Consider the following 72,089-nt stretch of genomic DNA (forward strand, 5'->3'; position numbering starts at 1 on the left):
AGAAGACCACCGAGGTGGTGGCCAGCAGGTAAGTTCTATTTCTTTTCTATTTTTTTTCTCCACCACACTGCCCTGCGCTGGCCCACCAGTTTTCCTTCACAGTAGCCGCCACTGTGTACAAGTATAACTTTTTCTAAACTTTTGTTTTAATTAGTCCCCATGGTGCCGACTCGCAAAGATTTTGCTGCAAATGGGTGTGACCTTTAGTACTCCTGCCTTACTAGCTGAATGCTGGGAGTTCCTTTACTAAGTCATTGCAATCTCTTCATGAGTCGCACCTTTTATGTCCAGTATCAGTCGGTCCAGTCAGGTAAACAGATGCAATGCCTCCCAGCATCCCTTTCTGTAACAGGCTGTCTGCGTGAACTCTAAGCAGGATGGGATGATCCTGTATTTACTAAAAAATTAAAACAAATGCCAAACTTTCAGACAATTGATGTGTTTTACTTATCTATGGCCTCAAAGCACTGATTTCATTCTTCATCCAATGTTTAAAAATTGCATTCTGTCAAGTATTCTCATGAAATGTAGTGTGAACATGCTAGAGGGGAGCTTAATGTTAAGATGTGATGCTTTTGACATATTTTTCACAGTGTTCAATTGAAAGGGGCTGGAAGTGTAGAAAAATAAAAGCGAAAAAGCAGGACAAATTGTGCAGAGAATGAGTGAATGTAGAGAAGACATTTAAGGCTAAAATATGTACATGAGAAAGGAAAAATACTCAAAAATAAATATCAAAACAAAATAACTGAGTATTATATAGCATAATGAAATAAAATAAAATGAAATACACATACATTTAGATATATGGCTAATCCCAAAATAGATGGTTGGAAATTTTTGTGGAAAAGTAGAAGTAAGACACAAATGGTTGCTTTGACTTCTCAGGTGATCTATTGGAAAATTTTCCGTGATAAGGCAAAACATTTTCCTTTTGAAGACTATAGGTCAGATCGCCTAAACAGCTCCCATCCCTTGCTATTTGTCAGTTTTGAACTAATGTTTGTACCAACCAAATAGTATTCAATTCTTTTTTGCAGGGTTGCAGATTTACAGACACAGTAGCGGGTCCACGAAGCCCGCTGGAGTTCCAACAAGGGTCCAAGTCCATAACTGTTGGGTCCACCAGAATGTGGCTGAAGTATGAAATGCGGCACAGCTTGAATAAAGTATGAGCCCACACTTTGCTTTCTCTTTTGTGCCATGAGGTGTGGACACCCGACCATTTTATTGCTTTACCCCGTTACATCATGGCCATAATCATCATGGTCATACGTAACAGGGTTGTTCCTTAGAAATACCTTCACTTGCATGGGATGTTCTATCTTCTTAACCCAAATAAATAAAACAAAAAAACAAAACAATCAATGGAAAACACGGGACTACTGTTAGCAGGGAATACAAATATTTGTAAAAAAGACCCAGGATCAGTACACAGCTCCACCAAACTCAGGTAACATAACATGAAGGAATAAAGCATGCAAGGATATAGCCATACAAGCTGTATGGAACCAGTCATTAACTCAGAACAAAACACTTCAATATTGTAGAGACTGCGTTGTGAGGTCTCAGATTATATCTCGCCGTACCTTGCCGACAAGGACCAGAATCTGCTTCTCTGGACATATCTGGATGTAACGGAAACCCACCACAAGACCATTCCCCACATCAGCTCTCAGAACAGTCTCTTGAGAATCTACTGGCTCAGCTGACTATTGACTATCAGCTTTTCCCATGCTGGGCTACAGATGATACACAGTGATCACCTTGCAAATCTCTCATACTCTCATCCCAGGTCAGCCGTCGGAGGCACACAGACAGGGTTACATGAAGCAGTGTCTGACTGTTGGCACCGTGTAAAAAAGTACACATTCCTAGTGATGTTTTCATGACCTTTCTAGGCCATGACCATTGTTCCCCTCAATGCACTCACCCTCGAGGGGTCTACCTCGAAAGGCAACAGAAATTTGCTCCCATGATGTCGGTTCATAACAGGCACCCAGTCACCAACGCAAAAATGCATCAGCTTGGCTCGCCTCTTCCTGGACGTTTTATCAATTTGCACTTGTCTGTGGCATAAAGCATCGGGAACTTGATGCCTGACCATGGAGGGTTCACCAACGTGAGGAATGCTGTTGCCCACCACTTGGTTCATGCATAGGGCACTGGGAGACACTTTAGTTGTGGCATGCAGAGTGAGTCAATACTCTTGTAAGAAAACATAGAGAGCACACTCCATGTTCTGTCCATTGGCCAGCACAATTCTCAGGTCTTTGTTTAGAGTTCGCATGAAGTGTTCTGCTTCCCCATTTGCCTTTGGCCAGCTGGAAGTAATTTTCTGATGATGAACCCCTTAGGAGGCTGTGTAGTCAGTGAACTCTTGACTGGAAAAAGGAGGGTCATTGTCAGTTTGTATTTCGTTAAGCAAGCCATGCGTGGCCATGACTTTCTCCAGATAAGGAATAGTCTGGCTTGCTGCAACAGACTCCAGAATTTCTACCTCCGGGCAGTTAGAAAAATCATCTATGAACACCAACATGTGCAGACCATCAGGTAGGCTTCTAGAATCTGCACTAGCTCTGTGCCAGAGAACAGGGGGAATTAATTCAGTTATGAGAGGAGCAGGTGGTTCTGCACGACCAGTGGCTTGGCATAACAAACCCTGTCATCCAAAGCAGGGAACCATACCTTGCACCTAAGTCTTGATTTTGTTTTGACTATCCCTTAATGGGCAGTGTGAGCGAGGTCCACCACATGTTGTTGCAGTGTTCCTGGAATAACCAGATGGGGGCCTCTCAGTAAACATCCTTCTGGAGATACAGCCATGATGCACATTATACAGGATGCCAGAGCCACACACGCCTCTGCCATGCGATAAGAAGCCAAGGTGAGCCAGTTCCCTGATGCTACTGCTGAGTTTCACCAGTTGTAGACATTCGTCAGACTGTGTAGCCATGATGATCTCCTCTCCGGAGATTGGCAGAGGTCTCGATTACTCAAGCACCAGCCTCAAATACTCCTCCACTTCTTCTGTGTTTGACGCCTCACTGGATGTAGCAGGTCTTGGATGTCTGGAGAGATAGTCTGCAGGATCTTGAGATCCCGGTCAGTACACCACATAGAATCGGTATTCCTGTAATTGGAGGATCCACTTATTGATCGTGGTCGGTGGTGTGTATGAGGAACCAGTGAACAGTGGTATAAATGATTTTTGGTCGGTGTGGACCACAAATGGCTGGCCATAGAGGAGGGTACAATTGAATAATTAGATTCAATAAAACCCAAGAGATTCATGTTTATATCCATACCGCAGGTACCCTCCTAATAAAGAAGAATCTTTGGGTATACCTCGAGGACTTTTTAATCAGTCACTCTTCTGGATCCCTGCTTATCCGGCTTGGTTTTATCTAAGAACTCCCATTCCATCTATGGTTGAGTCCGCCCTGGTAGTACTATCTTACCAGGGTGTGGATAGGTGCCGATGATGAAGCATGTCACGATAAGTGAGTGAGTCGTCTACTCCAATATCTTTGGATATCCCAAAGTTCTGGGGTCACAGCAGAGATAGAATCCCACATCCTGATACAAAGGGGATCCCATTTTCACTGTTAGAATTCTTCAAAAAAAAGTTGCTTGTGTGTGTGAATATATGTGAAAGTGGTGACATCCCCAATGAACTGCAATGACGTTCTCAATTTGAGAGTATCACTGCTCCGTCTCTGTCAAAGCCCAACGGGCATACGCCGCAGGAGCCTATGCACCCTCATCCTGTTTTTGGGACAAAATAGATCCCAGGCCGTTAGGGCTAGCATCCACTGACAACTTCGAATCATGGAGGGGAACACGCCAGGGTGGTGTGTGTAGATAATGCTTGCTTGGTTGCCTGGAATGCCTCTTTTTGTGCAGGCCTCCATCCTCATACTGCAATGGCTTTAGTTAGTTCTCAAAGGGGGGGAAGTATGAGCAGTTAGATTCGGAATGAAGCATCACAGCGATGAACCACCGCCAATAAACCGAGAACACTTGTGAGTGTGATAGGGGCCCGAGCTGTTTGAATGTCCAGGACCTTTACAGGATCAGGCATGACCCCGTATTCCAGGAATGGTAACTAAATAATGCCACTTCTATCTGGAGAAATGCACACTTCTCACGGTGAAGGGTGAGTCCACTGTCTTGCAGCTGTTGAAAAATTGCCCTCAATCTGTCAGGATGTTCCTCAATGGAGAGGGTGTGTACCAGAATGTCATCTCTGACATTTATAACCCCATGCAGTCTAGCCAACACATCTCGGATCGTGTCCTGAAAAACGTCCACGGCTCTAAATATGATGAAACTGAGGAGTTTGTTTCTCCTCAGACCCACCTGGGTGGAGAAGATAGTGACGGCCCTTGACTCTGGGGCCAACTCATGGTATCCTGCTCGAAGATCCATCTTGGAAAACCAACATGAGCAAATAACGTCTGCCACAATGTCATCAAGAGTGGATGTCAGGTGGCAGTCCCTCCAGATGGCCATATTGGGTAGGCACATGTCAACGTAGATTCTGAGTTTGCTTGGTTGTTTTGGTTTGCGAGCCACCACAATCTGAGACACCAATGGTGTTGGGCCGTCTACCTTCTCAATGATGTCTGCCTGCTCCAATTTTCTAAGTTAATCCCCCACCTTCAAGCGCAGATGGAATGATACCCGGCAATGTCTCAGCGCAACAGGCTGGATGGATTCATTGATGTAGAGGCATGTGAGACGATCCTTTAGACACCAAATGCCAACAAACAGCTATGAGAACTTGGTTACCAAATCGTCAACAGTCCCTAGACGTATACTGAAAGCAAAGGAGACTAGATGGAGATGTTTGGCCGTTCGGCAGCTCAGCAGCATTCCGGAGACATTCTGGGAGACATACATTTTGGCCCTCATTGAGTGGGACTCATGAGATATTTCTGTCGTGAACATTTCAGCTGGTGGGAGTGGCGTTGTGGACCCATAAGTGAACATTTGAGTGACGGTGGGATGCAGAACTGGCCGCAGCGGGAGAGTCTTCAACAAAGACTGTGCAAGAATGTTAATTTTGGTCCTGTGCTCATCAAATCCGGTATTTAATGGCCAAAGAGGAGGATGGTACACTTCAGGATGTGCCATCAGGGTTAATCTCCTGGATGCATGGCATAGATGATGTGTACAGCTCCTTCCATATCATCTCCGTCTTTTGTGGCACCTGGTGTTTGCATGATATTCACTGATTTTGATTTGTGTACCTTGGGAGCTGTAGAGGAACTGCATACTTTCCGTGAGCAGAGCAGGACTCTTGATGAGGATAGGGTCCTCCTCACGCGTAGCAGACCTTGGGAGCTGTAGCCGGCTTGGACAAACCTTCTTCTTTTACGCCCACATTGTCATCACATTGACTGGCTCTGTCTTCACTCGTCATTGTAGAGCCACATCCATATGTGCAGCACGCACCTTAGAAAGTTCTTCTGAGTGTCCCATTGTGAGCATGTCGGCCATGGACATCCCTAGGACCTGCAGAATATTCTCCCTCAGCTTGACAGAGGCACAACCCTGTATGAATTGACCCGAATCATCAGCATCTGGCAGCGTGCATGGGCTGGCAAGTTCTTTATTTGAGATTAAAATGTGTCCAATGATTCTTCAGGTAACTTCCTGGCTTGGTGTGGGAGTAACTGCTCATAGTCAGGATTGGTGAGCAGCTTGAAATGTACATTGAGGGCTCACTTTAGGGTGGTGTAAATGAAGAGCGACCCAGTTTCCACTACATATTTCCCAAGCTTGTGAATAGAGGCACCCTCCCTAGATGCAGCAGCATGGGGCGTCATCTGTCCGGTTCTAACACCACTGCAGCAAAATAATTCTACAACCGTTCCACCCAAACTTTTCAGCATGCCACCTGCGCAAACAGAGGGCCATCAACCACAAAGAGCTTGAGGGCCAGCACAGAAGCCATGACAGTCTCTACAGGTCAGCCAGTAGTGCAGGAGATAAGGCAGAAGGGTGCGGGAAGCACCAGCAGGCCGCACCTCTCATTGCAAGAGAATAGGCAGAATGGTGCAGGACTCATCAGCAGGCAGCCAGTATCACAGGGGGATGGGCCAGAGGGGTGCAGGACTCATCAGCAGAATAGACAGACACAAAGGCAGCAGGAAACTCTGCCTAACCAGGCAGAGAAAAATGAAGCGGGTGACACAGCATACCCATCACGTGCCCTCTGGAAGCTACAAACCTGTCCTCACAAGCAGAACGCTGATGGGGCCATGTAGCAATGGCAGCCAGTGTGTGAGGCCTCATGTGCCCACATGCGCAGCAGGAAAAAGTCAAGTGCGCCTTCCAGTACATGACCAGGGGAAGCAGTGCGAGCCTCCCCTGGTCCCCACCAGAAAGCACCCAGGCACACCTGCAGAAGCATCACTTCACATGCTAAGCAGCCCGTCGGCTCGGTGCGAGCAGCTGTGCACCCGTCTCATAGGGGAAGAGCCAGGAGCACCAGGAATTGCTCCCCTGCCAAACGAGCAGTTGTTGGTTCTGCAGGAGGCACAGGCAGGAAGGACACCAGGGAGTTATGCAGACCGATAAGATGCACGGGTGGGAGAGCCAAACTCACCCATCTCACCAGTTGTTGGGTACCCCAGAATGTGGCCTAAGTATGAAATGTGGTGCAGCGTGAATAAAGTATGAGGCCACACTTTGCTTTCTCTTTTGTGCCACGAGGTGTGGATCCCAGGCTTTTTTTTTATTACTTTCCCCTGTTACATCATGACCATTACCATTATGGTCATAAGTAACAGGGTTGTTCCTTAGATACCCCCTCACTCTTTAGGCGTACATGGAATGTACCATCCCTGAAGCACAACAATTCCCTTCCAGCTCCTTTATTTATCTTTTGGTCAGGATGCAGGAATGAAACCTCAGGTCATGTAACCGTGACTGCAAGATTTTTCTTCAACTTGTAATTAGTCATTCAAACAGCTTATGGCCCAGAAACTGGGCTTTGGATTCACAGACCTGAATTGGAAAAGATAATATAAAAGTCCCTCCTTGTCCAATAATATATTCTTTTTAAAAATGAATCAACTAATCGAGGTTCACAGACCATTTGTGGTTTAAGGGTCCAGATATCTCTTAATTTAAATAACAGGTTACGTGAATCTGAGGCCTTAATGAGACTATTTTATTTAAAACTAATGAACAAATTACTTCAAACCACGCAAAGACACTGGCTGGTGACAGGGCAGACCTATTTGTAGTTAGTTTAAGATCCAGGACCACCCCAGCAGTTTTTACACCTCTTTCCAACTCATTCAGGCCAATTACAGGCGTGGCAGTTGCTCGGCAGCTAATGCAAATATACTTCCAGTAGCTCAAGGCATGGTAAAGGTAAGTTTCTAAAATTTACATTTTCGATATATTGAATAAAAATCAACATTTACAATTACATTGGATTTATGCTAAACAGAAAAGTATGTCTTTGGATGGAGTCTATAGCTAATGCAGGTCAAAAGTTATAGATTAAAGTGTATATTTAGATTTTTACTGAGTGCGTGTTACCACCTGGCCAGTGACAATGTAATTTCTTGGGACTAGTCACTAAGGAATCATTGCATATCTAATGCCACACATCAATAATATATTGTGCACCCTACCTTGGGGGCAGCAAGGTGTGTCTAGGAGGGAATTAGATATTATTTAAAATCAGGGGTTTCTACCTCCTACACACGGTTGGACTGAAGCCATGTTTTCCATGTCACTTTGTAGATGGTACAATAGGTTCTATAGTTCACAAGTGAAATGTATCTACCAGGCACTGGTATCTTTTCTGTATCAGATAGTAAGAACGTTAGGGCATGTTAAATAAGGCGATTGGGAATAAGCAAATTTAACCATGTTTAAAGGGGGAGCACATGCACTTTATTTCTATCTAGCTGGAGTAGCAGTGCACAGAGTTGTAGGTCCATCAAAAATAGGGTCCTGTAAAAAAGCAAAACACCTGGGTTGAGCTTGCAGAGAAGGCAGATTTCCTGCTTTTTGATGCTGCCCCAGATTTACAAGGCTGGGACAGCACCAAAAACTAAGGCCAGATAAGACCTGGTCTTAGAATGTTGATACGAGGAGAAACTATTAAATTCTCCTCATTTTTTGCTCTGTTTACAGCAGCACGCATAGAAAGAGGAAATCGCCATTAATGATTGTTTATGTGCAGGAAGGTGTCCCTGCAACATGGCGCAGGGGTACCTGCGTTGGTGCTAGGCATTAGCGTATCAAGGTCAGGTGGTACCCGATGCGGAACATTTCTTGTCAATCCCGGCTTGAGAAAATGGCAAAAATATGTGTTTAAAACACATATTTTTGCCATTTTGTCACCCCCTCCCCTCAGTGATGACACCCGGGGTGGCCCACACCCCCCTTTCTACGCCACTGGTGCTAGGCAGCCTTTTTAGCTCCGATGCTAGGGCAAACACAGTGGTGCGAGGTATTGTTGTAAATATGGCAAATTCTTGCATTTTGAAAATGTCGGAGCACGGAGATGCCAAATTTGTCATAACACCGCCCTCCGGCATTTTCTTGTAAATATTCTCCAGAGACTTTCTTTCCAGGACAAACAATTAAAGCCTGAGGCCAGGGTCTTCTGCTCCTGTCCGGAACAAGCACTGCCCAAATTCAGAAAATGAACAGTTAGATAACAGATGTGCACATTGGTACACCATAGCCCAATAAAACAAAACTGCTTAGTCAAACACACAAGACTCGGAAAATGCCCAGTGCACTGCATGTCTGATTTTTGACTTACATGAGAGAGCAACAAATTCTAAAATAGCTACATGCCATCATGCCTTTCAAGGCCCAAACATGCCACATGTAGGTGCTGTGTACCAACGCACGTCTTTTAAGGGCCTTGTCATGTCCTGGTTTGACAAACTTGGTACCAGAGACAGACTGTCCAATGAGGCTGTGAAAAAAGTCCCATGACTTGGAACTATGAAAACCTCTGCAAGCATAGGTACACTTTGGCAATGATTTTCCCTGTGTGTCCAAGATGTATGCCAGTAAGTGCTCAGGGGTTTATTTACAAGCCCTGTGCACCACTGGAATGTCACTTTTTGTGATGTTCCGGAGGCGCACAGGGGTTAGCCATATCTACAAGACCACGTAAAGCCACCCTGCATGGCTTTTCATGGCCTAGTAGATATGGAGTAAGGCAAAGCAGCGCAAGTTGCTGCCTTGCCTTACTCTGTGTGGAAGAGGCGTTCCATGGGTGTTGATGTGGTTGTTCCTACTCAAAACCCATGGAATTCGATACTGCTCCAGATTTACAACATCAGGTACACCTGGGTCAGCCCCAATATGTTGCACCTACCTAGAGCAGGCATAGTGAGGAGAGATGTTTAGGTTTCTCCTCTTTTTCTCCTCTTTCCACGCGTGCTGCATTCCGCAGCACACATAGAACAAGGAAAACACCTCTTGTGATTGTTCTTGTGCAGGAAGATGCCCCTTCCTGCACAAAAACAGTTGTGCCACCTAACACAGACACCCTTGCTCCATGTGGTAAGGGTGCCTGCGTTGGCGCACGGCTGCAAACTGTGCACTGGCTGAATTGACAGGCACGCACCATATCATGTAAATATGGTGCATTACTGCCCTTTTGAATTGGTGTAGGGCAACGCAGAAAGAAGCCTTGCAGCCTGGCCTATGCCACTTTCTTGCAAATATGCCCCTGAGTATCTAGGCTTTGACTGGTCCTTTTAGAGGTTTATTTATACTCAGGAAGGAGAATACACAATGTAGTGTCACACTTTGTTCAAATGAAATGACAAAACTGTATCTAAGAGTTAAAAATGTAAAGACAAAATAATACAACTAAAAACTCAAGTAGACTACACAATCACCATGCGATTGCACGAATATTTAAGTGTCTTGTTACTTCCTGGCAACGATAACCTCATCACATGCACGTACACAACCGCGGATGCTGGGAAATAAAGTTCCCACATCTGGAGTTCCCTGCATCCAACAATACTCTCTGCATACATAAGTAGACTACAACGATGTCCCTGTGGGCCAGAAGTGTTGTGGAGCTAGTACTGCAATCCATGCCTCACTAACATTTGTTAGGAAACATCTAGCAACTTTATAATCAGCCAACAGAATACACTGCTATGATGCCACACACTAACTAATAAGACAACCGATAAATAAAACGCCAGATTTTTAAAACAAAATCCCCAAAAATAGAACAGAAAACATGAGTAGGCTGTGAAACAACCACATGCCAATGCAACTCTTTCAAGGACTATAGGCCTCATTTAATGTTAGAGATGACCGCCTGCCCAGCTCTCATCTATGTACACTGAAAAGATTATTTCACTGTACAAAAATCTTGGTGGGCGGCTGCTGTCGGTTTTGACAGCTGTTAGCAAACTTTTCATTTTTTTTTCTTTTCAGAAACATACTCCAAACAGCTGGAGTTTGTTTCACAAAAAAATGATCCTCCGCACCCTGAGATTTGTCTCCCAGTGTGTGGTGTCAACATTATTTTTTCCTGTCTCTCGCTGCAGGATTTTTCCAGGTGGTGACGGACTGGAAAAAAATGACAATGTCCACCTTAAATATCTAATTAGGGTGGGTGGCATAGCATCCTTTCTTCAATGGCCCCTACCCAATCAGGCCATCATAGGAAGTTTTCCATCGACCGAGCCAACGGGGACCCCATCGACTCAAAATGTAGGGCCATATTTATTGAATTGTAATGCAGTGGAGTGCAGCAAGACTTGTTGCGCAGTATTACAGAGAAAGGACAGGAATGCGCTGCCTTTTCCCAGCGCTGGTTTACAAAGTGCTGATTAGCGCCAACACAAGCACACTTGCACCATGGTACAAGAATGCATGTAATTGTAAGGGCGATTGTTTTTGTGCAGGAAGTGCCACCTTCCTACACAATAACAATCCCCTGAGGCACGTTCTTTTTTCTATGTGTGCTGCAGAAAGCAGAGAGGAAAAACAAGGAGAAATAAAGATATTTCTCCTTGTTACACCTCCCCTGGGAAGGCATACCATTTTGGCCCATTCCCATGCGTCAGAGTCCATGGGTTTTGCAAGGGAACATCCAAGCACCACCCACGGACTGCCTCCCTGAGACAAAGTAACGCGACACATCGATTTGCGCTGCATTGCGTTTCTCTGAATATATCAAGCAAGGTGCCCTTGTGTGGCTTCATAACTCGCATTTCAAGAGTTGTGTCGCTTTTACACCATGCAACATGGTGCTAAAGCAATGCAACCCTTGATAAATATGGCCCTTGAGGTATGCCTCTTTCTAAATGAGGATGGTGGACCTTGGGTATGGCAGACAGGGTACTCTGTTGCATTTGTAATGGAGTACCCTTCTGTCAAACTCTAAACAGGGCCCGGAGTTCCTTCAATGTGATGGTAATCTTGCCACTGATGAGCAACTGCAGATGAATGCTGTCCTTTCCATTAAATCCCAACAAAATCAAGTAGACTACGGCAGGGACTGATGGGACTTTGAGTTGCCTTCATTGGCCTCTAGCAAGTATAGGTAGTGCGGCTAAGATCCCCCTTCACTAAGCATGCCGAATTATACTAGAGAGCTAGACTCCACTACTGCGCTGCAGCGCTGTATTGAAAAAGGTAAGTAATATTAAAAAAATAAAATGGAATAAGTAAAACTGAAAACCTGAGAAGGCTGAATTGGCATACAGTTAAAAGGTACTGATTCTTATCACTCAGACACAGGGCTCTAGGTGGACAGAGTCAATGTATGGCTCTCCCAGGAGTGTAGATAACAAAGTTCATGTGAAGTGGTCGAAGAGCACGGCAATCTAATCCTGGATTCTTAAAAAGGTGTGAGATGACTCTTCAAAGTCAGAGTAAAGGATACCCCAAAAGGAGTCAAAGGAACTCTTGCTAGATTAAACATTGAATACCTTGCATCCTGCCACCTACTGCAACCAGTTCCACCCACGTTTTCCTGTCTCCCTTGGGTCAGTGGAAACTTAGAAGAGGGGGAGATGGCAGGTAAGACTGCCAAACACCATTCTGCAGCCCCAATCGGGTCTTTGTAGACCTAGGCAAGGTGGTAGAACAAAGCAGAAGAGAGCCCTTCCCCTCGGGAATGTCACAACTGTGGCTAACCACATTGGTAAACAGCTATTGTGAGAACGCATCAGTGAATAAGCAAATTCCGATAGACAAAATCTTCGGGTAGGAGCCATATACAGAGGTTGTAGTTACATAGGGGGTAATACTTCCCCGGCCACTATTCATAGACTCTCCATTTCAGCCATCCTTCAGACCCTTTGCTCCAGCCTCACATACATTTGTTCATAACCACTGTGCTTAATACGGGTTAGTTTCTGAGAACAATCTTTTTTTATCCTGCGTTCAGGTGTTGGATCATAGTAGGTGGGGTATATACACATTTTGCAGATTTATTTAAGCTTAAATTGGCAAACTAGTAATTTCCCCCACATCGGCCATAACCCATGAATAGGTTTGGTGTCTATAGCAATAGAGAGGTATAGAGGTATGCATTCAAAGTGCAACATACATTGTCTCCATGCCATATTTCATGTTGTTCAGAAAAGTCACTACATCATTTCTCACATTCAACAGGTCATATGCCATATTGCTAATTACAGGCCTTTTCAGAATCACTTTAATCCTCTCAGATGATATATGTTTAGCCGTGAGCATCCTGTCGCAGCAGAGGGATGGGTTCTCCACATATTTGCATTCCATCAGGCCACATAGCTGCCAGATGCGGGCTAGCAAATATTCCCCAGGTTGGCAGATCCTGATCACGCCCTGTTTACCAAACGTCTGACAAACTAGTTCCGGTTAATATTCACCAATGAGCAGCCAGTGAGTCTTCAACTTAGACAGAGAGAAAAAGACTATAGGGCATATTTACAAAAACTGGCGCATCCCTGCATATCAGCAGGGATGCGCCAGTTATTGTGCGCCACAGCTCTGCCACCATGGATGCGCCGCATTTACAATGCGGTGCACCATGGGGCAAAAACGGCACAGATGCGTGACGCATCTGTACCGTAAAAGTGGCGCATTGCTGGAGTTGCGTCGCAAGCGCAACGCAGCTCCAGCAATGCTCTCGGGGGGCCCTATCTAGTTAATGCTGTGTCAATCCTTACGCCTGCTTCAGGCAGGCGCAGGGTTTTGACGCAGCATGGGCTTAAAAGTGACTGAGTGAAATCTTGTAGATTTCACTCAGCCACTTTTAGGAGGCGTTCCTGCGCCGGAACGCCCCCCCATGCGCAGGAACGCCTACATGTGGTGCAGGGCTTTACAACGTGACGCATCTGGGAGATGTAAGTACCCCGCACCATGGCGCATGCTTTGCGCCGCCGCTGCGTCACAAAAGTGATGCAACGGCGGTGTAAATGAGGCGCAAGGGGCTTGTAAATCTGCCCCTATGTGCTTGCTGATGAAAGCCTTGTGTTCCATTCCACTGTCTCATTGAAGGCTATGCCATAAAGTTAAACTGCTTTTATAAGTTGCAGGGAAATTCAGCTCTAAACCTAGACGGAAGACATTTCTCTTCATATTCATATTCCGGACCCTTGAAAACTCATCACTCTCCAGATCGATTAAGCAGCTTCCATGTGAAAACCCGTGGCAACCCTAGGTCTAAACTGCACACCCTGATGCCCTCCTTGAACACTGGGTAGCTGGGATGCACTGAGAGGAAGTTGGGAAAGTTCAAAGTTGAAGATTTCAGTCTTCCTGTATTTCAAGTTTTGCCTTTTCTCAAAGTCCTGCTCCATTGTACAAAAAATGGGTGCAAAAAAATGTTTCTAAATCTGTTTTTTAAAATGAATATGTCAGTCTACAAATAACAAAATGTTTCATTGCTCTCTAGTCACCTCCCCAGCCACCTTTGTCCTGTCAGTGATGTGGCGGACAGCTGCAGAACCTCATGGCTATAAACTGTAACATCGAATGCCAGGCACAAGTTTTCATCAACCTCAACCGAGGGTTACTTGTGGCCTACTTGTGAAGTTCTGAATATGTGACGTTACACTGCGATCATTTACATCGCGGTACGTTACATCACAGTTATTACAACGCAAGTCATTACAACGACTTGCACTAGAGGCACTGGACTTAGTAATAGTATGATTTACTATTCCAACTCCAGCCTAGGTAACAGTAGGAAGGTGTTGGATTAGTAAATCCTACTATTCCTTAGTGTATAGCACCATCCAGTGCAAGTTGTTGCGTTGTAATGACCGCGATGTAAATGTATCGCGGTGTAACAACCGCGTTGTAAAGGTCGTTCGCCGAAGTTCTCAGCTTCTTTTGTTTTGTTTAAACTGAGTCTTTATTGGCATTTTAATAATTTTTAACATGCAATGCATATGGACAGCACAGTCCATTATAAAATGAGTTACATCAAGCGTGGCATACATAATAGTACAATATGAATGAGCCACCTTTGTATCTTGTAGAATACTCTCTGGTTTACACATGTTAAGTGTGCTGCTAAACTTTGAAAATACTAAACACTGAAGGAAACAAGAGCAGCAGGCTCATCTAAATGGAGGCATGCATCATTGGGCCAGTATCTGAGGGCGGCTACTCCTGAGCCCCCAGGAGGGTTGGGGTAACCCCGGGGCGGGGTAGGGTAGAGAAATCCCAGTAGATAGGGGTGTTGAGGAGGAGAGGAAGCGAAGGGGGGAGGTGTCTCAAGAGTACATCACATGAGTGGCTAGGGCCAGGCCCCTTACAGCGACCGGAGGGCCTCACAGCAGAATAAGATGCACCCCTGGGCTTCCCCTCCTGTAACAAAAGATGTAAATATATAGTGTGCACTCAGGAGTTCAGGGCGGTCTCTCGTCCGATTTGGCCTCCACGGTGGTCAGATATCTTTCCCAGTTGGGAGGTGAGGCAGGCCCGCCACAACCCACCTCGAAGATCTCAGCTTCTGATTGTGAAATATTAAGGTTCTAATCTTCCAGTCTCCATAGCAAAGGCTTTCTACATTCTTTTAAATGTTCAATATTTTCATGTAGCATGAATATATGTATAAATGTTACATTTAAAAAAAAATATAGCATGCCACAAATAAGAAAATATCTTGTTGAGCTCTCTCTGCATCCTTTCCCCCAACTCTCCCTTTCCTGTGAATGATGGTTTGGTCCTCTAAAGAACCCCATAGGTATGAAATGTGAGACTGTATATCATCAGTATTTTTTTTTATCACTCTTGGCATTGATATATCATAAACAATTTTAGAGCAGTCTTCAATAGTTCAGATCTGGCTTGACGGGCACAACTACTGCCAGAGCTTATGGGCCAGATGTATGACTTTTTTTGCATACGGAAACGGGTTTGCGACCTGTTTGAGGATGCAAAAAACAAATGGCCCATGTACTAACCCTATTTAGCGACTCGCAAATGATTTGCGACTCGCTAAATAGTATTAGCGACTCGCTATTAGGAAGGGGCGTTCCAAGGGCGTCCATTCCTAATAGCTAGAACAGTCACAGTTTACCTCCCTTCTCAGAAGGGTGGTAAAGCACTCGCAAATGGGAAGGGGTCCCCAGGGGACCCCTTTCCCTTTGTGAATGTGGGGTAAAATATTTTTTAGGTGCAGGCAGTGGTCCCAGGGACCACTACCTGCCCTTAAAAAATGAAACAAAAATGTTTCATTTTTCTTTTATTCAAATGCATCCCGTTTTCCTTTAAGGAAAACTGGCTGCAATTTATTTTTAAACTGCTTTATTTAAAAGCAGTCCCAGACATGGAGGTCTACTGAGCCCAGGAGGCCACCATACCTGGAAGGGCCAGCCATTCCCAATGGGGTCGCAAATTGCGAGTGCCTAATTAATATTCATGAGGCATGCAATCTGCGACCCCATTGGGAATCACAAACAGTGCCTTAGACACTGTTGTACATTGTGATTTGAGACTCTCAAATTGCAACTTGCAATTTGTCGCAATTTGCATGTCGCAAATCATAATGGTCATACATCTGGCCCTATGGGATTACTAGGAAAAGAGCTTTAAAATGGATTTTCGATTATGATCTTCCTCTCTACAGACTTTACTTAGGTAAAAGATGTGTGCTTCCACTGTATTCTGGAAAACGTGTGTTCAATGCAGTAGGCAGGAAATGGTTATTTGGACAATCCAATCATCTAGGCTGACCTGCTTCCTATGAAATATTATTACAAAAGCAGCAAACCTGACTGATATACTGTGAAACGTATATGTAACCAGCAATAGGCATTCAAGGATGGATTATTATAACATTATGTAAAAGTCTGGTGACCATTATTTCATTACATACAATGTCACAGATTACCATACTGGGAAAGAATGTTGGTGTTGATTATCCCTTCTGGCAAACACTTAAGATAGAAGATTTGTACTGTGATAATCCTTGTGAGGTATTTCAGGGGGGATTATATATTACATTTTTCCAAATCCAATATTGTACATACTTGTGATTTTGTGAGTGTCTAATGGTTGCCTTATGAGAAATATTATTATCAAATTAAATAAATCTGAGATGGTTAAGGTGAGAAGCCAATGTTGAAGTCTATAGGTCTGCTTGATTGATTGGGAAACGTCATGTCGGATCACATAGATATGATCTGCTCATTATGAAAATTTATGAAAAAGGGAGTACGCCTGACCTATTTGTTGTAAAAAGCATATGTTAAAGCCAATAGAACTTTATGGTTGGATTATTATTACACTGTGTTAAATCCTGTCGACAGGTAATTTGTTACACAGAAGCTCACAGATTACCATTGTAGGCAAGTTACCATTGTGTTGGTTACTCCATCTGACAACCCTGAAGGTAGAAGATTTACACTGCGAGAATCTTTCTAATTGATTGTCAGGAAGCTTAGTATAATATTTTGGTAACTGTAAATTTGTGCATATTTGTAATTTTATGGCTGTACACTTGATTGCTGCCTTGCGGGAAGGATTTTGGGCAATACAGTAGTCTTGAGTTGATTATGATGACAAGCCAATGATCAAGGCTAGAGCCCTGATTAGTTCACCTGGAAATGCCATATCAAACAGTATGGGGCTGGTCTGGTTACTATTGAATGTTGCGCTAAATGTAGTAGGCCTACCATATTTATTGTGAAAATCAGATGCTAAACCCAGTAGGTCTTAAAGGGTGAATTGTTTTTACAGTTTTAAAGCCTTTGTCCATGTATTATGTAACATGAAATCATAGAGCTTACCATAGCAGGCAAGAATTTTGGCGCTGGTTACACCCTCTTACAAATCATATGGGTAGAAGATTTGACCTGTGATAATCATTGTTATGGACTCTTAGGAGAGATTGTACTTTTTTGGCAACACTAATTTTGTTTATATGTGTAGTGTTATGATTCCAACCCTGATGGTTATATTGTGGAAATGGGTATGTTAAACATAGTTGGCCTGTGCTGGTTATGGTAAAAAACCAATGATAACTGTTGGTTTATTAAAACAAAGATTTATGTTGTGCAATAGTTCTGATCTGTTTATTATCAAAAGGTACAACAAAGGCAAAAACATAAGTGTTTAAAGGTGGATTGGTTGTTAAAGTGTTATTACACTATCTGTAAACAATGTACAACACCATTCCAAGAAGGTTGCATGTTTTGTTTAATGATATACGTATTTTGTATTGCAAGTATATTCCGTCATGGTTAGGAAGCAGTGTTTTTTTCTTTTTGCTACTTTTATTCTTTTTAGTTCTCATACATAATAGGCTTTTTGAGCTTTTAGTATGAGTTACATTGTGAAAGGGTGAGCAGGTGAATCAAGGAATGAGATAAGTGGTGAATGAATGGATGTATGAATACAAGGATGTGTCACCAAGTGCAATTACGTTGAATTATTGAGACCATACATTTACTAGTGACTTAAGAGACACTTTCGGCTATATGCAAGCCCCATTGGCTTTGCTGTTTCTTGTTTATTTCTTTTGGAGTGTTTATGTAGATCTCATGTTGTTTAACAGCTCCTTCAAAGTACTATTAAGACTGATGTAGTGCAAAATCAATTTTTTATTGTAAGGGTGCATTATAAACACAGGCGTAGACTGCATCTGCATATAATCTTCGTGTTAACATAAGAGTTAGGATCTTGTAACGTAATAACATGAATGTGATATGTTTAGGCCAAAATGTAGAATATGTGAATAATTAATGTGGAAAATTAAATGTAACCACATGACAACATTAACTGAAAAGCTTGCGTTGTGCAACTGACAATCATTTTATTATTGAATGTGCTTATTAATCGTGTCATTTTATATGTAGGTGAAAATATTAACTGTAAATGTCTCAATTTCTATAAAACTTCATTAGTTCATGTTCCATTTCTCTTATGTTAGCTGAATTGTATAGGCCTGAAATGTATTTTCTCTAGAAGCTCTCACATTCGAATTAATAGTTGAATTTCATGTGCATGTTGGATTCTGTTCTTTCTCACTTTTGTGTTGCAGGTGGAAGAAGCGCCCTTGTTAGTTAGAATAATGTCTTTGTTTTAGGAGTTGGGCAAGGAGAGAACAAGGTGCATTAGGAGTTAATGCCGATAAGGAGAAGGTCTGGGAATCAAGGTGATCTTGTTACTGTTCAGGAGGATCGCCATCTTGTGGAAAACTACCTATGAGAATGTAGCCTGATCGGATGGCGTGACCTGTGAGGAATTATGGGAAGACACCTGTGATATTGGAGTATTGCAAGTAGGGAATGAGGCCCACATCTTTTCTGCTTTTGAAGAGAGTATTTTATAACGAGCTCTGTCTCAGTAGCTTCATGCTGCTCGTCCATTTGAAGTGGAAAGGCTTCTAAGGAAGACTCCACACAATGACACCTTTGCCTATCCTGCCCCGAAGAACGCCTAAATAGGGATGTCACGTTAGTGCTAGCTTAGGGATAGATTAATTCTCTATTTTCATCAACCCTCGATGGAAAGGAACTTGGATTCCTGTTGCTTGATGTTTTGTATCCTGATTCTTGAATTAATTGTCTTGTGCATGTTGCACCATTTCAATCTTATTAATAGATTTGACTTTATGTTAGTTCTAATGTTCTTCTACACCCTCATCTTGAGGTGTCTGTATGCTCAGTTATTTTTGGCTTTGCAATAAATAAACTAACCTTATTTAGTAGACTGTGATTATTATGGGTCTTAAGAACTGAAATTGAATTTATTGACATTGTTAATGATTTTTACCCCTCTGCGCTCTCATTCTCAGAAGAAGTACCATCGACTTGAGGTTTTAGAGTAGATCTAGAATGTGCCAGTTCAGCTCCCTCCGTTGGTAGCAGAGGATGGATCTCAGATGTAGCGAGGGTGGATTCTAGAAAATTCCAGAAAAGAGACTAGAACTCCAAAGCCACCAAATAGAGCTCAATAATCAAGAACAGAGAGCAAAGGACTTTGGCGTAGACCGACGGAGCTTGATGGTGCGGTGAGAACAGCGGCAAACAGAGGTGTGAGTATAAATAGTGATGCATCATGTGATAGATAGTGGGAACAAAGTGACTGTGCGATATCTGGAGGAGCTTGTGTGAGACTCGAGTGAGCGTGGTTTCGGGCCAGATGTGCTACAAGGATTAAGATTTGAGTTTCAGGTCCTGAAGTGACCTAAGATCCCAGGATATATTAAATGGTGTAGAAGATACTGAGTTATTGTGATAGTCTGACTGAAGATTTGACGTGTTGTCATGAGACGTCATTGAAAGTTTCACCTAAGACAGGGAACTTTGTGTGAATGGGAGGTATTGGAATCGTTTGGTAAACCTTGTGTACAGAGGTGAACGATACTGAATTAGGTGACCAGCGCAGGTCGAGCGTTGCCGTGTGTAAATGTTCTTGGATGGTTGAATTCTATCGATTCTTTAGAAAAGCAGACAATTACGGAGATTAAGATGATTGTGTGAGTAAATGTGGATGGAGAAATTGTGAAGGAGGGTGAGGCGCTGCGAGCAGTAAAGGTGACATCAGAGTGTCCCAATCTGCAATAGGTCAGTTGGTGTAACTCCACACTGGGATTGGTTGATAGTCATCAGGAAGTTGTGGTTAAGAAAATCTTGTCTGTCGAACTTTTTAAATTAAATCATGCGATGTTTTAGGGTGTTGCGGGATTTGTTCAGGGGTGATCAGGGAGTTGTTACTCGTGTGGGCGAAGAAGCGCCACCCGAGGATACTCCATTATATTATATGGTGACAAAAGTAGGACTTCATACTATCATTGTGCTTCAAAATTAGCTCAAAATCACTGACAAAGAGAGGGATTTGACATTTCCACACTATGGTTCATTTCGATTTGAGGTGTTGCACCACTTGAGAGGAATGATGTTTGCACTGCAGACTTTGCCTAGACCAACACAGTTTGAGGTGCTAGACACATGAATGCAAGCAGCACATGCAAAGACCAGGGAGAGATTTCAAGCAAACCTGAAGAAAGCTTTGAGGGCATGTCAGGAAGCATGATGGGATGCACAATTTAAGAGATGGAGAATAGACACCAATGAGGGGGAAAGATTGTATATAATGCTAGTGAGAGAGGGAGATCCTCAGAATAGGAGGGGAAAATGGAAATGATTGGAGTGATACGGATGACAACTTATTGCATAGGTTGTTATCAGAGCGTCTTCCACCTTACAACCCGCCCTCAGAAGAAAGAGGATGAGAGTTGGAGAATACAGGGAACGTGAAGAGTGTGTCAACATCTCAGTCAGGTTCTAGTGCAGGGGTAGTGGGAAGGATATCCATAGATGTAGGGGGAATGGGAGTGTCTGCCTTGGGAGGTGCAGAACTAAGTGGAGTCAACACTGCTTCATGGTTACCGGAAGCTCTTACAGTACCAGTCACCATTGGTCATGTTGTCTCTGTGTCAGAAACAAGCTCATTGGGAATCCTCAGTCAGCAACAGCTGGTACTGGTGGAGGGAACTGGATTGGGAGGAACAGGAAATATGAATGGAAATGGTCCGTCTCTAGTGGTAGTAGAGTCTAGTACCCCTTCACCAGCAACTGCTGATCCTACGGGAATACGCATTGGTTCCAGTACTATACGATCTATACCCAAGGTGAACACAAGCTCAGACTTAAGGATGTGGGATACTCCAGTGAGGGGACCAGTAAGCGTGACATCAGAAGCAAGTGCAAGTCAGGGAGTCACAGGAAACCAACATGTTCTAGATGCTACAGATAGAGACTTGGCTGAGAGATCATAATAACAGTAAGGAAGGACAGAACAGCATATTGAGTCAGGAAACGATCAAGGCTGTGGTAAAGGTGAAATTACTGGAAGTGATGAGATTGAAGGCTGAGGTAGACAAAATACTCAGTGGGAACTTGCCTTTGGAAAGAATAGAGACCAATGAGCCAGATGAACTGGTATTTGTAGCAAAGGATGTCACCCGCAAAGAGAGACGAGAACTTAAGAAGTTATCAGAATTGGCTCAGAGATATGTTGTAGACTTGTCTCCAACAAAAATGCTGCAGGGGCATCATAGGCTCAATTACAGTGATCAGGAGCTAGAGGAGAAGAGAGTGTTAGGATTGAAAACACACATTTGGGAACTGATTGGAGGAGTGCAGTCTTGGAGTATGCTTGATAAGTGGGAGGAAAGGTGGTCGAAGAAGAAAAGCATTAGGAGAGTCACAAGGGAAACGGCACCTCTAGGAGACGTAGAGCCACATGCATCAAATTTAAGAATTGCGATTTTTAAGAAATCGCAATTTAGGAATGCTATTCCTTATGCATGTAGGAATTGCAAAAAAAATTGTGATTCCTACACATTCCTTGCTTGCAACTCGCTAATTGCGAATCCCAAATAGGTACTCGCAAATTGTGCATGCAATTTCAAGGGTCCAAGGGTGCCAAAAGGACACCATGATTCACCCCAGGAAGTGCAATTAAAAAACATGCTGCACACACACTTGCCCCAAGTGTTTGTGTGCAACATAGAACTTTGAAAAATGCACTTTTGTGTATTTTTCAAAGTTCTCACAAATTACCATCAACTTTAAGTTGATAGTAATTTGCTTTTCTTAAAAGCGAAATGGCTAATTTTGTTTTGTTGCATTGCATTTAGGGAATCACAATTTACAATTCCCTAAATGCAGTTTCAATTTAAGTAATTGCACATTTTGTGATTACTTAAATACTTAAATAGTGATTTTTGCGTTTGGGATGATACATCCCAAATGCAAAAATTGCGGTCGCAAAGGGGCAGATTCTGCGAATCTGCCCCTTTGCGACCGCAAAAAACAATTATTCATGTGCCCCTTAGTGCAAGTGCCAGATGTGGTAAATACTAAGACAAGGCCAAAATCATACAATGGGGAAAAAAAATCAAGTGCCATAACCTCCGAGAATTTTACAGAAAAATAGAACATACCATCAGATGCCCTTTATGGAAGGACTAGATGGATTCGATCAGGACCTGTCCCGATGATGGTGCCTGAAAGGGGAAGAAGACTGTACTCGGGAAGCTCGGCCCTACGATACGGACCGAGAAATGGCAGTCGCCCTACTACTGAACCACAACAAGCTCCGGGAGATCAAAGTCACCCATAAAGATACCGGAGCGACCATAACAAATGCACAAAGCATGGCCACATACTCCACCACCGATAGCCAAAGGGCACAAGGGCAAAGGGAAGCAGAGAATAATATCACCATTTTTACACCTGAATACACATCACGGGGAAGCTCTGACATTTTAAACAGGTCCAACATTTTACAAATTTTCCAACATATTCCAGAACCCTCCTCGATCTTGACTGACGACCTCATCCAAGTATAATTCAGGTCATTGGGTAACAACACAACAAGAGAGTCATCAATATTAAAATAGAAAAATGACTCCATACCCCCAAAAATTATGACAGAAAGAGATTTATTCACAAATCATGGTACATATTCCTAAAGAGGAGAGATACCCTTTTATGTTAAAAATTGTTACTAACATCAAAAAGACAGAGCTTACGAAAGCCTTTCCTAAGAGGGAAAAACTATGTTGCTCATACTACAGCATTTCCCAACTTAAGAATACACCTTTCACCCATTTCTACTCAAACAAGGTGCACGTTCACAGAAAGGAAAAATGGATCATGAAAGAAACATCGAAGAGGGAACAGCAATAACCCGACCACCGCCAAGAACAAATTGCTCCTAACATACAAAGAAATGGCTGTCCCAGCAATGGATTGAGTAACACTGTGAAAGTAATTTCATGGAATGTGTACGGGCAAAAAACCACATTACAAAACATGGAAGCATTTGATGTTCTACAGTCTGGGGACCTGTTATGTCTTCAAGAAACTTGGCTGCTAGCCTCGGCGGTCATTCCAGGCTTTACGGAATTTCAACAGCTAGCAAAAAAGTACAGCATATTCGGAAGAACATCGGGGGGTTTATCGATCTACACATGAATCAGCAGCAATATAAAAGCCATACCCCCTACTAAACACGGACATGGTCCAAGCTATTCTTCTGCAAGGCTTGAAACTGAATGGCTGCCCAATGAAGATTGTACTTCTGAACATCTACTTCGACAGCAATGATTCACCCAGATACAGCAACATGAGGGCTCTAGTGGACACACTTGACGAGCTATTAAGCAGTCAGCCAAACTGAGGGATTATAATGGCCGGGGACTTCAAAAGTCGAAACCTAGGGACTGCACCAGATGATGCACTGCCAATGGACAAGGGTGAGTGTCTCAGGGCTGTGTCCGGAGCCGCAAAACATTTCCTTTGGCGCGGTAAAGCCGCAAGTGCTTCACTGCTGCGGTTGGAGCCGCTTCCCTTTGTTCTCCACACGGCGCTGCCGCGAGTGTGGCGCACCCAAGGATCACATTGAGGATCACCCCGAGCGAGGGGGCTCTGAGTACGGAGAGAGGAAGTAGGAAGACGCAAGCGAAAGACTCAGACACCGCACAGTGAGCACGGTACAGCAGTGAGCACCAGCCCCAGCCCCCAGCTTGTGCGGCAGTGATACAGCCGGGGCAGGCGAGGTGAGGTGAGAAGAAACCGGCTTAAAGAAAACAGTTGCTATCACTCCCCACTGTGCCTGGGAGAGCTGTCCCACCTGTTCCGTGTCCACGGCTCCGCTGTCTTGGAGAGATGAGGCCGCAGTATTCCTAGCATCTCCGGATTTTTGCGGCGGACAGGTGGAGAACAACGGTGGCAGTAGTTGAAAACAGTGGCACCGGCAGCGGTAGCGCAGTTGGGAAGGACAGAGGAGAGCCGGGTGGACATCTGCGGTAAGTGGCAAGGTGGCCGCAGCGAGTGTGAGGCAGAGGTGGTACTGCCAGCAAGTTTGCTGTGCGCGCTCTGTGAGCTCCGTGAGCCCCTGCTGTTTGCTTACTTGCCCTAGCTCTTGTCCTACTTGCCCCACTCCCTCATTCCCCTGTAGCTCCTTCTGGTGCTCTGGTCGTGACAGTAAAAATCAGACCAGACCATTCAACCGTTAGTATTCAGGGAAAAGACAGAACAAAAGTAGAGCACTTAACTAATCAACCACTACCACTACCACCCAACCACCTGGCTACTACAAATCAATAAGTTAGAGTTAGAGTAAAATCCAAAGCAAGACCGGTTGTTTCCGGTTCCGCTTGCTGCAAGTTGCGTGGAGACGCGAGTAGAGACGCGAGGAGAGACGCTGTAGACGCCGCAGGGCGGCCGAGTTGTGAGCTGCGAGCCGCGAGTCGGAAGATCTGACCCGACCATATCCAACTAGGTCCTGAGGGGTCGCTTTCGGCCGCGCCACGTCCCGTCGAGCAGTAGCTGAGGGGGGATTTCTCCTGCTCGCTTGATCTCTCTTACCGACCGGAGCAGGTAGCAGGTAGAGCGGAGCGGAGCAGAGCGGAGCAGAGCGGAGTACGAGTTGGTGCAAGCTGGTGTAAGTCTTCACGTTGGTGTCCGGAACCCCCATCCACTCGTAAGGAGTCATCAACGAATAAACCAAAGTAAAATACTAATAGGAAAAAAGAGTGCAACAGCTAAGAGATGAGGTCGGGGAGGACACGAAGAAACCCCCCGCAAATAGCAAAAAAGAAAGCCAAGACTAAAACCTCTACTTCCCCCACTGAGGACAGCACAGTGACCACTTTAATACCCCCGATCTACTCCATCTTCGGTACAATTAACTCCACCGGCAAATTTACATTTTTAAAAAACCCAGTATCCGCAATGTATACAATTCCAGCAACGCTGAATGGTCTTCAAAAACCAATGTCCCCAAGCAAACCAGCAAAAACAACAGACACAAAGGCATCACAATCCTGTTCTAACTTGACCCCAGGGAAAAAAAAAGGATCTAAGGAAATAAGTAACTGTTCACAAACGGCTTGGGAAAATACAAAACACACGATACAAATACAAGCGCAAGTGCACATGGAAAATAAAAATTACGACACTGACTTAGGACAAGTAAAACGCCAAAAATCACCAAGAGCAAACAATAGAACCATGGATGACGCAAGTGAAGGGACCTCTCCAAAAATGGAAACAAGTAAAAAACAGAACATAAATGAAAGCACAATTACAGTGTTTGTTCCATCAACATCAGACATAAATCTGGATCAATTAATGGTTGAAAGTCAAGAGGTCTCTCGCAGTAACGATGGGCAGTGTAATACCAGTGCTAACAATGAAGCACACAACGAATATCCTAACAGTCACTCAACCCCAAGGTATGAACCGCGCCCAAACCAAGTAGCAATAAACCTTAATAAAGAGAGAAAGGATCGCAAACTACCTTGGGGGTGGGTTCCAACTCCAATCCCAATATAAAACGGATAATAAAGGTATTACACAAACACACACGGTGCAGTCTGAAGATAAAGTAAACGTTCTTAACTTGGAGCAAACACCACACCACAATAAATCACTATCAACGAAAGTGGAGTTCCAGGAAGTAACATTTAAAAATGTAAATAACACATCAATCACGGAATCTTTAAATACAAACATAATTGAGATATCCAGCAGGCAGAATCATTGTGTAGACGTTGAGGACCCGGATGGGTCCCTACACCCACCCGCAAGCCACAGTGTAAAGGGCTTCAAGGAAACATCTGTAATTGAAATCTCAAGTGTTTCACCGGGGATTGATCTACTTACATTAAAAAGTCAGGGGAAATTATACAAAAAAGACGAGGAGCCGAAAACAGTTAGGATTCCCAAAGATCAGGCATTTTGGGAAACTGAAAAAACTCATAATAAAGTGAATCAATGCCAGCAAGATCAAAGGCAAGAATTAAATACAAATCTGGAATCAATATTCACACTACACAGTGCTCTGGGGAGCATACTGGAAACTTCAATTAAAACCCTTAACATGCAGTCTGACAAATTAGACATACAAATACAATTAATGAGCTCCATGGCCGAATATATATCCATTATAAATAAAAAACTAGACACTATGGTCATCACATTTAATACGATCCAGGACCATATTCGTCCGTGGGGATCACCCAATATATGTAGTTGCAACCCCATATTGGAAAAACTGAAAGATCTGCCTTCCATACTGAAGGATATATTGCGGGAATGCAAGCTCGCCAATCAAAGTTCCACCAGTACACTAAACGGTAGTGACCTAATTTCCTTTGTGCAATGTATAAACCCTTTAACCAAGGATACAGTCACATCCAAAAAGAGCAATAAAAACAAAACAGAAGTGTTAGCACAACAAACATTGGACCAAAGAGTTGAGAATGATGAATCAATAAAGTTAAATGATTTTCCATCAGAGAGAATAAAAACATCACAAACCAAATCCCCTGTTGGACTTTCCAACTGTTATAAACCAACTGAGAAAGAACAACCAGAGCTGGACGGGACGGAAAATCAGATAAATCAAAAAGGTCTAACGAAGCGGCAAAAGAAACGAGCAAGAAAAAAAAAGAAAACAGCTCGCAAAGTGTCTACCTGCCGAGAAGCAGGTGTTGATCAGCTATCCCATTTTTAATTGTGTAAAAACACAAAAAAAAACTGAAATTGATCCAAACTTGAGGGCACAGACTCCATCCACAAGGGCAAAAAACGATTGTAAAGACCTGAAGCATACACCCCAAAAAGTGAGAATCAAATCTATGCCCAAAAGACCATCTAAAATACCTATGAACCATGAGGGGATTGTACAACCACAAACTCCAGGTACTAAAATCGACCCAACAATCTCATTTTCCGTCTCAAGTAGTGCGGATTGGAGCATGGAACAAGTGGACAGCGATGTAGCAGAACAAAATCAATCCGCAGCGAGTCCACAAAGTGATTCACATCATAAGGTGATTACCCCTAACCAAAAAGCGTATACATCGCAGCAGAGCAAAAAATTCAACATTAATGAGCCTGATCAAAATAAGCGTGAGGCAATCAAACAGGGATGTCAAAGGATGGTCATTAAAGGTACGGAAAATAACAAGAAGGCATTGCCCATCCAGATCACTATTCCAAATGCCAATTGCAGATTAGGGCAAAAGTAATAACAAAAACGTTAGGACCATCACAGCCAAAGTTGATAAGGGCCGTTACGATCAATTGCAAGTAATACTAACTTCAGGGAATAATGAATCACAACAAAACATTGAATTAACAAATGTAGTAAAACTTGGACCCAGTCCCACGTCTGTTGCCAGGGAAAAAGGGCGCTATATACAAAATGGCGGACTAACACGAGATTGCAAGGATGGAATTCCCCAGTATACCAATCGAACAGCCTCAGAAGGATGCTAATAAGCAAATTACAAAACAACCGTGTGTTGACACAAAGGGCCACGGAAGCCACAAAAGAAGAAGGACTTGGCCAATCGATAAAACACGCCTTACTCGTGAATTAACATCAGTTTCAGAAACTGCAACAGTAGGAAGGTTACTCTTCATTCCAAATTATAAAATACAAGGTATACAAGACTATCTAAACCGAGGAAACATTCTTCATGTGACATCCGCAATCACAAGTCTTAGCCAAATAACTACAGCTGATCTACTCTCAATAGAACCCCAGGAGATCCCACCTGCAAAGAAGACGGATACAGCTGGTAGGCATTTGATGCGGGACCTTGAGCATATCGGGTTAAGGGTGTTAAATGGAAGATACGTGCAAGATAAACCACCATCTATAACCTACATAGGTCACGGAACAAGTTCAATTTTGAACTACACAATAGTCACACTACCCTTGCTAAGACTGATAAAAAAAAATCAAATAATCAGCTCATTAGATAGTGACCATTCAATGCAACATATTGAAATACAACTCTTTTCTTCAAGGTACCAACAAGTACAAACAATGGTAGGCAAAGTATCTACTATCAACCTGAAGAGATTGAGGTGGACAAGTACCACCCTACCACAAATAGCGTTGGATGCCAAGAAGGAACTACAATCCTTAGTCTTAGACAAGGATCTGTGTTCTGAGACTTGGACTGATTACTTAAACAAGTTACCCAGGACAAGTATCAATACTAAAAAGAAGGCTAACTCAACACAAAGTGCTGCCTTTTCAAACGCCACACTTACTTTGAGAAGACGATTGCGGAAATCCACAAGACGAGCACAAGGCCAAAAGGCTAATTCGAGTTCTTGGCAGGAAGTTCGAAGAATAAGGAAACTTTACAAGAAGCTAATCTGGACGGAGAAAAAACATCAAGCCAATGAGTTCTGGACTAAACTTTTGCATAACATAAAAAAATCCGACACCAGGGCCTTTTGGCTGCAAGTCAACTCTTTGAGCAGATCAGCACAAGTCATAAGTATGACTTGCATAACCGAAAGCGCATGGGCCCAACACATAGCCGAGACTTTGTCAATAAGATCAACCTTGCAGTCGCCTGCAGCCCCCTTGAGCACAGTGGCTTTGGAAAACATACCTAATGACTGGCCAAATAAGTACAAAATCCAACAGGAAAGTCTAGACCAATCACTGCGGACAAGCGACGAACTACAAATAGCACAAATAATCAGAAGAAGTAGGCAAGACAGCGCGCCAGGACCGAATGGCATCCCGCAGGCAATTTATAAGGAGGACCCACAATATTGGGCTGGCAAATTTAACCTCCTGTTTCGATCTATAAACAACACACGTCAGCTCCCAGAAAGCTGGAGGGGAGCAACTATTAATCCAATTTACAAAGGCGGAGATCGCAAAAACCCGGCCAATTATCGGTTGATAGCTCTCATTGATGCAGAAGCTAAATACTATGCATCCTTAGTACTAGCGGATCTTGCAAAATGGTCTGAAATCAACAAAAAAATCCCGATAAACCAGACAGGGTTCCGCCGCGGAATTGGCACAATGGCAAACATTATGGCCCTGAGCATAATCGCGGAAAAAAGTTTACAAAATCACCAAGCACTTTATGTCTGTTTCATAGACTTTAAGGCGGCCTTTGACCGTGTTAGCAGGCACTTACTTTGGTATAAACTGAAGCAGCATGGCCTGCCTGACTCAATCTTAAATCCAATCATTGACCTGCACACCAACACCTGGATGCAGGTAAAGATTGACAACGGCCAGCGGCTAACTCGAAAGATCAGCACCTTTGATGGTCTAAAACAAGGCTGCGTGCTGGCACCCCATCTGTTCAATCTATTCATGGCAGATTTAACATCAAACTTGGATCAGATCAACGCTCATCCACCACGGCTAGGACATCTGCGTGTTACACATTTATCCTATGCCGATGATGTGGTCTTACTCAGCCAGACAAAAATTGGTTTACAACGCCTATTGCAAGAACTGACCAGATATACAAAATCAAACTTATTAGAAATAAACAGTAAGAAGACAAAGATCATGGTTATAACTCGCCGCCATAAAGCGCCACCAGTATTCGTAATAGATAAGAATAAATTGGAAGTGGTGGAAAGTTATAAGTATCTGGGGGTACAACTAGACAAGCGCCTACACTTCGCAACGCATTTGAATGCCATCGAAAAGAAGGGGATTGCCTTGTTACACGCCTTCAGTAATTTAGCAATTAAACTTAAAGGCCCTATGTTCAATCCGCTCCTAAACGTAATGAAAGCAAAGTTACTGCCAACAATATCTTACGGGAGCGTATTAGATCATGGGATGAGTGCACAGCTTATAGAAAAAATACAAACAAAAATCTACAAGCGTGTATTTGGTTTGCCAAATAATGCATCCCCTGCACAAGTGCGACTCGAATTTGGTCTGCAATCACAAGTTCTGCTAAAAAAATACGAGACTGTCAAATTTTGGTACGATGTCTGGATGAACCAGGAAACAGAGATTTATCGAGCCATGTGGGAAGCAATTCATAATAGTCCTAATTCCCAGTATGCCAAATTTTATAAACCTCTTTAGAAACAACAGAATTGGCCCCACTTTGGGAAACCAGGCTTCCGGTATCACTGTTCAAACAAACAGCAAAGAAGGCGGCCAGCAGGCATTCGTTAATTAACGACAAGTCATCCCTGAGTCATCGTGAACATGCTTGGATGACAATACAATCATATAAAAAGCTGGTTCCGGCAGCATATCTACAACGTGCCTTCTCAGCATATAACAAATCAAGATATCTCACATTGAGGTTGGGTAACTTACCAACAAACTTTGATCAACCAAAATGGCGGATGCAAGAAATGAAAGGGTGCGAATTGTGTGGAGCAAGAAAACAGGACTTAATTCATTTGATCTGCATCTGTCCCGCAATGAACTTGGAACGTCGAAGCAGACTAAAGGCGAAGTTCAATGAAATCGGAGTACGTACCTGCCGGTCCGCTATTATACAAATACTGTGTTCTGTGGACCCTCAACTAATTTGCAGAGTAGTCCAATTCATAACTAACTTTGAGAAAAAGAGAGGAACCCTGGTAAAGTCCTAATCTCCATCATGAACTTGCACTTTAAACACGAACATTCTCCCCGTCCTAGATACAACAATCTTTAAGCATGAGAATAATTTTTATAAATTTTATGACTCATTACCTGTTCATTTGCTGTATAATGTCCATCTTTTCTCTTTTAAATTCAGGTATTTTAAATTTTTGTAATGGTTTTAATTAACTGTACAATAAAGCATCCATTGCATTACCTCGCTAAGGAACACGTTTCTAAACATGTACAGATTAAAATCAATAGAAATACCTCATCCTCCTAAGGAAGTCATGAATATAGAACTACAGGGGAAAAACTAATCCACGATCGACTATATCTTCACGTGCAATCGCTTGTATGGACAAGTGTCAGAATTCCAAAAACCTTTGTTCCAGACTAGTGACCATCTCCCACTGGCCATAGTCATTACACTACAAATGGTTAGCCTTCCGCTCTTTGCCCTTGTGGGTCATACCAACAGGGAGAAAATCCACGCCCTACTGAGGAGAATTAAATGGAATAAAATAGACACATCAGTCCTATGCAAGTGGAAAAGCAATTCCCCAAGACTTCACAGCAGGCAATGTTTGTGAAAAGTGGATGAAACTGGCATCGGAGGTGTATTATCTTTTGATAGGCAGACAAATAAAACACAGTCGAGCCTCAGGAGAAAGGATTTGTTGCCAACTACAACCCCGATGTGGAAAAGTGGGGCAAAGCAAGCGGGCCTTGAGAACAGCCATCCGCAATCACAAGCGAGAAGGAAAAGATCAAACATTCCAAGATCAACTCCTAGCAAGGAAAATACACAGGAAAAATGTATGGGACTGCAAAAGACAACAGCAAGACCCCAATGGCTGCATATTCACAGCCTGTTGACCCCAAACAAACACGCGGAATTTTGGTCATACATTAACAGGCTCTCAGGGCATTGCCACGATCGGAGCAATGTGGTTGCCAGCCACACATGGATTTCCCATGTGACTACATTGTATTGTTGCGCTCCAAATCAGTCTGAACTGCACCATCAATGTCTCTCTATTACCACCGGTTTGTGAAATACCTTTCTTCCATCCATCAAAGAAACATCTGAACCGCTGGTTACAGGGAATCCCCCACCTACTGAAGAAACACCTGAGCATCAGGCTGCAGGAAACCGTGTGACATTAATTCTAAAAAACATCAAAGGACGGGGCATCGGGTCCTAACGGCTTACCAGGACACCTCTTGAGAGAAGATTGTGAATTCTGGGGTACCACACTTACGCCGCTTTTCCAGTATTGCCTGGCCAATTCAATAGTCGTAATAGATACGCAAGTCTCCTCTTGCAAGACCTGCAGGACTGGGCTAATGACAATGAAATGAACCCCTACCAGCCTACCAATCCAGTTTCAGGCCTGGAGCGTCAACAATGGACAACATCTTAGCCCTTGCTTACCTGGCAAAACCGCCAACTCAGAAAAAGCAGCTACCACTTTTTGCTTGTTTTGTGGACTACTCCGTGGCATTTGACGGCGTTAACCGAAGTCTGCAGTGGCAGAAACCGCAAAACTGGGGGATACCGGCGATGCTGTTAAAAGCAGTAATCAGCCTCTATACTGGAACCTGGGTACGGGTGAAACTCACGACGAATTGAGCCACCAAAAAGATTCTAACAGACCGAGGGCTGAAACAAGGTTGCGTACTGGAGCCTCTCCTTTTTAACTTATATGATATGGTGCTACTGGACCAAACCAAAACAGGCATGCAAAGATCATTGGAAGCACTAAACAGCTATAACAACATTAACGATTTAAGAGCAAACGCGGGAAAGACGAAGGTAGTAATATTTGGGAAGTATGCCAACAAACTCAGACAACAATGGAGACTGGGCAACTTGAAAATAGCAACAACTACCAAATATAACTACCTGGGGGTTTGGCTCATGAGCAACGGGAAGTCTACTGCACACATTGCTTCCATCGAAACAAAAGCTAAGGCAGTTACGTATGCCCTATGCAAACTGAATACCAAACTAAGCGGCCCATCTACCAAATCCATTAGAAAGGTCATAAGTGCCAAGCTTCTCCCCTCAATCACATACAGACAACAAGCATTCCCCGTAGTTCTAGCAATATCATGGAACACGTCAATTGTCGAGCATTCAAGCAGATCTTCCAGATTCCAACGCATGCCCGGAATGCCCTGGTACGACTGGAAATCGGGCTAAACAAACAAAGTCACGAGCATTGGGCTTCACTTGTGCGGTTTAATTGAGGGGTATGTGCGGCCCCTCCATACACAATGAAAGCTATTCTAAACACAATTTTTGTGAAAAGAAACAACCCGTGGTCCAAAGGCTTGCACACTGTCTGCACTGACCTGCACCTTGACATAACCAATTGGCAGGACTTTATTCATCAGCCTGGTACTCTAAAATCGATTTAAAAAAAGCAAGTCAGACTACTTTCCAAGGAAGAGGACATGAAGGAACTGAAGCTCTCCAGCAGCAACATCAGGATACTTGCAAGCTCCTATGAAGACCGACTAAGGCAGCCATAACTTGATGCCGCCTTAAACAGGTCAATTTTAAAGCGAATTTTAGCAGTGAGACTCATGGTGTTGCCGATAGAAAAACATCATCCCGCTCTGGAAAGCTTTAGAGGTGGTCAGTACTTGCAGACTCTGTTACCAGTATGAGGAATCAATGGCTCATCTGGCTTGCACATGCCACTGTTTGGCACAGGCACGTTGCACTTTACTGAAACCATTGTTTTTAAAATACAGAACGCGTACTTGCACATATGCCATGAAACTTCTTTTTAACTTGGACATCCCAATGGAACTGGCCAGATTTGCTAAATTTGCACATAAGGTGAAAGAACTTTTAGGCAATTCCACGCACGAGGCACTTTACTGAAATCTCTGTGGTTAAAACATAAAACAAGTACGCACACAGACGCCACGAAACCTATTTTTTGGACCTGTATAGATGAGCGAAAATTTGCACACTGAGGGGCCGATTCCAATCCGGGTCAGAAGGGCACCGAACGCGATCCGGCCGGAAAAACTACGAGCCGTACGTGTGTTTTCCGCCCAACTCGCACAGCTGTACGAGCGAGCCGGTACGATGCGAGCTACATGAAATTCACCGACCGAGTCGTTTCCGGGTCTGAACAGCTCCGTACGTCTCGGTCGTAAGCTAACCGTGGCGTGCAATGGATGCGATTCACGACCGAGCCAGTACGATGCACACGTCGGACAGCCTGTGTGAGCCGGAGTGTCCGGCTCGCAAAAGCTCCCAGAGTCGGACTTTGGGGGTCCGCGTCAGACCCCCCGACACCCACAGCCATACGACTCGCACACAGGTGGAGACACATGGGTCTCCGCCACACAGTCATGTACGGCGCGGATGGCACCGACGCGTACCCACTGTAGGGGGTGCACTTGTTCGAGTCGTACCCATTCAGTCAATGGGAGCCATGTACGCGTCATACAACTGGCTCCCATTGACTTCTATGGGAGTCCGACCGAACCGAGTCGACAGCATACGTGCGCATCGTACTCGCTCAGTCGGACTGTAGGGGTCCGCTCGGTCGGAAAACACTCCGGATCCGACTCGGTCGGAGTGCTTTCCGACACGGATCGGAATCTGCCCCTAAGTGAAAGAACTTATAGTCAAAACCTTAATCAAGGACTAGAACTAATTCAAGGGTGTGACATTTGTCTTTTGCAGTGCTTTTATTCGTTTTGCATCTTTAAATGCAGTATTTTTATTAGAACTGTTAAATACGTACCTATTATAATTGAAGTAATCAAGTGCTGGAGTAGTTTTGCTTGACCTCCATTGTAACAATTTTAGTTAATTGACACAATAAAATGTATTAATTCAGTATATCGATGAGCTCTTAATTGCATCGAGACAGAAGAGGCTTGCAGGGACAATGCAATTGTCTTACTGAACCATTTGGCTGAAAATGGACACAAGGTGTCGCCGAACAAGCTCCAGTACAGTTTGACGGAAGTTCAGTACTTGGGTCATCGCATTGAGAAAGGCAAGAGGAAGGTGTCACCAGAGCCAGTAGAGGGGATCATGAAAATGAATGCACCTAATTACCAAAATGAAGTCAGGATGCTTTTGAGAATGGTTGGCTACTGCAGACAATGGATCCCGAATTTCTCCTTGAAGGCAAGGCCATTACAGAGGCTGACTCAAAAAGATGTGAGTGATCTGGTACCCTGGGATAACGATTGCTTGGTTGCCTTCTTTGCGCTGAGAGAGTGCCTTTGTTGCGCTCTAGCTTTAAGAATGCCTGATTACAACAAAGCGCTTTCGCTATTCTGTTGCAAGAGGGAGGGTTGTGCTCTTTCTGTACTCACCCTAAAACATGGGGTGTCCGTAGATGTGAGTGATCCGGTACCCTGGGATAACGATTGCTTGGTTGCCTTCTTGGCGCTGAGAGAGTGCCTATGTTGCGCTCTAGCTTTAAGAATGCCTGATAACAACAAAGCGCTTTCGCTATTCTGTTGCGAGAGGGAGGGTTGTGCTCTTTATGTACTCACCCTAAAACATGGGGTGTCCATAGACCAGTGGCCTATTTCTCAGCTACATTAGATCCGTTAGATTCAGCATTACTCGGATGTCTCAGATCTGTTGCTTCAACAGGTGTCAGGATTGAAAGATGTGAAAGCATTGTGATGGGTCATCCACTTACTGTGTATGTTCGACACTCAGTAGAGCTTCTTATGACGGGAACCAAAACACAACATTTGACAAATAATAGGTTAACAAGTTATGAACAAATCTTGTTGGCAGCTGAAAATGTCACCCTTAAGCGATGTTCTGTGTTACATCCTGCTAACTTGTTACCTATTCCAAATGCTGATGGGGAAGATTGTGAGGACCGTGACTGTCTGGATGTAACGGAACTCTGTAACAAACCGAGACCCAACATTATCGATGAACCGTTGTCTGACTCCGATCAAATCCTTTTTGTTGATGGTTCATGTTTAAGGGACAATGAGGGTTACCTGAGAGCAGCTTTTGCTGTCTGTACCATTTCTGGAGTTGTTGAAGTTGTTTTTTTACAGGGAGTATCTTCCACACAAGTGGCTGAAATCATCACCTTAACCTGCGCATGTCTTGTCTCTGAGCAGATCCGAGTCCCCATCTATACCGATAGCCAGTACGTTTTTGGGGTAGTTCATGGCTTTGGACAGCTATGGTCACAGAGCGGGTTCTTAATGCTATTAGGATCTTCCATAAGAAACGAGGATTATGTTGGAAGCATTGCAGCGATCAAAGGAAGTGGCTTTTGTAAAATGCATTGCACACAGGAAAGGGGAAGACTTTGTGACTTGTAGGTCACAGATACGCAGATGAAGCGCCCGCTTTTGTGCCACCCATGTATGTATTTTTAATGGGTAATATTTTGGCAAGAGCATAGAGAGGATCAAGCTCAGCATCATGCTGTTTGATGCAGATATCTGGGATGAGGTCAAGCATCTGCAGGGAGTATCGTCAGTAAGCCTGGGCAAAGCACTACGCAACGCTCGCGTAGTTAGCGAAGTTCACGCTACTTCGCGAACTGCGCGTAGCACAGTGCGAACACGCGTAGCGTAGTGTTGCATAGTGCTGCGGTCATTTTTTGCTTGCTCGCAGTCCTCAACGTCAAGTTGGCGACCGCGAGCAAGCAAAATGACATCCCGACGAGACTTTCTCCTTGTTCACGATCAGCAACATCAAGTTGGCGATCGCGAGCCTGGAAAATAAACCTCCCGGCGAGATTCCCAACGTGAGGAGGTCAGGTTTCTCATTGCGAGTGGTCGCGTATGCTCGCGACCGCTCGCGATGAGAAACTACCAGTTCGCGTTGAGAAAGCTGCCGCTCGAGTAAAAATCTACTCGAGCAGCAGAAAACTACAGCTCGCACTGTGCAAGATGCCATTTTCAATGATTGCACATTGCCGGTTGCTTGTCCGCACTGTGCAATCATTGAAAACGACATCTGGCACAGTGCGAACAAGGTACTACGCAGTTCGCGTAGTGCGAACTGCACTTTGCGTAGCTTCGCGAAGTGCTACTTCGCGAACTACGCCCAGGGTTAATCGTCAGATCAGGGTCAGACTGGTTGGATCAGAGGGAAGATGACATTTGGGTTTCAACTGATGGTAGAGCAGTGTTGCCAGATTGCTTGCTGAAACTTTTGGCAAGACAGATTCATGGAGCAGTTTACATAGGGAGAGATACAATGGTGAGGCTGTTCAAGCAAACGTGGCTCAACCCGAGATTCTGTGTGGTTGCTGATGCAATGTGTCATCAATGTGTCGCATGTCAACAGATGAATGCTGGAAAGAAAACTGCAGTTTCTTTGAGTCACATTGGAAGGTCTGGAAGTCCTTTCAACCAAATACAGTTGGACTTTGTTGAATTGTCTGTGTATAATGGTTTGAGATACATTCTGGTTGTTGTGTGCATCTTTTTACGGTGGGTGGAAGCTTATCCAACCAGAAGGTGTGATAGTCTCACAGTAGCAAAGTTATTGTTGAGGGAGCTTATCTCGCGCTTCGGGTTTCCAACTATATTGGAGTCGGATAGAGCGTTGGATTTCCATAACGAGATCATGAAACTGTTGTGCACTGCTTTAAATGTTGATCAAAGACTGCACTGTAGTTCAATCAATCAATCAATCATTTGTAGAGCGCACTACATACCCGCGAGGGTCTCAAGGCGCTGGGAGGGGGGGCGCTACTGATCGAACAGCCAGGTCTTGAGTAGTCTCCTGAAGGTCAGAAAGTCTTGGGTCTGTCATAGGCTCAGTGGGAGGGTGTTCCAGGTCTTGGCGTTGAGGTGGGAGAAGGATCTCCCGCCGGTGGTTGTCCTTCGGATGCGGGGACGGTGGAGAGTGCGAGGTCGGCGGAGAGTTGTCTGTTGAGGTAGGCTGGGCCGGTCTTGTGGAGTGCCTTGTGTGTGTGGATTAGGAGCTTGAAGGATATCCACTTGTTGATGGGGAGCCAGTGCAGGTTTCTCAGGGGTGGGGTGATGTGGCATGGTACGTCGAGGATCATTCGTACCGAGGCGTTTTGGATGCGTTGCAGTCGTTTGATGAGCTTGGTCGGGGCTCCCGCATATAGGGTGTTTCCGTAGTCTAGTCTGCTGCTGACGAGGGCCTGCGTGACTGTTCTTCTTGTATCTGTCGGGATCTACCTGTAGATCTTGCGGAGCATGTGGAGGGTGTTGAAGCAAGAGGAGGAGTTGACTTGCTTGGTCATGGAGAGCGTTGAGTCGAGGATGATTCCCAGGTTGCGTGCATGGTCGGTGGGTGTTGGAGTTGGCCACCAGGAGTCGTCCCAGGCTGAAGGGTTGGAGCCGAGGATGAAGACCTCCGTTTTGTCTGTGTTCAGCTTCAGTCGGCTGATCTTCATTCAGTTGGCGATGGCCTTCATTCCTTCGTGGAGGTTGGCTTTGGCGGTGATGGGGTCCTTGGTGAGGGAGAGGATCAGTTGAGTGTCGTCGGCGTAGGAGATTATGTTGAGGTCGTGCTGTCGGGCGACGTGTGCGAGCGGGGCCATGTAAATGTTGAACAGTGTCGGGCTGAGGGAAGATCCCTGGGGTATGCCGCAGATGATCTCAGAGGCTTCGGATCGGAATGGGGGGAGGCGGACACTCTGGGTTTTGCCAGAGAGGAAGGAGGTGGTCCATTCCAGAGCCTTGTCTTTGATTCCTACAGCATGGAGGCGTGTGCGTAGTGTGTGGTGGCAGACCGTGTCCAAGGTGGCGGAGAGGTCCAGGAGGATGAGGGCTGTGGTCTCACCATTGTCCAGCAGGGTCCTGATGTCGTCAGTGGCGGCGATGAGGGCGGTCTCGGTGCTGTGGTTGCTGCAGAACCCTGACTGGGAAGGGTCCAGGATTCTGTTTTCTTCGAGGTATCGGGTTAGCTGCCTGTTGACGATCTTCTCAATGACCTTGGCCAGGAACGGGAGCAGAGAGATGGGCCAGAAGTCCTTGATGTCTCTTGGGTCTGCCTTGGGTTTTTTCAGTAGGGCGTTGATCTCAGCGTGTTTCCAGCTCTATGGGAAGGTCACGGACTCGAGGGAGAGATTGATGACGTTGCACAGGTGGGGTGCGATGGAGCTGCTGGCTTTGTTGAAGATGTGTTGCGGGAATGGGTCTGAAGGAGAGCCGGAGTGGATCGTGCTCACGGTCTTGATGGTGTCATCGGTGCTCACGCTGGCCCAGGCTAGCAGGGGGTCGTGGTTGATGGTGTGCGGAGAGTCTGTTGTGTTGCGGTCAGTTGGGGCTGTCTGGGTGTTGAAGCTGTCGTGGATGTCTGCTATCTTGTGGTGGAAGAAGGTGGCAAGGGAGTTGCACAGGGTTTGCAACGGCGGGATGTTGTTGGTGTTGGAGCTGGGGTTGGAGAGTTCCTTCATGATGTTGAAGAGCTCCTTGCTGTTGTGTGCATTGTCGAGGTGGTCTTTGAAGGAGGTGCTCTTGGCAGTCCTGATGAGGTGATGGTGGTTGCGGATGGCATCCTTGTGGGCTGCGTGGCTGTCCGGGGTTTGTTCACTGTGCCATTTCTTCTCTAGTATCCGGCAGGCTCGCTTGGAGGCTAGGAGTTCCGGGGTGTACCAGCTGGCCCTCTTGCTGGTGTCTCTGTGGGGGGGTTTCTTCAGCGGGGGGAGGGTGTTGGCATAGTCGTCGATCAAGCGTCTGAGGCTGTGGGCAGCATCGTCAATGTTGGAGGGTTCGGTGGGTGGGCTGAGAGCGAGGTTTGCGTGTAGTTGGACTCCGGTGATTTTGCTCCAGCAGCGACGGGGGATCTGTTTGGTGCGGTGGTGTGTGGTGGGTTTCTGGAAGGTGAAGTGGATGCAGCGGTGGTCGGTCCAGAGGAGTTCGGTGGTGTGGCTGAAGGAGATGTGGGGGCTTGAGGCGAAGACAGGGTCGAGCATGTGGCTGGTGGAGTGGGTAGGCGTTGTGACGAGTTGCCTCAGTCCGAGGTTGGCGAGGTTATCGATCAGGGTAGTGGAGTTGCTGTCGTCGTTGTTCTCAAGGTGAAAGTTCAGGTCTCCGAGGAGGATGTAGTTGGTGGGGGTCAGGGCGTGCGTGCTGATGAAGTCGACGATGGAGTCGCTGAACTGGGGTTGGGGTCCAGGTGGTCTGTAGACGAGGGTGCCTCTGAGAGTGGAGTTGGGGTCTGTGTGGATCTGGAAATGCATGTGCTCGGCGGTGCTGAGAGTGTCGTTGGTGCTGGTCGAGACCCTGATGGTGTTTTTGTGGACGATGGCGATTCCTCCTCTGACTCCATTGGTGCGGTCTCTGCGGGTGATCTTGTAGCCGTCTGAGATGGCTATGGCGATGTCGGGTGCGGAGGAGTCGTTCATCCAAGTCTCTGTCAGGAAGGCGACATCCGGGGTTGATGTGTCGAGCAGGTCCCAGAGCTCGACGGTGTGTTTGTGTGTGGAGCGGGTGTTCAGTAGGATGCATCGGAGGTGGTTGAGGTCTTTCTCGGCGGGTGGTTCGGCGGCTCTGAGGCTGGTGTAGCTGCAGTTCTGGCAGGTGATGGGGCCGTGTGTGCGTTTTGGGGCAGCCTTGAAGCAGGTGTGGGCCCGTCCGGAGTTGAGAGCGTGCAGTGTGGTGGCATCGTAGTGGCGGCGGTCATCGTGGCGGGCGCGGGGACCAGGGGCTCTGGCACTGGGCATGGTCCAGGCGCAGACAGGGGCAGACGGGCTTGCCTTAGGTGTGCCTTTGGCATTCCAGCGGCGCGCCCGTTGCGCGCAGCCGCACAGCGGCCGCCATATATGGGGAGGTGGGAGGGAGGAGCAGCTGGGAGGCGGAAGGCGGAAGGTAGGGGCAGTGAATGGACAGTCAGGGGGGCGGGGCCGCAGCGCCGGGAACGGGAATGGTGAACGGCATGGAAGGCAAGGGCATAGAATCACGGGGGTAACAGAAGAAAAACCGGGCACAGAATCACGGGGGTCACAGAAGGAAAACGGGCACAGAATCACGGGGGTCACAGAAGGAAAACGGGCACAGAATCACGGGGGTAACAGAAGGAAAAACGGGTACTGAATCACAGGGGTCACAGAAGGAAAACCGGGCACATAATCACGGGGGTAACAGAGGGAAAAACCGGGCATAGAATCGCGGAGGTAACAGAAGGAAAACGGGCACAGAATCTAGGGGGTGACGATGGGAACAGAAGGAAAGAAGGGTAGAGGAGAAAATACAGGCACAGGGGGAAGACAGACAACAGCAGTCACAGACAACAAAAAAGAAAACGATAAGGGCAGTACAATGAATGACTCCGACAATAGGACAGACCTAAGGCCTACCACTGGCCACCAGGGATGAGGTGCAGGTGGTGGCCTGCGGGTGGAGGAGGGCCCCAACTTTCCTCAGCAGTGGCAGCTGGGGCAGGGACAGGATGGGGAGCGACCTACCTAACAAGGTCAAGGGTCAACCCAGGGATAAGTATCAGGAATGATGGAGCAGATTAATAGGACTCTAAAGATGAGAATAGCAAAGGTGTGTGCCTCAATATTTTTTAAATGCCCTGATGCGTTGCCTTTGGTCTTGATGAGTACTATTTCTCTAATTATGGTTTGGTGCTTTCAGAAATTCCAGTTTATAAACATTCGAACAAATATGATTACTATAAGCAGGAAGAGAGAATGGGAAAGTATTTTGTACCAATATTTACATTAGACACAGCTTCTGCACATAGACAACTTGACTTGTACATTAACAGAGATGGAGAAAAAGTATGTAGATCAAGTAGGAGATAGACATAGGAGATTAACAGGTAAACTTGATAGTAGGGAGGAAGGTTTCAAATGGACCAAGGAAGAATTAGCTCACAAGGCTAAGGGAAGTTATGGTCCAATAGCTCTAGATTGGTAACAACGAGGCAAGCTTTGCATTTGACTGGTACAGACGCGTTATGACACCATTTTTGTGGGACAAAGTACATGTGAACACACATTTCTGATTGATGCTTCTTGGAAGAAATTCTTGCAAGAAGCAGTTCAAGTGGTGCCAAATGTAAACTTTGTATGTTGGAGAAACGCATATGCCTGATTGCTGAACAAATGGTATGGTACTTGTTATGTAGCTGTTGCATTTCCAAAGATATACCACGTAGAAGCTTTGAAGAATTTGGAAGGGAAGTCAAAACACAGAGAGGAACGGGGAATGAGTGCAGGGGAGAAGTTGGGAGACGTATTTGGAGCAGCGATTCATAGTTTGGGAGTGGTCTTAAATAATGTCAAGATTAGAAGGTTGTCAACTATAGTAGATAAGTTGTCAGTCAATACAGCTCAGTTGCAGTTGCTCGTAGATTGAGAGAGGAGAGATGGTTTTGATAAGGGCTATGGTGATGCAAAACAGTCTTGCTTTAGATGTGTTGTTAGCAAAAGAGGGCGGAGTCTGTAAAATGTCGAAGGTCCAACAGTGCTGCATCTACATACCAGACCACAGTAAGGATCTGAGGAAGTACATAAGTAACTTCACTGAGATACATGATTTGGCAACTGAGGGAATCTGGGGTAAGGTTGGGAAAGGTTGTGGAAAGGTCGGAAGCTGGTTTGCGAATCTTGGAAGAGGAATCCTTGGTTATATCTTGAAACCAATAGTGATAGTCATGGTCTGTGTCATTGTGTTGTTGGGAATAGTGAGAGCCTACAAGTGGCACCGGTCTAGGCAAGCAGAGAATTCCATTAGAGAAAGAGAAAGGAGAATGGAGAGACTGCAGGACAGACACTTTGAGAATTTTAAGCGCTTAGAGCAGTTTAGACAGGGGAGACTGGCTACGACATCTGTTTATTTTGTCCGCACTACAGGGAGTTGTGATGGGTGTGATGACACATAATCAGAGGGGGGACTGAGGTAGCGCAAAATTAATTATTCATTTGTAGGGGTGCATCATAATCACAAGTAGTCCGCACCCACATATATTCTTTCATTGAAATTACCTGTGACATTAGAAGTTGAACTGTAATAATGTGAATCATGGTGTATTGGGGATATTTTAATGTAAATGTGAAGAACTCAAAGTCAAAACTGGATGTAACTAGCTGAAATCATTAACGTTCAGAATTTGTGTATAACACTGACAATTATTAATGTATTCGATGTGCTAATGTAATGTGTTTATTTAGAAGTACGCAGTAAAAGGTGTTTATTTTATATGCATCTTCGCCACGCCTTTGTGCCATCTTTCTTAAGTTAGCTGAATTCTGTAGGCCTGTAATGCATTTTCCCTGGAAAAACTCCTATTAGATTTAATAGTTGAATTTGATATGCATGTTGGATTTTGATCTTTCTCACGTTTCTGTTGCAGGTGGAAGAATCATCCTTGTTAGCTAGAATAATGTCTTATTTTAGGAGTTAGGCTTAGAGAGAAGGGGATACATTGAGAGTTCATACTGATAGTGGAGAACTGCTGTACTTTCTCATCGGAGGTTGGGAATAAAGGTCATCTCACCAACCTCTGGAGAATCGCTGCCCACTGGAAAAGTACCTATGAGGAGGTGGCCTGACTAGATTTGCAGGGGATACTGGGATACTACCTGTGCTATTGATGTATCGCAGCTAGCGAAAGGGCCAGTGGGACTTCTGCCTTGCCTTGAGAGAACATTGTAGAGTGAGCTCTTGCTTAGTAGCTTTATGCTGCTTGACCCCACTAATGTGGGGAGTCTTCTTAGGAAGGCTTCACACGCTGACACCTACTGATTTTGCCCCGGAAAATGCTATGTAGGGATGTCACGTTTGCGCTAGTGCAGGGATAGATTAATGCTTTATTCCCTCAAACTTACGATGAAAGGGAACCTGGACGTCTGCACTATTTTGATGATGTCCGCTAATGAAGTTTAACAAAATAGATGACGTTTAATATTCTTGACATGCTTAGATGTGATAGAAGCTGTGAAAATAACCATAGTCCCTAACTCTTCTATCTTCTTGCCATGATATCTTTTGATTACATTTTTTGTTAAATTAAAAAAGCATAAGATAATATTACCAGCGACATAGCCTAGTTAGTGAGATTCAAAGGGTGGGGGGTGCGAATCTCAAATTTCCACACTAATCAAGCAATGGGTCACAGAGTGAATGTGTTAGGTGACATGGGTTTGGGATGTTCTGTTCTCATCAAGTAAAATTTACTCTGTCACTATAAAACTTATGTTAACAGCCTACAGAGTAGGTGCCATTGGAAGCAAGCCATCAGACCTTCCGCAATATTTAGTGTGGGCAGTAAGATGGCTTTCTTCTGTGTCACATCCAGGTATAGCCTGATGGTGAGAAACAGTAAAGAAATAAAAATCACCTCATCACCGAGAGAACTGGTGTGGGGCTCATATTTGTTTTAATTTTCAAAGACAAACTCCTGCAAAAAAGTTGCTGCGCTGCTGTACATCCCTTGAAGAGAGTAGAATTGCACCATATATGATGCAGTTCTGCTCTCTTCATACTCTGGAACACTTTGGGCTGCCTAGAACCAGTGCAGTCCCTCTTGCACCATAGTTATTGCCAAGATAGATATTGCGAAGAAGGATTTACCTTCTTGCCCACAAACAAATCTTTTGAGGCTTTTTTTCTCCCTGCAAGTGTGCTGCAGAACACATGAAAAGAAGAAATAACGAGGGAAAGTAAACCTATTTCTCCTCATTATGACACCCTCAGACAGGCACAATATTTTATGTATGTATTTATTCATTTATTTTGAGTTTTATATGGCGCTAGTTAGACCCAAATGTATCAGAGCTCTTTACACGTTGCGTGGATTTGAGTGGGTCAATACGGCAAACAAAAGTATATAGAACAATACAGCATAAAGTAGTCAAAACAGTCATAAAAGTATAAAACAATCCAGCATTAAGGTAATGGTTTTAGTGACAGATTAGAGATAGAGAGAGTCAGATAACCTCAACACCGGACCCTGGTTTGGACTTTTGGGAGACTTGGCTTAGTTTGGTAGCATGTTAAATTAATTGTTAAGCAGTTTTGAGGTCTTGTTTGAAGAAGGCGAAGGAGGGGTTGCAGTGGCGATCCTTAGATAGTGAATTCCAAATCCTAGTAGCATTTCCTGAGAAAGAACGCGTCTGGGATGATTTCTTCTTCAGCTTTGGTGTTTGATTTGATTTGGGTTTTGTAAAGCGCCTGGCTACCCGAAGGGTTTCTCGCTCTGACGAAGAGAGCTGTGGTGAGAGACTGAGCTCACTAATGTATTGGTGGGAATATTCAGGTCTTCAGCTTTTTCCTAAATATCAGTTCGCTTTGCTGCACTCTTAGGTCCGGAGGTAGCTCATTCCACAGTTTTGGGATAAGATGTGAGAAGGCTCTGCCACCCCATCTAGCTTTTTTAACTCTGGTGGTACTGAGGAGGTGTGAGTGGGAGGACCTTAAAGGCCTGCTGGGGGTATATGCAGAGATCAGATGTTTGAGTTTTTCAGGACCATTCTTATTTACTGCCCTGCCGATGCAGAGTGATTTGATTTTTACTCTCGCCGCGATTGGAAGCCAGTGTAGTGATTTCAGGCAATGCTAGACGACGTCTGAACAGGAGCCTAGCCACCGCGTTCTGCACCGTCTGGAGCCTCTTAATCACATACCTAGGTGAGCCCAAGTAAAGTGAGTTCCCATAGTCCAGACGGGAGATAATCAGGGACTGCAGTACAGATTTCCTAAGCTGTTCAGGGATGAGTTCCAATATCTTCCTGAGCATTCTGAGAAGACCGAAGCAGGTGCCAGACAATTATTTGCCTTTTGGTTCATTGAGAGTGAGCTATCAAGCCAGAGGCCTAAGTTTTTTATCACCGGTTTGGGAACCGGTGGATCTCCCATACAGGGAGGCCAGTTGTTAAGTGGCCTGGGAATTGCCTTGTTGCCTAGAATCATGAGTTCTGTCTCTTTTGCCGTTCAGTTTTAGGTAACTGTTTGACATCCAGTGGGCCAGTTTATTAAGGCATGGGCCCAAGGGAGAGTTGACTTGTTTATGGTCTTGGGGCAGAGTGACGATCAGCTGGGTGTCGTCAGAATACGATACACCCAGGATGCCGAACTCCTGCATGATGGAGGCCAACTGTCTAACATATATATTAAATAAGGTAGGGCTGAGGGAGGAACCCTGTGGCACTCCAAATTGTATAGGCAGACTGTCCAAGAAGCAGTCCTGGTCCATCACTTGGAGCGACCGATCATCCAGGAAGGAACAAAGCCACTCCAAGTCTTTGTCCTGGATACCTATTTCCTTCAGTCTGTTTTTCAGAATGGTGTAGTTGACGGTATCAAAAGCCACACTAAGATTGAGCAATATGATAGCGGCTGACCCTCCGTTGTCTAGTGTGGCTTTCAGTTCCTCGGTGACTACCAGGAGTGCAGCTTCAGTGCTATGGAAGGTGCGGAAACCCATCTGCATAGGGTGGAGCAGCTTGTTCTCCTCCAGGTAGTTGACTTAGGCCTGATTGACGTGCCTTTCCAGGAGTTTACCTAGGAGAGGGAGAAGTGATATGGGTCAAAGGTTGCTCAGTATGTCAGGGTCCAAGTGGCATTTTTTAAAGATAGATTTTATTATAGCATGTTTCCAGGCTCGGGGGACCGACGCTAGTTCGAGTGACTTATTCAGGATCTTCACTAGGGGGGGAAGAATTACTTTTGTCACTTTGAGAATGGCATGCGGAGGTGCAGAGTCTAACAGGGAGCTTGATTTGATGGATTTGAGAAGCTAAAGGGTAGCTTCCTCCTCCAACCCAGGAAAATGTGTAAGACTGGGGGCTGAAGCAGGACCATGGGCCATGAGGTGCTCTCCTAAGGCCGGCTGATTTGCCTTCTGAAAGAGACTATAGATGTCAGACAACTTCTTATGAAAGAAAGACACTATTTGATTGCATCTTTCTATTGTGGCCCTAGGAGCGCTGTTAGTTTCTAGCGGGGTGGTCAAGTTTTTGACTACTCTGAATAGTTCCTTTGGGGAGTTGAGTGCCTGGTAGATTTTCTTCTCGTTGTATTTTGCTTGTGCCAATTTTAGTTCCTAGTGGTAACCTCTAATCAAGGTTTTATAATTGATTTTATTTGTCAAGGTTGAACTCCTTTCTCCATTCCCTTTCTACTCTCTTGCAGTGCTTCTTCAGTGATAGCAAATTCTCATTGAACCATGGGACTTTCCTGGTTTTGGTGTTTTTGGTTGGGCATTTTTTTTAATGGGGCACAGGTCTCCAGAGACTGGCTGATCCAGTTTTCCCATTGCTTAAAGTCCTCTTCTGGGCTGCCTTCCATGTTGGGCAACGTGTGATTCAAGGTGTTTGACCAGAGATCAGGGTCAATCTGTGACCACCTCCTAGTTAGAATAGACTCGACCTTGCCTTTGGTCTGTCTGACAGGTTTGGATAGCCCAAACCGGATAAGACAGTGGTCAGACCAGGGGACTGGGATGACATTTGATACCGTGACTAGGGGGTCATTTGAGAAAATAAGGTCCAATATATGTCCTTTCTCATGGGTAGGTGCAGAGACCAGTTGGGTGAGTTGAAGGGCCTCCAGATCATCTTGTAGCCTCTTAGAGGAGGGGTCATCCAGAGCTTCAAAGTGAAGATTGAAGTCCCCTAACAGAGTGATGGAGTTTTTTTTTGCTAGGGACAGGCTAACTAGATTATCAGGCAATGCTTCCAGGAACGTGGCGCAGGGGCTAGGCAGTCTGTAGACAAGGATGACCGAGAAAGAGGGAGGGTGAGAGGTTGATGTGGAACTGCACACTTTCACTGTCTGGGAGAGTGAGTGGGGTCACGGTGCAGTTGAAAGCAGTTTTTAAAATAATGGCAATTTCACCCCCAGGTTTTTTCCCTCTGTCTAATCTGTGAATATGGTATCCTGGGGGGAGTGCCAGATTGATGTCCGGCCCAGAGCTAACCTTGAGCCAAGTTTCAGTGATGAAAAGTACATGTCTTGGGATCGACCGGGCGTTAATCAGTCCAAGATGCCAAACAGAGTCTGGCATATTGGAAGACTTTGGGTGCTTTTCTTTAAGGGCGGGTGGCTTGAATCCACATTGCTGACAATCTCCTCTAGGCCCAAGAAGAAATGACAGATCCAACCCTCGTCCGCACTGTGGAAGTTTTGAGGGCTTCAGCGTTAAAAGTTGCTCCCTAGTGTAAATATACCGACCTGAAAATGGAGGATCAGGGTTCCTGGCCCCTGGTCCCGGTCGGGCGCAGACGGGCGCAGAGGGGCTTACCTTAGGCGCACCTTCATCATGCGAGCAGCACACCCACTGTGCACGTCCGTTGTGCGTCCGGCTCTGCATTGAAGTTATATTGCTAGCCGGAAGCGTAAATTGACGTGGGGAGGGAAGGGGAGGGCTGTGTCTCGCTGCACAATCGGCAGTGCCATGGCGGACCGGAGACACAACGGGGGAGGGGGAATGCAGCAGCGGCAAAGGCAGTCAACACGCCCCCAGCACACCCCCTCGTTGAGGAGAGGGGCAAGAAATGAAAAATAGATTGACCCTAGCCCTGAGGTTCTGTCCTTGACCAGGTACAATATTGTGAACAACAATTTAAAATTCAAGAGACACTGGAGTAGGCAGCAAATTACGAGGTCAATGTTTAAAAGCAAGGTAGCAAGCTGTTAGAAACTAAATAGCAGCATGAAATGAGCAATTTTAACCCCTTGCGTGCGTTCGTCGGCCAACGGCCGTCGCGAGCTCTACCTCCGTAGTGCTGCACACGTCCGTTGGCCAACGCGGCCCCGTCCGCACAAGAATTTACCCGCACCGCGGCGGATTTTACGCCGCGGTTAACGGGTTAAAAATGGGGTCTAAGCTCGAGCTGTATCTCGCACTCACCAGCACTATCGTCAGAGCGTCCGGCTCAGCATTGGAGTTATATTGCTGGCCGGAAGTGGAAATTGACGTGGGGAGGGAGAGGGGAGGGGCTGTGTCTCGCCGCACAATCGGCAGTGCCGTGGCGGACCATAGACCCAGCGGGAGAACGGGAATGAGGCAGTGACGGCGGCAGTCAACACGCCCCCAGCACAAGTTATGAGTAGAAGTGAGTTGGAGCCCTGCTCTCGATAGTTTGGCTTTTAGGTATTTGGGGTTCTTTGTATGAAGGACTTGATGAGTGATACAGATGCATCTTCATTCAATGGGTAGCCGATTGGGACTATTGAGGGCAGTTGAGATGTGATCAAACCATTTCATTCATGTGAGGAATCTGGCAGACACTTTGAGAATTGTTCTTAGGGATGCTAGGTAATTCTTCGGCGTTTCTGTGATGATGGAGTTGCCGTAGTTAAGTTTCGAGAGGACTTGTGATTGCACTACCGTCTTAAGATCATCAGGGGGAATAAACGGTCGATTTTCTTGAGATGTGCTGGTATGTATATCTCTAGTTTGGCTAAGTTGTTGTTAATGTGTTCCTTCATTGACATTTTTTTTGTTCTGGGAGATACCCAAGGACTTTACCGAGTTAGACACCGAAAGTAAACAGTTTAGTGCATCCAAATTTTGGAGGCATTCTTGGGTTGGGAAAGGTATATTTTGGGGAGAGGAGTAGTAGTTGAGTCTTGTTGGGGTTATGCTTTAGGTGACTGGTGTTTAACCAGGTTTGTATCTTATTTAGTGTGGCATTTAGATGACAGATATCACTGGGTGAGTTGTGTGTTGTCAGCATACAGCAGTGACTCCTAATTGCTTTAGAATAATTGTGAAGGGTTCCATGAAGATATTAAATAGGGCTGGAGAGAGGACTGAGCCTTGAGGTACATCTTGTGGTACTGGGGCAGGCTTCAAGAGACAATTGTTGATTTTTATTTGTTGCGAACAATGTTGCAGATAGGACATAAACCATCTCAGGACTGTGCCATTCGTACCATTGCGGTTCTTGAGTGTCAAGTAAAACTTGATGATTTACTGTATCAAATGCTGCAAATAATTGGAGTAGGATTAGGGCATCTGAGGATCTTTGAATGTCATCTGCTATATTTACCATAGCAGTTCCTGTGCTACAGCCCTTCCTGAATCCTGATTGGAATGTGTTGTGGAGGTTGAAATCCTCTGTGTTGGCTGAGTTGTAGAAGGACACACTTCTCAATAGTTTTAGCTAGGAAAGGAAGGTTGCTGACAGGTCTCAGGTTATTGAGGTTATTTGGGTCCACCCATGGTTTCTTAAGAATGGGTGTGACTTGACCTAGTTGGAGGGAGTCAGGAACACGGCCTGATGGGAGAGAGGCATTGATGATTTTGGTCCAAAAAGGAGAGATGTTGTGGTTGACGTTCTTCTACTATGGTAGAAGGGAGAGCATCAAAAGTGTAGAATGTGGGCTTCAAGTTTGCGATTATTTTGAATACTTCACCTTCTGTCATTGGTTTGAAGTCTGTCCACTTAGCATTGTTTTTCAGTTGTGACAGATCATCATTGTCATTAATATTTTAGGGGGCACTCCTGTCATTAGTTTTCGTGGTGTTTTGTGTCAATGGGGCAGGTTGGCTGGGAAGTCGGATTTTATTGCAAGCCCAGGTCTACAATTCTTTGCAAATTTGGATTTGCATCAAAATCATGGGTGGATGCACAAGAATACCCATGCAGCACCAATGGGATGCCTACCTGACGAAAGTAACTCAAAGCAGCACTATGCTCTCTGTTGCATTACTTTTTCTTACAAAGCCACTCAAATCAACATTTGCCCGGCTTTGTAAATAACAAAAAGGATTTTGCATCGAGCTGCATCGAAAAAGAGGCAAACCCGATGCAAAATCTTTGTAAATTTAAGCGTGTAAATGTTTATGTACAGATCCACAAAGTGAACAAATTAAAACCTCTTAGAGTAATCAGGATGACAAATACCAAGCCAGGAATGTATTAATTTGGGGGATTGTACACCCTAAACACCCCCCTGAATCTAAGCCCTTGAATATTACAATAAATTGGAAAGATAAGAAGCTTCTGTTTGAATTATGATACTGTGGCCCATTAATGAACATGCAGATGTAAGTTTGACGAGTTCCAGAAAGAAAATTGCTTTGTGGGGCTTGCTGCCCACATCTACAATGGAGAATACGCCATGTGATAATTTTTTAGGATAATGTTGTCAAAGGAATAGGTCTGACCAATGTGATGACCCCATCATTTATTGAATTTATGTTAATGTGAAAGCTTGGTGCATTAACACCTTACATGCTGAGACTCCAGCACCGCCCCCACCACCAGGCTTGTGCTCTTTTTTGCAGGTGGAGCACTTTGCACTAAAGACTTCATAACTTTTCTCCACAAAAGGTATCCAGGCTAGATTTGTGCCCATTTTTCTCCATGTTATCTGGGTTTTTGTTTCCCCAGGTGTGACCTGAGGAAAAATTAGCAAAATAAAGCAAATTGTAGTTTTTCCAAATTATTTTAAGTGAGCTGTGCAAGAAAGATTGTGTGTTTTTTGTAAGAATCTTATCAGCAAAAGTTTTGCAGAGCTAACATTAACTCTTACCAGCTTTTAAGATATCATTCTTTTTACCACGGTTTTTGTACTTTGCCAACTGGCACCTAACTTTTCCAATTATGTGTTTCTTCTTCGTAGCGGTTTGTGGTTTCAAAAGAGGTTGAACCTATGGAGGGATCTGAAATCTATATAATTCTGAAACGTGCACAATAATCGATATTCAGGAAGCGGTCATATTTAAAGATCACTCATGGTCAAAATATATAGCAAAATAGAAATAGGTGACAGTGTTTTTCATGTGTCATTTTTGCCCCCATGGCCGATTTATAATGCTATATACCAATACATCCATCAGATTTGCATAGTCACTGGTATATATAGTTTTTAATGGTTGTCCACAAACACTGAATATCCAGAGCCATCAGCTAAGCTGCAGCTGATAATTGTTTATCATTGTCTACAAAGCACCAATTTATATGCTATAATCTAATGAACAAAAAATGATTATGAATGTAACCTATACAGTTTTTAAATGAGCCTGAGTTTGGGACTAGTGGTGATTTTCACAAACTCTGAATTTGGATTTACCCATATTAAAATATGATAGAGATGGTGTTTTGTAAATTTGTTGTTTCTTCGACATTGGCCTCCATTTGAAAGTCAAAAGTGGAGAGAAGCTCAAATGATAATTACCAGTGTTTGAATATTCTCTTTTCTAGATGTCTCCTGACATAAATGGTACCACTCCTTCGTGGGTGGGCCTATTCCCTTACCTAGGAAAGGCCCCAAAATGCAATTTGGAATGATCAAGATTTTTATTTTGAAATTTACTCATTGTGCCGATGTGTGAGGCTGAGGTATCTGAGCCCAGGATCAGTCAACACCTAGGCAAACCTACCAACCCCAGGCATTTTTGAAAACTAGACATCAAGGGACAACCAGTGGTATGGCAAGAATTGATCCAGTAAAGCTTTCTACCCACAATACCCTGCAAACATCAACCTTAGACTAAAATCACTGATTCCCTCACATTTATGCAAGGGAAGGTCCTAGAATATGTAGGCATCCACAAACCTCCTGCCATTCAGTGTGCCTGATAAAAAAGGTTCCCTGATTCTGTGGTGCTGGGCCTATCATGTGCGATAGAAAAGGCCCCAAAACGCAACAGGGAAACCTCAACTTTTTTCCATGCAGATTAAAATGTGGGCTTTGTGGGTAGTTGGTTAATTTGGGCCTTGGATCAGGGGCCACCCAGGGAAACCTAACAAAATTCCCTGAAATCTAGAACCAAGGGAAGTTCTGGGTTGTGTGCCCTACCTGAATCCTACTAGGTTTTAGAAATTTCTAGAAACTATGGGCTTCCACAAAATTCCTATTACCCAGCGTTCCCACACTTCTCCCAGTATAAACAGTACCCACTTGTATGGTTGGGTATGTCGCCAGTAACAGGACAGGCCTCTGTGCAGAGCAAGGAATCATCAAGATTTTTTCTTTCAACTTCATACATTCTAGTGTTTTGGGTAGGTATGGTTTTTGGTCCCGGGCTCGGCTGGTACTCAGATAAACCTACCAACACTGGTAGGTGTTCTGAATTTCATGAATCATGCTCTGTTTTCTTATCCATACTGCCATTCATATGTCAAATTTTGGCTAAAATCACAGGTTGTACTCATATTTCTGTGAGGAGTTGTTTTGGAATCTGAAGATATACACAGTATTCCTCCCACTCAGTCACAGCAACAGTTTAAAACCGGTATCTTAGGAAGTCAATGTACTATAAATGTGGTCTTTGCATATTCACTGGTTTGTCCATTATTGTCTCAAGAAATAGAAGCGAAATTGGAGGTTGCTAAGACTTTTGCCATTCTATTGATGTTTCTGGGTTATATAAATACATGGATTTAGAATTTTTTCAGTGAGAATTTGACATTTGCAGTGCAATATGACTAGCAATAATGTTCCTGGGTCTAAGCAAGGGATATATCCCTGGATTCCTCTGAGTGTCTACATTTTAGAAGTGTCTGGGATTGGCAGGTTTACATCATGGCGGGTGAGTCTATACCAAATATTCTTGTCACTCCCTACATGAAGTGTGCATTGACTGCATTTGGGCGCAGAGGCAAGCCTTTCCCTTCCCATGCAGAAATTACATACATATCTGCCATTATAAATGTAGTCTGGAAAGGTGTGAGAAGGATAACATTCCTCATTGATGGGCAGCATGACACTTAGATCACAGATACCATAATGCCACTTGTTTTGTATCTGTAACATTTCCATGCTTCATTGCTTTTTGTCATTTTATTCTCTTGATTATCGATTAAAATTGTGTAGGAAGGTAGACACTCACCCAAACAGTGAAGGAATGCTTCATCGTCAAAACCTCCCTTCTAGGTCTGGGAAACTTCTTTTTCTGTTGTCTGGCATTTGTATAGTGCACAAGTGCCACAACTGTGTAGGATTTACAGGCAGACCAATATTTGTGGTTGGAGAGGGTTATGTTTGTAGTATGACCTATCTGACTAGTGGTGGGTGTAGTGATTTGTATGCTTCTCCTACCTTGACAAAAGAAATGGCAACAAGAAGAGAGTGAGGAATATGGGGAACGTCCGTCGCCCGGAAAAGTACTGAATAAACAACAACGTGGACAAACCCAATGAGGGATCAAAAGTAGGATAAAATAACTCACTGTAATTCACAGGAATGTTGAAAAACCCTTTGGTTTTTAAAAGAATCCTCACCCACCAACCCAGTTGGTGGCATGCTTCATCATAGGGTTCCCAGCTGGGCTGCTGAGTGCAACCCAGCCATGCTACGATGCCTGAATTACAGCGGAGCGTTTTTTTTTTGAGTGGTGATGTGATAAGGGCGAGTGCAAAAGTACCTCCAGAGTATCCAATCGATAAGTTTTATTCCTGAGTAACTGGGGTACATTCAAAAACTGGAGTCGGGATACGTGTGAAGATAAAAATTGATCTTCTATAATCCCAGAGCTGGTCTACATGTTTCAGCCTGAACAAAATAGTACTGAGGCTTTCATAAGGACCAAATCAAAGTGCAGAAAATTGAACACACGGGCTAAGGTGTGCTGTAATAAAGTGACAGTACCGTACTTACGGTTACCACTGAGTACTGAGATAATAAAAGCTACATGTGTTAAGTAGTTTTGATGATCCCGGAGGGGAGAGGCACCTGTAGTCAAAAAATGTTCAAGGATGTCCTCCCCCTAATGCCTAGAGCGACCCTCTACGGGATATTCTCCTACCGTGACCATCTACCTTCGACTTATACTAGATTCCTATGATAACAAGTGTAAGATAAATGTTGACTATTTCTTCAGCTCTCTGTCTCACTCTGCATCCTGACTAATATTGTGTAGGTGATCAAGTGAAGCTTTACTAATGCCTCTCAGTGGCATTAGTAAAGGCCTTATTAGGCTCAGGAGGACATTTCTTTCTTGCAGTTTTAGCATACTTACAGTGCTGGGCAGGATTCCTGCATGGGTGGAATTTGGCTCCTGACCACCAGCATGACTTCCAAAATGCAGTAGACAACTGTCAAATCAAACTCCTCCCCCTTCGTGGAAGTAGTTGGGAGTGTCTGAGGCTATTTTATGACACAAGACTCGGACACTGTAGATTTGAAAACTGGTAAAAATCCAGGTGTAGATTCTCTGAAGCTTCCTAAAATGTAGTTTCAGAAAAATTAATGACCTTAGAATTTCCCTGACAGGGTAACTCTAATAAAACGTGGTGGATTTCCAGGTGCCGTAATTTGCAGAGAAGCCAAATCCAGCATGACAGACACTATTTTCTTTTTCTGCTCTCCGACTGCAGCCTCCATCCCTTAGCACAATTTTTTTGGGGGGAGGCACCTTTTGAAAGGGAAGGCTCCCTCTTTTCGACTGGTGCATCTCTTGTCATGCTAGGTGCCCGGGGCGAGGGGGAGCTAACATGGGGTAAAACAGCCTAAAGAAAAACGGCAGTGGTCATTCTGCATTCTTTGGGATAGGCGATTACGAAGGTCCATGTCTGTTCAGTCCCCCCAGTTAAGAGAATATGGCCCCTAAGGGGGTTTCAGCCCCTATACCAGAGTGGGGTTAAACCATTGCAAAAAACACAAATCTCTTGTGTCTAGTAGTGGATTCCTGTTCCAAGAACATGACTTCCATCATGAAGCAGGAATATATCAGGGAAAGGCACCACTAGAATGGGAAGGCTCCCTTTTCAAAGGGTGCTTTTCCATCCTGCAAAACTTCTGGGGGTCATAAACAGTATATTACAAATGGTGGTTGCCATTTTCCCTGTAGAACTGAAAGGGGAGGCTGGACCCAACTATATATACCTGAGGTACAGGAACATGTCTAACTTTATATTGCCCTAAGGAAGGCCAGACCCTCTAGTGGGTAGCAGGAGCGATGTAGGGAACCCCTATTTAGGGAGCTTAAGTGGGGGGCTGCATTGGACTCCAAGGGCTGGTGAACTATGTCCCACTAAACATTAAGTAGTTGCTATTGGCCCTCTTCTTTCTGCAGGTCTACAGATAAAGTTCTCAATAATACTGGTAGGCAATACACAGCAGAAGGATGTGGTATGTGGGCTATTGTGCAGATAGAAAAGTGTAATACATGAGAGTAATGTAAGAAAAAGTATGGAATGAGAGACAAAATATGATTAGATAGAGGAAAGAATGGGAGGAATAAGGAATGGTGAAAGGAAGGAAAGAAGGAAGAAAATGTAAAAGGTGAGATGGGAGGGTGAAGGAATGAATGACGTGAAGTGTGAAAGTCTGGATGAATGAATGAAAGTATTCATAGTTCAAAGGGTGAATGAAGGGAAGGATGAAGAATGGGCATATTAGGAAGAGTGAAAGGTTGGATGGGTGAAAGAAGGGATTTATGAGTATAGGAATACATTGACGGGTGGAACTGTGAAGGGATGGATGTATTTCATAAAGAATGGATGTGTAGATGGATGGCTGGATGATCAAATGGTGAAGGTAACTCTCCTAAAGAGGGTCGGTTTCCGTGGTTAGCTCACTCAGTGTGATTAGATTTATAGGTAAAGGGTGGTATTTTGATTTTCTGGCTACTCCCTTGGATAGCAATCTCCCCAAAATACAGATCCCTTGTGACTAGTGATGAATTCCTGCTCAGGGATCATTGTGCTGCAGGTATCCCAAAAATGGAATCAATCCATGCCAAGCACCACTTGTACAGTGGGGGCTTCTTCCCTTTCCAATGGTGCTTCGCCTATCCAGCTAGGCACAATGGTGCAGGTCACAAACAGTATAAAAATGGAGGCAGCCATTTTCCCGTCTTGGGGCCCAATTGGGAAGGTTCAGAGCATAATCAGCCTCCGGGGAATGAAAAAAGTCTTCCTTCCCCTAGAAGGCAGATCACAGGTGTCTAGCGTTGATTCTTGCTGAGGGATAGCAGCATGGTTGTGATCCTTGAGCTGGTAGTTATAAGGGAGAGGTGCAGCAGGAAATTGGAGACTCTCCCTTTCCAACAGCACCCATGGCCAGTGTAGGGGGAGGGTTTCAATGCAGACTACAGGACATTGGTCTGCTGCAGCGGAGTGATCTGGTGAATGGATTTCATAGGTGCACCCACAGCATGTTGATATCACTGATCAATATCACCGACGTAAAGGGCAAAAATGAGGAATCCTCCAATGCAATCTCCAGAGGTCCCCCTTTGCCCCCAAGGGGACGAGATGCTCACATCATCCACACTGGGTATATAATGTGGAGGATATGAACATCTCATTCTCTGCACTAATGGAGTTAAATAAAAGCAAAAAATAGATGTCCAAAACTGTAGGGTGCAATCCAAAAAAAAAGTATAATTGGTTTTATGACAATGATCAGATGTTCATTTAGATAGATTTTATGTAACACCTATTGGATATACGTTTAACCCTCAAGTGACATGGGTTGCCCAAATTGTTATGGAAGGGCATCAATCAAAGGTGTTTTTTTTGTTGTTATGTTTGCCTTAATTTCAGGTCTACTTGCAACATTCAATCGAAATTGTATGTTCATGTGGAAGCCATAGAATATCAATTAGCATGGAAGCAGCACACTACTGCACATTCATATCTTCTTACTTTTAATAAGATATGTTTGAAGGTCTGTGTAAATTCTACATCCTTCAAGTAAAATGTTCAATCGAACTCCCCCCCCCTCCCCCCCCCAAAATAAAAACAGCCCTTTGATGACACCTTTCATTTGCCTCTTAAATGAAACGTTTGGGCACATCATGTGACTTGAGTGCCAATAAATATCGTCCAACGGAGTTATGAGCAATTTGTTACCATATGAATACTGGATCATCGAGCAGTAGGTTTCTTAGTGTTTATCTCAATATGTGGATTTAAATATACTTTAGAAAGTCCTAGAGAGTTGTTTCCTAGGCTGACCATTTATTTAATTGTGTATGATGTTTTTGGGTCTTCCTTAGGAGACCTTCTGGTAGGTTTTGTGCCTTCCTTTAGCTCTTTGATTTGGGCATGCCTGTCAATAACTCTTTATTCAGCCAGTGAAGGCCATAAAAGCACATATAGACACCCACAAGTCAGATCATATCACGACTGTACGTAAGACATATCTTGACATAAACAGGCACAAGAATACAAAGGAAGCAGATCTGTGGACCATTGTCTGAATTTCGATGTGATCGTGATTTCTACCCGTACCCAAGAATATCGGCGGAGGTCTTAACAACCAAAAAAAATTTTTTAAAAATGTATATCTACTGATCTCGCTAACAAGTCACGATTCCACAAGTATTTCTAACTTTTGGGATGTGAAGTTTATTGCCCCAATCTTTCGGGAGACTGTGGGGGATTTCACCACATATAACAGAAGATTAATCTATCATTTAATCCTATCTGCCTGCATTCTAGAACCTCATGCTAATTGAATGAGAGCCACAAAACAGTGTATTATCTCCGGCTTGTGAACCTTGCCGTAATTTATCTCAATTAGATAATTTAACATTATTCGTTGGCCCTATGACCAAGTATTTCTTCGCTTCCTGAATGAAATAATTCATCAAGTTATAGTAATCACTGACAAGAACATTCTGAAGAAGGCTTTGCCGAAACGCGTCATAACTTCAAATTTTTGTATACTTGTTCAGTGTTTTATAACTTTACATATTCATGTGTTGGTTTAATACTTTCATGTAATTGAACAGAACTGAAGGATGTATAATTATGTTTTTCAAAGCAAAATTTACTCTTCTATTGTGTATTATTGAATATTAATGATCATGTCTATAAAAGGATTTATCATACATATGAAGTAAATAACGAATATAAAATAAAATAAAAATTGTTTTGTAATAATTCTAGCTACAATTGTATTGATTTTTGTCTTGTCTCTGAAGTTGCTGCGCTTCTTGTCACTTCATCCTTGCACGGAGCCTGGTGCTTTACCTCTTTCCCATACATTGTATTTCCCTGCCAAGGCTTATCCTTTTTGTAGGGGACCCCTTTGTTTCCCAAATCGTAAGACATATCTTGACATAAACAGGCAAACAGGTATAAAAAACACAAACATAGCGCAAGATAAAAACCAAATTTGGGCATGCAATAAAAGTACAGGAGTGCTCAGTTAAACTTCAAGCCCCAGTCATCAGGCCAAACAGAAAACGAGATTCAGCTGAAGTTAAATGTACTGAGCTTTGCAAAACTCTGAGGAGAGTCTTACAATCTTTTAAGATGCATACATTGCATTTGTATTCTCAGCATAAAATTAACAATGCTCTACAAGGACAACCAAATTTATTTAGGTATGGAAAAGATTCATGGCTCCTCAAAGCCGATGAGCACATGGTGACAATATGAAACTCTGAACTGGTTTCTTTCAAGTCATAATATATGAAACATTTTTGAGCAAAGCAAACATAATGGAATGCACTATATGCACTTGGCAGTATTGTACAATAAGGTTGTGGCTTAATTAATGCCTGACAAAAATATTGGGGTATATTTACAATAAACTGGCAGAGAGTGGTGTAGCTCCATAATTGCTAACGCTGCGCTCCGTCATTTTGAAAACACAGGGATGTGCCGTATTCACAAGAATGCAGCACATCCCTGCTTTTCCCTTAGTGCTGGCACTAAATCTAGTGCAAGGCTGTCTGCGTTGCAGGGAATAATTGTTCTTGTGCAGGAAGGTGTCTCTTCCTGCACATAAACAATCAGTAATGGTGATTTGTAACATTATAGCCAAAATTGACCAATCCTTCCTTCCCACACAACTATCCTCCAACCCCCAATCCAATCCTGTCCTCACCTCTAATACCTACTCCGCATCCCCCCTTCCAGACGACACACACTCTCCTCTGCCCTCTATCCTACCACTCCCCAGCGAGCCTCCTCTCCCGCCCATTTCCATACCCCCCACCACTCCACAGGCCTCTCACCTTCCACATCTCCAGTAACCAACTCCCCTAAATCTCAACTTAAGAACAATGCCTCCTTGCTCAACTTTCTCCCCGTCACTGAGCTTGAAGTCCTCAATATAATTGGCAATCTAAAACCGTCCTCCCACAGAAAAGACCCAATACCCTCCAACCTTGTCCCTGCCTTAAGCACATCGTCACCCCATTCTGGACCAAAATCATCAACACCTCTCTCTCCACGGGCTGTGTCCCCTCCTCCCTTCAGCTTGGTCAAATCTCGCCCATAATCAAAAACCCCAGTGCTGACCCCAATGACCTAAATAATCTCCGCCCCATCACTAACCACCCCCTTCTCTCAAAGGTACTTGAAAAATGTGTCCTACTACAACTAGACAAACACATAGAAAATTTCAACCTTCTCGACCCCTTTCAATCTGGCTTCAGAAAAGGCTGCAGCACCGAAACGGCAATGCTCAATGTCATAGATGACATCCATCAATCCCTTGACAATGGCGAGACCTGCCTTCTTGATCTCTCCGCAGCATTCGATACAGTCAACCATTCAGCACTACTTAATGTGCTTAGGAACCGTTTCGGCCTTAATGGCACCCCCTACAAATGGTTCATCTCTTATCTACAACACCGTACTCAGCAAATCAAAATTCAAAACTGTCTCTCTACCCCCACTCCTGTCTCCCTTGGAGTCCCCCAAGGATCTATTCTCTCTCCCTCCCTCTTTAACCTCTTTATGGAACCCCTCACCCTCATTCTTAACCAACCAGGCATAAATTACCACCTCTACGCCGATGACACCCAAATCTATTACAAGATTAAAACTCATGCTGACATCTTACACCTGAACAACACCCTTACCAAGATCCAAACATGGTTCCATTCCAATCATCTCAAACTCAACCCTAACAAAGCCGAAATCATTCTCTTCTCCCCCAAAAATAACCCTCTACCCGTTCAATCATGGATCCCTGACCTCAATGCACTCAATTGCTCACTCACCCTGTCCAACTCCATCAAATCTCTTGGCATCACTATCGACAACACCCTAACCCTTAATGTTCACATCAAAAACTCTGCCAAAGGAGCCCTCTTCACTCTCCGTCACCTCAAGAAAATTAAACCATTCATACCCACCGATGATTTCAAACTCGTAGTTCAGTCGCTTGTTCTGTCACGTATTGATTATGGTAATGCCATCCTTAATGGAATCCACAAAGTACACCTAGCTTCAATCAAAGCTGTGCTCAACCTTGCTGCCAGGCTCATCACGGACTACAAATGCTTCGATCATATATCCCCGGCTCTCAAATCTCTTAAATGGCTCCCTATCGAAGGCAGTGCTGCCTACAAAACCGCCTGCATTACTCATAAAGTCCTCCACCAAAACACTCCGCATTACCTCTCAAAGAAACTCCACACTGCGGGCTCCACTCGACCTCTGAGAAGCACCAACACCCTACTCTTAATCCCACCTCTGCATAAAAAGAAAGCTACACAATCTCGCTCCTTCTCTGGCAATGTCCCTATTATCTGGAATGCCCTCCCAAAAAACCTGCGCTGTAATCCCTCCTATTCTAGTTTCAAAAAAGACCTCAAAACCCACCTCCTCAATTATTATTGGGGTTCCTAACCTCTGTCCTACTCCTGATTTCTTATCTATCACACGATATTTGTTCAGTAATTTTATACCCTGTTCTCCTGTTTTACCATTTACCAAATTACTTAAATGTATAGCTCCTGCCCCTGTTTATTTATCTGGTTTTGTATAATGCTCATGTTGTCTGTACTTTGTAAATTTTTGTTGCACTACCTTTCATATGCTTTTTACCCTATGTGCCTTATACTATCCTTATCTTGTAAAGCGCTCTGATACCTCTGGGTCTAGCCAGCGCTATATAAAACCTTCAAAATAAATAAATAAATTATGAATGCTGCATTCTGCAGCACACATTGAAGTTGCAACTCGTCATTATTTAATGTTTAATTATGAGCAGGAAGGGACACCCTCCTGCACATGAACAATCACTAGCGACGATTTGCTCTTTCTATGGGTTCTGCAGCAGCACACACGCAAACAGCAAAAATGAAGAGAAATTAATCATTTCTCCACATTTTGCCAGGTTAAGACCTGGTTTTCCCTGGTTTTATTTTTGGCGATGCCCCATATTTACATCATCCTTTTAAATAGGGGCAGCGCCTAAAGCAATGGGTGTTGTGATGGAACGTCCACTGCAACACACATTACCTGCCCCTTTCACGCTAAGTGCTGCGGAAAAAGGGGCCTTATTTATAAGGCGACGTTAAGCCACGTTAAGCCACGTTAAAGGCTTATTTCCACCAGAACGCCATAGCAAGTGACATTCTGGTGGCGATAAGCCTTTGTAAATATGCCCCATTGTGCCTTATATATTGTTTACAAAAATATCTGAACCCTTAGGCGTTATTTAAAGAAAAATTAACACCCACAAGAGTAACAATAGTTAAGCATTTATCTTTGTCAGGGAAGATTTTTGTTATCAGTATTCTGACCTTCATCCCTTGCCATCCCCGGCTACCATGATGGACTATGTAAGTCATTTCTGTCTGTTCTGCCATGCAGGAGCTGAGAAAGTAGAAGAGAGTAACAGAAACGGTTTTGCTTGGTTGATTGTAACTTGCAACCTGAAGCTTATACTTGTCAACATGTTGTGAAACAAACCTTATATGCTTATATAGTGTAACTGCATTTATGTTAAGGGCTCTGATATCCATGCTGAATTCTAATTTCTAAATCACTCTCTCTTCATGGGAGTTTTTACCTTTACTCTGTTTTCCCCATTGTAATGAAACCAAACTTCATTTTGACATCTCTTTTCTGTCTGTAAGAAAGGGCACTTTGAAAGGCTTTAAAGCTATGTTACTGTTAGAGAATCAGGTTTTGGTAGGTATAGTGAAGTGTCTGTATGTCATAGGTTTATTTAGATGTCAGCGATCATTAATAATAAGTCAATTATGGATCGAATGTTACAAGAAACCTGTTCTTTACTTGAGGTTTCATAATATATATTTACCTGCTTTGATTCTAGGGAAAAACATAATTCAAAAGCTTATATAGAAGTGTGTCTAATGTCCTTGTTTCATACAGCAGTCAAACCCTTTTCTAATAGTCTTCATTTTCTTTAGCTGAAGGTAAGAATTTCAAACCTGCTATGGCCTGATTTCACGTTGTCATATCCATTTGGCATATTGGAAATAATTTTTCTAAGTAAAACTTAAAAACACCATGCACGATATGCATGATTCACATACATAAACACAACCATATAAATAAATATTCCTCCCTTTATGATTTTTACTTAAGTACACAAAGGCCAGTTCCCAGAGTCCTGTAATGGCAGCCGCAACATTTTTCTCAAAATTTCGGCCAAGCAATCAGATCTGGTACCCAAAAGGATGACAGGAGAAAAGGCTCCCTCAGCCAATTACAAGTTCATATTTTTTGCAAGCTATGGTACCGTGGGACAGGACCACTCTGGATAGCTACATTTTTAACCTCTGTAAGACCACCAGGAGTACCTCTTAAAACACGAATTTTACAAAAACAACTGAATGGAGCGACACCAAATAATAACAATGCACAACCAAACGTAACTATGTATTGAAACGAACCATGGCTCATCAAAGCAGATGAGTACATGAAGACAATATGAAACTCTAATCTGGTTTCTTTCAAGTTATGATATATTAAACGTTTTTGAGCAAAGGCAAAAATAATGAAGTGCACTATATTCCCTTTGCAGTAGTGTACAATAATATTGTGGCATACTTACCCTCTGACAAAAAATATTCTGGCACATGCATCAATATAGGATTTTGCGAGTCCTGAATAGCGAATAATAAGGATTCGCTATTAAGAACTCGCAAAATCCTATGCATGTAGGAATCGCAATATTAATTGCGATTCCTACACATTCCTTATTTGCGACTCACAAATAGCGAGTCGCAAATAAGGATTAGCTTCCCATTCATTCCTATGGGCCTACAGGCCCATAGGAATGAATAGGAAATTGCAAGCGCTGTATGCGAGTACCAGTAGGTACTCGCAAATAGCTCCCGCAATTTCAAGGGTGCAAGGGTGTCAACATGACACCCTTTTGCACCCCTGAAATGATGTGTGCACACATGTTGCACACACACATGCCCTAAGGGCATGTGTGTGCGCAACATGAAACTTTGAAAAAAGCATAAAAGTGCTTTTTTCAAAGTTTTAGCAAATTACCATGAAGTCCTACTTCATGGTAATTTGCTCCCGCAATTAGCGAAATCGCTATTATTTTCACAATCGTGCATAGCATTTAAGGAATCTCAATTTGAGATTCCTTAAATGCTATCGCAATTTAAGGAATCACTATTTAGCGATTCCTTATATTGCGAGTTTTGCATTTGGGATGATGCATCCCAAATGCAAAAATACCGGTCGCAAAGGGGCAGACCGTTTGCGACCGGTATTTAGCTTGATGCATGTGCCCAATTGTGCCTTAAATATTGTTTAGAAAAATATCCAGACCCTTTGGAGTTATTTAAAGAACAATTATCACCCAAAGAAGTAATATTGTTGAAAACGATATTTAGGCTTTTATTTTTATGCAAGGGGACATTTTTGTTATCAGTATTTTAAAACTACATCCCTGTTCTACTCTATTGGACTATGTAAGTTCTTTCTTTCTTTCTGTTCTGCCATATAGGAGCCGAGAAAGTAGAAGAGAGGACAGCAAATATTTACACGAAGTGAGTAGCAGAAAAGGTTATGCTTGGTTGATTCTAACTTGCAACCTGAAGCTTATCCTTAGCAACATGTGGTGTAACAAACCTTACATGCTTATCTAGTGTAACTGATCTTATGTGAAGGGCTATGAGACCCACGGAGTCTATCTAACCTGTGCTATATAAAACTCAAAATAAAAATATATTAATCACACTGAATTCTAATTTCTAAATCACTGTCTCTTCATGTCAGCTTTTACCTTTACTCTGGTTCCCTCATTGTAATGAAACCAAACTTAATTTTGACATCTCTTTTCTGCCTGTTAAAAGGGGACTTTGAAGCCTTTCAAGTTGTAGGTACTGTTAGAGAATCAGGTTTCGGTAGGTTTTCCAAAGTGTCTGTATGTCATAGGTTTATTAAGATGTCAGCGATTATTATACGTCAATTGTGGATGAAATGTTACAAGAAACCTGTTCTTCACTTGAAGTTTCATAATATATAATTACCTGCTTTGGCTCTAGGAAAAAAAACATAATTCAAAAGCTTATATAGATGTATTTCTAATGTCTTTGTTTCACAAAGCAGTCATACCCTTTTCTAATTATTCTTCATATTCAATATCTGAAAGTAAGAATTTCAAACCTGCTATGGCCTGTATTCGCTTTATCATCTCCATTTGGCATATTGGAAATCATTTTTCTAAAAAAAACTAAAAAACACTGCGCACACAATGCATGTTTCACATAGAGAAACACAACCATATATACAAATATGCCCCCTTTTACTTTTTTCACGTAAGTACACAGGGGCTTGGCCCCCGAGCCCTGTAATGGCAGCCGCAACATTTTACTCACAGCTGTGGCCATGCAATCAGATCTGGTATCAAAAAGGCTGACAGTAGAAAAAGATCCCTCAGCAAATCACAAGTTCCTATTTTTTTCTATTGATTTTAGTTAGGGTACCTGGGAGTCCCACAGGACCACTGTCGGGATAACTTCATTTTTAACCTCTGCATGACCACCTCAAGCACTTCTTAAAACACATATTTTGCAAACATACCTGAATGGACTGACATCAAATAATAACAATGCACAGCCACGTGTAACTAGGTATTGAAAAGGTCAGTGGCTCCTCAAAGCAGATGAGTATATGGTAACAATATACATCTCTCCACTGGTTTCTTTCAGGTCATAACATCTTAATTATTTTAAGCAAAGGCAAAAATAATGGACTGCACTATATGCGCTTGTCAGTACTGTACAATAATATTATGGCTTAATTGCCTCTGACAAAAAATATTGGGCATTACATATCTTTTAGGAAAATATCTGCAGAGTTTGGAGTTATTCAAAGAAAGATTAAGACCCAAAAGAGTAATATTGTTGAAAACAATATATAAGCTCTTATATTTATGTCTGGGTACATTTCTGTTATCAGTATTTTGCCCTACATCCCGTTGTGATCCCCTGCTACTCTACAGGACTATGTAAGTCCTTTCTGTCCGGTCTGTCATATAGGAGCTGAGAAAGTAGAAGAGAGGACAGCAAATATTTACACAAAGTGAGTTGCAGAAAAGGATTTGCTTGGTTCATTGTAACTTGCAACCAGGACCTGATCCTTAGCAACATGTTGTGTAACAAACCTTACATGCTTATCTAGTGTAACTGTTCATATGTAAAGGGCTCTAACACACATAGAGTCTAATCTGTGCTGTATAAAACTCAAAAATGAATCTATTAAACACACTGAATTCTAATTTCTAAATCACTGTCGCTTCATCTGCGCTTTTACCTTTACTCTGTTTCCCTCATTGTAAGGAAACCAAACTTCAATTTGATATCTCTTTTCTGTCTGTTAGAAAGGGAACTTTGAAAGGCTTTAAATCTATAGGTACTGCCAGAGAATCAGGTTTTGGTAGGTTTTTCCGAAGTGTCTGTGTGTCAAAAGTTGATTTAGATATGAGCGATCATTAATAATAAGTCAATTCTGGATGGAATGTCACAAGAAACCTGTTCTTCACTTGAGGTTTCATAATATATAATTACCTGCTTTGGCTCTAGGGAAAAAAACATAATTCAAAAGCTTATATAGATCTATTTCTATTTGTTTTGTAAAGCAGTCATACACTTTTCTAATTAGTCTTCATTTTCGATATCTGAAGGTAAGAATTTCAAACCTGCTATGACCTGTATTCACTTTGTCTTCTCCACTTGGCATATTGGCAATCATTTTTTTGCCAAAAGCTAAAAAAACAATGTACACGCGATGCATGTTTTACGTACATAAATACATCGATATAAACACGGCAATATATGAAAATGTATAATATACTCCCTTTTATGTTTTTACTTAAGTACATATGGGACAGGTCCTCGAGTCCTATAATGGTGGCCACAACATTTTTCTCACAGTTGCAGCCAATCAGATCTGGTACCCTGAGGGCAAACAGGAGAAAAAGCTCTCTCAGCCGATCACAAGTTCCTATTTTTTTTAAGGTATGGTACTGTGGGACTCCTTTGGAAGTCCCACAGGACCACGGTCCAGATAACTAAATTGTAACCTCTTCACGACCACTGCTAGCACCTCTTAGAACACAAATTTCACAATAACAACTAAATGGATTGACACCAAATTAAAAAAGCCCGGTTTCTGAGTAAAGTTCTAACTTTCTGCCAAATTTGGTGTAATTCCATTCAGCAATTTAATTCAGTTTAGCTTCCCAAGAAGTCCAGCAGGAATAAACATGGACATTTGATCTTACATACTTGTTACAGGCAAGAACATGGGTTTTTCATGCCTTAGGTTCCTATTATATAAAAATGTTATCTTGTGGTTTTAAATGAATCATTTATTCCCCTTAATTTATATGATTAATATGTGTATATATAATGAATTGTTATGAGAGACATGATTCGGTGCAGGCAGCGGCTTGTTGACGGAGTTGGTGAGACCAGGGTTGCGATGCATGGCTATCCGTTCTTGTAGGACAGAATGGGGAGTTTGTTTATAACATCAAAAGCAGCCCTGGCAAATTTTGTCAGATTTTGAACAAATATGTGTATATGGTGTGTTTTACACCAATATTTCATTATAGAAACTTGCCCGTTAATTGAATAGATGAATGCTTTGGAGACATGGCTACATGGCTCTCTGAATCAATAGATGGAAGGTGAAGAGTGGGTGGATGAATTATTGAAGAACAGATTATCATGAATAAAGAATCTTAGCTACGTGGGCCAAAAAGTCTCCATGCACTCAGCCAGGGTGGGTGTTGTGGCTTTCATGGTGGCTTCTGTATTAATACATCATCCTTCCCAAACACCAATCATTGTGAAACATGCATAGCCTGGATGTATTTAGCACAATGCAATGATAGCATCTCAAGGAATTGCACACAAAGCATTAGCTTTCATCTAAAATGGGAGATAGAAATCCACATCTAGAACCAGGAAACCTTGCATCTATTCCAGCTCCTACTTGATCGTATTGTGTGTTCCTAGGCAATTAACTTTTTCACAGCGATTTCTTTTCTTCATCGTCATCACTCGTGAGCACCTTGAAATACATCAGTTACTGGTATGTGCTGTACAAAAAAAAAAAAGAATATAATGTCACTCTATCTACAGTAACTTCCTAGAGCATGTTCGACAGCTGACTTTCCTCTTGGTTCACTAATAGCATCGTTGTCAGAGCAGTGATGGTGGTAGAAGCATGAATGTTTCTATTTTCATGATTAGTATGTGTCACTTCTAACTATTGCCACTGTTGCAATGGTATCATTTAGTATTCTAAACTGAAATGTATTGAAATATTCGTATTATAAAACAAGCATTTGCAATGCAATCGGTCTCGCTTTTGGGACCTTATATGTATTTTGCTATGCAGCACAGGACCTTTTGAATTAGGGAACTAATCTGTTCTATGCTGATGCCGAACATAATGGTCTAGATGGAAAGTACCATCGGAAGCTTTGTTTAAAGTATTCAGGGCCAATGCCTCGAAGTGCCTTTAACCCAATGCATAAAGCATTTAGGTCAATCCACTTCTTCACCGGAAGCCTTTGGAGAAGATCAAACGCGTAAGAGACAGGCTCATATTTAGGAATGCCCAAAAGTAGGTGGACTGCTGCGTTCTGTAAAATCTGAATTTGTTGAGCGATTTTTTTTTCAGGATGTTAAGAAATAGGGTGTCAGATGTAGTTGACTTTGGACATTACAAGTGCCACAGTAACAGTTTTTTGCAGGCCTGAGGGTATGAATGGAAACAATTTTGCTAGAAGCTTGGGAATATAAGGCTGAAGTAATGGTGTTGATGTTGACCTCCAAGGAACATTTACTGTCAAAGGTCACACCCAGATTTTTTACATTGGAGATAGGTGATGGTAAGGAGCCAAGTTTCTGTGGCCACCAGATTGGAGACCAAAAGGAAATATCCTTGCCAAAGAGTAAGACCTCCTGGGTAAACAGTTACCTGTGCACAAAGGAGCTGCCTTTGCACAAAGAATTGAAACGGCTGATCCCCACTTTGGAGCAAAACTGAGAATAGCACTCCAGTTTACAAGATTGATACATAGGCACATAGGCATGTAGTTGGTGTCCTACTGTGTCAGAGGCCATGCGACCGGTGATACTAACTTCAGCAGGAAACTGTTGCATTCATCAAAACCCTGCTTCCACTGCAGCTTTTATGTTATTTTCTTTGGCACTCTGACCAACCAGAGAAGACAGTACCTGACCATCAGATAGTCTCAAGCTATCCTCCTCTCAGATAATCACAATCCATGGTGGACAAAACGGTGAGCTACAGTGAACATATGGGGAATGAGTACGTCACCTGATTTCCCATCTATAGGAGGAACGTGTGTGGGACTAACTTATCAAGTTTTTAATATCGATCTGCAAATATGTCAACATCGTAATATTGAGTTATTCCATGTAATAAAGTTAGGTAGATTTAGATTTATAATAGCAAATCCATACTTCTCTATATATACCTACCTTGAGTATATAGTGGAGCCAAAATATGTGTAGGTCGATATTTCCATCCTCAATATTTTGATATTCAACCATGGGAAAGCCTTGGCCATTGCTGGTCATTCGACGACCTGAATTCCTAATCTAGTGGGTGGCAAACATAGATTCCACTGTCCTCTAAGTCCAAGATGATGCCTGGTAGATCCTGGGTCCTACATAAAGGCAGTGTCACTGTTAATCATGCAATCCACCCATGAAACTAACATGTGAATTGATGCATCCCTGCCCTGTGAACAGCAGACAGAGTGAATAGATCCTCCTCTGGTACAATGGAAGGGCCCACTGTCCCCTATCCACTCTGCTGAGGCTTAGGAATAGAAATCCCTGGTACATGATGGCGGAAGGTGTCCCAGGGGACAGAAGAAGGAGAACAACACATTCCTTGGTAAGAACTAAGGTCCACCGCCACGTAGGAAACAAGGTTCCATGCAGGGACCATTACTACCTCTTAAAGTGCCACCCTTGCATTTGCAAACGTTTCTAGAATTGTCTTTTTCCCTTCATCTGTTGATCTTCTCTAGAATATTAAAGCAAGCTGGTGTCAATGCCAATGGGCATTATGACATACTTAATCGTGTTTAATACAATGATACAGGAGACTTCTAAAGCCATTTTCTCATTTATGTTGTCAGAACTCACTTGTAATTAGAAAGCAAATGACAGTTCCCCATGCAGAAATTATACATTGAATTAAAAAGAATTATATGATTGTTCAGACTGAGCTCTAAAACAAAGGTATTATTTGCAGATGAGGAGGATTTTTAGAGTGATACTCTGACCAGTGATTCTACACAGCTTTTCTTATGGTAATCAACCACTTCAGTTTTTGGGTGCTAGTGGAAGATTGGTTGACATACATCAATGTTTATGCAGTGGCAGCACAGAAATAGTACAACTCATGCAAATATAATAGTGAGTCTGATAGTAAGGACCATACTAAGCGACATCTTGCTGGATCTTTGAACATGTATTTATAGTTAGAGAATAACAAAAAGTGGTGGATGAATTTATTGGATAATTTAAACTACCTGAAATTAATCTGTGACGCTTCTATTCCATCATATTTTGCAATTTGGCTCAGCCTTGACAGAAATGACCGATCCAGCCCTAACTGCAAGGTCACATCCATTATGTACAGGAAAAGAAGCTCAAGTTAGTTAGGACTTACTGATGGTGGTAATTTCCTGGCAAAATTTGGGCATCAAATAAGTGGAGGTATGGTACGAGAATACCAAAATATAGTCTGGCACAAATATTATGTCTTAAGCATTGTTTACAAAAATAGTGTCCCAATGGAGTTGCTAGAAGAAAATCTAATCCCAAAGGGATGATGTTTTTGTAAACTACATTTTTGAAGCAATATTTATGTACAATATTAATTCTGTTAATGATATTTTGACATAAAACCCAATGAGAAAACCATTTTAACCTAGGAAATTAGAACTATTAAACACTGTCTGAGTTTTAGAAGGCTAATGAAAACTTTAGTCTTACTATTACCATGATCTTTTACTAGTGTTCACCTCCATTTCATGCAGACTCAACTCCATGCTAACCTTGGGAACTTGTACCTTATCAATAAAATAACATAACACAGCAGAACATAGGGTGAGAGAAACCATACAAGGTGCATTCCTGTGTGCCTACTCAAAGCCCCCTTAGGACTTTGGGCCTTATTACAATGGCAGTCAGACGAGCGTCTGACCGCCATCGTTGCGGGATGGAGACCGTGCGACATGTAGTCAGCGGTTCCATCTGCTATATTATGAACGACTGCTGTGTAGGTAGTCGGAAACATGCAGTTTACTATTGCAGCTTCTGCTACGGCCCGGAAAAAGGGACACAGCACTAGCTTCAGCAGTAAAATGCATGTGTTCAAACATCCATGCACCGTGTGCCAGGCACGATGTGGTGCCTGGCATAAGGTGCATGGATGCTTGGGGAGGCAACACATGTGCCCCCTGCGCACATAGCAGAGGCCCACATGGGCCTTGCTAGAGGTCCCCTAGGTCCCTTTCCAACAGCCTTTCCATGGCAGTGGGACCGCCATGAAAAGGCTGTGGGAAATGGACATCCTAATCCTTATGGCGGTGCCTGCGCTGGCACCACCCTCATTTTAAGGATTAAGTCCTGACCGTCGCCCCAACGGGCTCCTTGAGGCTGTCAGAGGTGGCAGTTTGACCCTCCAATCGCTGTGGTTCAGCCGACCACATCGAAATGCGGTGGTCGGACGTTGGGACGACCACCAATGGCCAGTCGGTGGGGGTCCCACCAACATCATAATAAGGCCCTTAATTTTTTCTGATGTATTAACTGTCTACCTTTTTCTATCATGAATGTTTCTGCTGATGCCCTGTTGTGTCAGAGTCAAGGTTGAATGGATATGTGTTTATCTGTGTTATGTAATCGGAATAGCTGGGCTATGTACATGTGTGCATATAATCAAGATTCAATGTATCTCATAAACAAAAAACCCTGGTTTCAAGAGGCTCATGATGTTATGTTTTCTTATTCAGAATACCATTTAGAAGTCATGGGCCAAAAAGCAGCAGGTAAACTAGGACACATGCAGTTCATAAGACACTTTATGGCCCGACTCTGTAGTCTT

This window comes from Triturus cristatus, chromosome 9 (assembly GCF_964204655.1).
Source record: "Triturus cristatus chromosome 9, aTriCri1.1, whole genome shotgun sequence".
Taxonomy (NCBI): Eukaryota; Metazoa; Chordata; class Amphibia; order Caudata; family Salamandridae; genus Triturus; species Triturus cristatus.